The sequence below is a fragment of the Populus alba genome, chromosome 1 (assembly GCF_005239225.2).
Source record: "Populus alba chromosome 1, ASM523922v2, whole genome shotgun sequence".
Classification (NCBI taxonomy): domain Eukaryota; kingdom Viridiplantae; phylum Streptophyta; class Magnoliopsida; order Malpighiales; family Salicaceae; genus Populus; species Populus alba.
In genome coordinates, this window is record NC_133284.1 from 4,110,186 (window position 1) to 4,167,609 (window position 57,424).

Below are 57,424 nucleotides of genomic sequence, written 5' to 3' on the forward strand. Positions count from 1 at the left end.
TTTGGAAAGTGATTTTCCGAAACCACTTTCTGGAAAACAAACACAACTAAAGGGAAAACACTTTTCTAAAAACTAAGCCAAATTTTTCTTTAACTGAAATTGACTGGAAAATGTTTTTTGTTGATCAACTTTTCTAATGACAAATAAACACATGAAAGTTTGGAAAGTGGTTTCCCGGAAACAACTTTCGAGGAAACAAACATGGCCTGGGATATGAGCAAGGGAAAATTTGAGCGTAATTACTTTCATAACCACTACTCTTGAGATCCAGACCTGAACAGTATTGTATGCTTTGTTTTGATATTCTAATTTGTTTTGAAACAAATATTAAATTATATTTTTTAATATTTATTTTGAAAATATTGATATATTATTATTAAAAATTAAAGAAATTATTTTGATGTATTTTCAAGTAAAAATTATATATATATATATATATATATATATATATATATATATATATTTAATCTTGTACCATAATATCAAACACGCATTTCGGTTCTGTTTGTTCTTGCGTTTAAAAAATATTTTTGAAAATATTTTATTTTTTTCTTTGAAATAATTTTTTTAATGATTTGGGTCGTTTTAATATGTTGATGTTAAAAATAATTTTTTTAATATATTTTCAAGCAAAAAAAACTTTAAAAGACAACTAATATCTCATTTCCAAACATTACTGTAATTGTAAACTCCATTCAATGTCACGACGATGATATTTTTAACAAATCAATCTCATGTTAGATCATGAGACCATGATAACCCTGTATAAAATAAAATAAAATAAATAATGAAGCTTAATTTATAATCAATCAAATATTGAATGATAAATTTTTTTAAAAAATAAAAAAAACAACCCAAGTCAACCTTAATTAATTTACCAAACTCGCGACTCAAATCATGAGATCATGACAACATAATAGAAAGCAAATTATGAAACTCAATCCTCAATCAACCTAGTGTTGAAAGATAAAATTAAAAATTAAATTGATTAAAAAAATACAAAAAAAATTGAGCCAACCTGGGTTAACCTGCTAAAGCCGTGACTTGAGTTATGAAATAAGGATAATCTCATAAAAAACCAATTAAAAAAAATCATGAAGCCTAATCCATGATTTGTTTGAAATTAAAAAAAAAAAGTCAACTATGAAACAATCGAGTCAATCAAGTTAATTCGTCAAACTAGCGGTTCAGGTCGCGAGATCAGGATCACTTCAAAAAAAGTTAATTGAAAAAAAATCATGAAGCCCAGTCACCAATAAACCTAATGTTGAAGAATAAAATTATAATTAAAAAGTTGATTAAAAATGGATACTTAAAAATAACTTGAGTCAACTCGGTTAACCAGTCAAACTCGTGACCCGAGCCATGAGATGAAGATAATCTCTTAGAAAACAAACCAAACAAATAATAAAATTTAATTCTCAATTAACTTAATATTATAAAATAAAATTAAAAAAAAATAAAATAAAAAACTCAAGTTAATCGAGTTAAACTATCAAAATCTTTGTTTGAGTAATAAAATTATAATAATCATTTAAAATTTAAAAAAATTATAAAATTCAATTTTAAACATATTTAACATTAAAAAAAAGCATTATTCATATAAATAATATTTTAGTAGGAGAAGTAAAGTACATTTTTTTTTTACATGCAAATAAAAAAAAAATAAAACAATCTATTCCGTTCTATGGGACAAAAATAAGTTGATTATTCCACATTTTTGGACAAAAAAAATATTAAATGCACATCACGTCAGACCCCTATCTTATCTGCTTGTTCCTCTTAGCCAACACACGTGCATGACGCGTGCAACCGATCCAGTTTAAGCTCAAAAGATAACCTTAAACCAGGCAATCCTTACATCTCTTGATCTGTCTGCAATAACAGCACACGAGTGAGTATCAATCCTTACACAACAACACTAAACCTTGGAGATTGTTTCTGCCCTCTTTACTCTGTTTCTCTAGCACATCTTTTCCAATTATTTAGGTATTAATCTGTTTCTCTGTTTTTTATTCTTGTATCTGTTTGGTTCCCAAGAAAATGTAGAAAAATCGAAAAAAAAAGGGAAAAGAAAGTGTAAGGTATAGTACTTTTTTGAAAGTGTACGTGTGTGATTATATCTTGGTTTTGCTTATTCGTTGAAATTCTATCTAGGCACTTGTGTCTGTATTTATACGTGTTATTTATTTATGAGCATTGGGCTATCTGTAGGTCCCTTGGATGGGCATGTTGGGATGTTTTCGGATTTGTTTGGGCGTTATGGATGATTTGAATGCAAGAAGAATGGTTTGTTTTGTTACTGATTGCTTTTGATTTTGTTTCAGCAAGAAATGGGGGTGTATTTGAGCTCCCCTAAAACTGACAAGGCTTCACAAGATGGTGAAAATGATAGACTTCGATATGGTCTGTCCTCCATGCAAGGCTGGCGTACAACCATGGAAGATGCCGTGAGTACTCTTTATGGTTTTGTAAAATTGAATGTTTAGGTTAGATGTTGATGTTAAAAGAGATTGACTTCCCACGGGTATTGTTATTGCTGTTTTTTCATGTGTCATTAACTCGCAGGAAAGTATTGAATTTAATGTTTCTATGTCCTGTGGTCTGCCCAAAAAATAGCAACAATTTTAAGGGCAAATCGAACGAAAGAACCAGAATTTGCTTGGTTCTTTAAAGATGGTTCTTGATGAATTATGGAGTTTCCTATAGAGAACCAGAATCTGCCTGGTTCTTTAAAGGTGGTTCATGATCATCTATGTAGTTTCCTATAGATGTTTACTGTGTTAAAACTGGAGAAAACTAGTACGGATTTCAATAGAATGTAGAGTTATGGTGTAGAATGATCTTAACTCGTTGAATTTGTGTGATATTACATCTGGCATGTGTATTGTTGCAAAAAGGGGGCGCTTTCTATAATACATGTTGAAGTGGACATTTAATGAAATGTTGAGCCTTTGTTGAATAGATAGGATATGATCTTATTCAGTCAAATAGCATGGGCAGAGTAACAGATGCATATTGAAAGCGTTATGATTCCTGAGATGAAATCATGAAACAATTTCAAAGAGTATAGTTGAGAGATTAGGAATTAGTTTGCATCTTAGGTATCATCGCACTGTGAATTAGATACAGAGCCTTTCAAGCATGTATCAACTTTTGAGGATAAAGTTTTGTCCATTTTGGTGGACTTATATTGTCTTGATGTTACGGGGTGTTCCTAGTTGCATATGAACTTATAAAAGGTGTTTGGCAGCATGCAGCTTATCCAGATTTGGACAGTTCAACATCTTTCTTCGGTGTTTATGATGGCCATGGAGGTTAGCATTTCCTTGAATTCTGTTATGTATATTAATATCTTTTCTAATATCTGTTATTATTTTGTGAAAACCTTCTAGTTTTGTTCCCTTTCAAGATGCTAATATTTTATAATATTTTGCACTTCCTTTATGACAATGTTATACCCGACCCTTTAAAAATTGGAGGTTTGAATTAGATATAAGCATTTATTTTTCTTATTTGTTAAAGGGGCTAGGTTAGGGAGAATATTTATGACCTGAAGTTTCTATGCTTATGTGGTGAGTCAGGGCTTTAGAAAGAAGGATTAATACTTTGCGTGGAATTTGTTTTAAAATTTCAAAGAAGGATTCAAGAGGTATATTGCTGGATTTCTGCCACTACAAATACTGTAAGGTGTAAAGATCCATTTATAACATATTCAAAATCTTTATAAGAATCAGATGAGATGGATGCTGGTAAGGTGGAACTAGTGGTAGCATCAGGGTCGATTCTTAATCAATTATTCTTGTGCTGGTGGCTTCTCAAGCATGCATCAACTTCATTTTAGTTATTGGTTATGGTGATTATCATAGTTGTCTAATGCAATGCTTGTAATCATTTCCTGGGTTAGTAAATGCAGTCTGTCATTCTTATCAATTTCTATTGTTTTGCAGGCCAAGCAGTGTCTAAGTTCTGTGCTAAATATCTTCATGAACAAGTGCTCAAACACGAAAGTTATTTGTCTGGTGATTTAGGCACTTCTTTACAGAAAGCTTTTCTCAGGTTATTTCACTTGTTTAGTATTTGCTTTGTTTAACATGCTGATATATGTAATTATTCCCTCGCTATAAGTTTTGGTTGTGCCTTTGAGTTGTACGTTATTGACCTAGACTCGTATTTGAACTGTGTTACGGATATGTTAATGCTCGCTTTGGTATGATGTCGTGCTTTATTATCACAGTAGCTTATAGAGGGTTTAACTCATTAAAACTAGAATAGGAAAGGGATCCCATGTATAACCAAGCCCGACTAGTTCGCGACCAAGGCTTGCATGAGCTGTTCTTTGACAGTGGTGATGCCATTTATATGTTATTAGTGTATTGTTTTTATCAAAGAGTGAAATAATTGTACCCATATTTAATCAATGCTACCGTGATGATGGTGAACGCAATAGTATGCAGTAATGGTTTTGGTCAGTTTATAAGATAACTGTACTGGTTTTTGTAATAGTTGGCAAAAGTTTCTAATCCTTTCAAAACCATGCAATGTCAAGTTTTATGCATCCTAACTGTATTGTTGATGCAGAATGGATGAGATGATGCGTGGGCAGAGGGGATGGAGAGAACTATCTAGATTGGGTGATAACGTAGAAAAGGTTTCTGGTATGATAGAAGGATTGATATGGTCACCTAGAAGTGGTCAAGTCAATGGCCATTTTGATGATTGGCCTGATGAGGAGGTACTCCCATCATGTTTATATAATCTTTTTTTGATTGCTTGTAGCTAATGGCAGAATAATATTTCCTTGCTATGCTCATGGTCATCGTCAATTGATGCAACCCTGGAGCAACCAGCACTGAAGTGCACTAGCATACTCATATTGAACAGGAGTGTGTGAAAACAGGGCAGTGGTTTTGGCTGTTTGGGATCTTCTTGATTACTGTTGGAGGGATTTTTGTTTTGGAGAATTTCAGCTTACATTTAGCTTCAAAGGTCTTATTTAGGCTTGATATTTTTAGTTGTTATGGAGTTGAAATTTTAGAGTTTTAAGACCCCTGAAAGTTCTCGATTGCTTAATGCATATTCTACTAGTTTTCTTTAGCTTATTCCTTTTATTATTTCTTACAAAGGAAAGGCTAAAATCCAAGACCTCTTGGGAAGATGAGGGGAAATGGGTGCTGGTTGCAAGACAAACTCAATGGCAGTTAATTCCTATTTCAACTACCTTTGTATTTGTTTTTGATGGTGGTTTTCTTTCTTTGGTCGTTCAGATTTAGAAATTTGCTCTTGCAATTTCAGTATAATTAATGGGAAATTCCCTTTTATTGAAATGGCTATTCCCTTTATAGAAATGGCTATTTCATTCAATTATTTACGTGCAGTTAGTTGTGTAATTAACCATGTTTAGGACAGGTGTTTGTGTTGTTTCAGTGATCATATAAACTCCCACCCTTAAATATTGATTGTCACTTGACTTATCAATAACTTTTGCATACTGGCTGTTGTTAATATTACTAGTTTTGAAATGGTATGCATTTTAATAAGTTTAGGAAAAGTAAATCTTATTATGCAAAAACTCAGGGGCCTCATTCTGGCTTTGATGGACCAAATTGCGGAAGCACTGCGTGCGTTGCAATTATTCGAAACAACCAACTTGTTGTTGCAAATGCTGGTGATTCTCGTTGTGTTATATCCAGGAAGGGTCAGGTATTCTTGTTCCCTCTTGTTTAATAAGCTTTCAGCTTTCTTCTTTCCCCTATATTTGGTAAAAGGAATTGATTGTTTGTTCCTTGATGTTTCCCAATCAATGAATAGAAAATGATCTTGATGTTCGGTGTGTGTGTGTGTATCCCAATACATGCATGTATGCTTCCTTGCCTGTTATGGGTCTGTGAGTATATATTACTGGAGCAAACATGCACCTTATTTTGTTCTGTTTGGAGTCCCATAAATTGATGGAGTGGCATATCATCATTTGTCTCACTGTTAGTGGAGTCCCATAGATTGATGGAGTGGCATCATCATCACCCTTGACTAAATAAGTAAATAGATTGATGGTCCCATCAAACTCTTGATAGGAGAAGAAAGAAGTAAATATTGCAGATCTGTATTGTTAAGCTTCCTTTTCTCAGGGGTGACAGTCTTGCCTCTTAGAGCTATTAAATGAAGAATGGCAAAAGCCAAGAATCCTTTAACCCTCTTCCCTAAACTAGCTGTGAGGAAGGGTGTTAGATGTCTAAAAAGGGGCGGATCATGCTAGCATACCCAATCAAGAATGTTACCTTTCCCCTATGGCATTTTATTTTGCCCTTGTGAATTGATGAATTTAAATCAGGACCCAAATAATAAACTGATACATCCTTTTATTTTAACCTTATGAGCTTAGATCTTTATCCACCTCCTACTGTCGTACCCAAGTCCATGTAACATTTGGCAAGACAATAAGTGAATGGGTCTTTCATGGAATTATGCCTCTTTAATGATTGAATAGCATATCTTTTGCAAGATTTTACATGTGAAGTGTCTTATGCAAGTCCTTTCTTGCAGGCATATGAAATGTCTAAAGATCACAAGCCCGGTCTTGAGGTTGAGAGAGAAAGGATTCGTAATGCTGGTGGTTTTATAGTAGTTGGACGTGTTAATGGAACTTTAAACTTGTCTAGGGCAATTGGTATTTGATCCCCCCCCCCTCCCCCCTTCCTAATTCCAAGACAAGGTCATAATTTTAGTTGTCTGGGCCAATTACATCTTATACTGTTGATCTCTTTGTTGCAGGAGACACAGAGTTCAAGCAGAACAAAAAACTGCCCGCTGAGCAGCAAATTGTTACTGCTAATCCAGACATAAAGACTGTGAGTAGTGTTGGTGCATTTGCATTATCCCAGAATGCTTGTTGCTGTCAATCTTTCTTTCCTCTGTTTTTTTTTTTGAGAGCACTTGTGCGCTAAATAATTTTACATGGCCTGCTAGATGTCCCCCAAATAAAAAAAAGAAAAAGAAAGGTAACTGCTGGTATTGTTTAAGTTCAGTTACTTTATGACACCCATCCATATTCAAGGGTGTAGATTATCCATTTAGTCTACCTGTAGGATTTAAGAATGCCTTTGGCCAGTATCACATGATTGCTATATGTTACTGCTATGCATTTATTTTTCTTTCATGGGATTCTGGTGTAATTTGTCATTGCACTTCAATAGGTTGAGCTCTGCGACGATGATGAGTTTCTTGTTCTTGCTTGTGATGGAATTTGGTGAGTGAGTTTCTTTTTGTCTTAAAATAAGTATGTGCTCATTTCCATGAAAGAACTTCTTATGCACAACTGTTTTTCTCCGCTTTTCCTTTCCTTTTGAAATGTAATATAGATTTTCTATGGATACCTTCTTTGAACTTACATGCTACTGGGAATTCTAGGCTTTAAAACAAGGAAATATGATTGGAAAGTATCTTTTAAAGTTGTCTGCATTAGTTGACACCACTTCATAACTGAACCACGTCTTCACCTCAAGCAACTTCAAAAAAACTCTAGTTTCTTAGGAACTCAACTATCTTTTGAGATGGAAGTGGCCTTAGTGTCAACTTGTGCTGAAAATTGGTCAATCAGGTCTAACAACAATGGGATGATAAATAATCTGGTATAGTCTTAAGATGATGTGAAGGCTGGTGTGATTTAGTAGTCATGCACCTTTTCTTTTGGCTAAAATAACTCAGTTTGATTGAAGAGCACAACTAGTATTTGCATGTTACTCACTCCAAGATGCAACGTTCACCTGAAAGCAACACTTTTATATGATCTCTTCATGGAGGTTGATATTTGCCATTCACATATGAGTTAGAGCCTTTAGAGGAAACACATTCATTTTGTAACATATACACTGGAAACTAAAGTGGTGCTCGGTTGTATTTCTATTTCTGGTTCCCCTCTTCACCCCTTTGATCACTCCTGGTGAGCCTAAAAGCAGTTGTTTGGGCCTCTCATCTGTTTTGATTTTGGAATTTTACTATTTTTGATAAATTCCCACGTATTCCATAGGGATTGCATGTCAAGTCAACAGCTAGTGGACTATGTGCATGAACAGTTAAACACTGTAAGTTCTGTAGACTTTTGGTTAAAGTTCTGAATCGGAATATATGAAAACATGTAGGCAACCATATTTCTGTTCAAATCTATGCAGGAAACCAAGCTTTCAGTGATATGCGAGAGAGTTTTCAGCAGGTGTTTGGCACCCAACACCAATGGTGGCGAGGGATGTGACAACATGAGCATGATCTTGGTGCAATTCAAAAGGCCTGTTCAAGCAGGTCCCTCTGCAGAGCAGCAGCCAACATCTTCTCGTCAATCGATGGAGGTAGACAGGAATAATATGGAAAAGTGAAGACCGAGTCCAAAGAGAAGAGTAGCAGAACAGTGTGCCACAATTTTAACAATTATAACAATTAGGATCTATATTCTTGTGATTGTAAATGATCAAGTTATTTTTTTTTCATCATTTCACCCTTTTTTTTTTGTGAGTTCTGTACACGTTCTGTTTTTTTTTTTTTTTTTTTTCCTGCAGGTTTATATAGAATTCTAGCAACTTATAGGGAGAAGGTATCCTGCACAGGTCACAAGTTCAATTGGCCGAAACAATGAAACCAATAATCATGGGGAATGTGCTGTGACTTTTTACTATGAGTTGATCCCTGTAAAGGTAGTTTCTAAATTTTCCTCATCAGGAGGCTTCGCTGTGGCTGCTTCACCTTGAGAAGAACAGGGCAAAAATCTGTTTCAGCATTTGTGGTCTCCATCTCCTGCCTGACCACCGTGTAGGTGTCTGTTAGTTTCTTCTTCACAAGCTTCAAACTTGCCTAATGCAATCGTATTTGTTCTTTCCACTGCCCCTCCTAAGGCCGCCGATGCTGGAGATGTGACAGACAAAGGAAATAACCGAAACATGGTGTTATGGAAGAAAATGGAATATGCTTCTTGAAGAGACCAAACTGAAGAGCAAGTGGAAAAAAAGAGAAAAACACTGAGTTGGTTGTTTTTTTTTTTGGTTTAAAGTCATAGCTTGCCAACTCAGTAAATTGAAAAACCCATCAATCACGCTACAATACGAAAATTATATCCCCAGCCTAATGGATCGTTATTTCCTGGGAGAAATATAAGCGCAAATATTCTTATTATTTTTATTAGAGAATTACTTTTTTTTTTTTTCAATTTATTGGTGCTTTCATTCTCTTGGTCAAGGGTTATTTCAAATCTGTGCTTTTTATTTTTCCAAGTCGCATTGATTGCTCTATTCAATTGTCTATCTTCAATTTCTCTTTACATGAATGAAATTTGAAATCTCTATAATTAAATTAAAAGAAAAGGACAAGTAAAGAGGACAATGGATGCTCCATGTTTAGTCCAATTTATTTTTATGTTTTAAAAATATTTTTAATTTTTTAATTTGTTTAAAATTAATATACTTTTAGTGTTTTTAAATTATTTTGATACGTTGATGTTAAAAATAATTTTTTTAAAAATAAATAAATTATTTTAATATATTTTTAAATAAAAAATATTTTTAAAAATAATTATAATTACATTCCCAAAACATGTTGGTATTTAACTCACAAGAGGAATCTAATCCTTAAAATTTATTGATTTTGAGCATCCCCACCTCCTCCGTTGATGGATGGATATCTTACAATTAAATACAGTAAATTGATGCGCGTGCAGCACACGTGTAAACCAGATAAATCTTCTTATCCATCCATTCAAAAAAGAAGACGAGAAGAATTGTCTGATTATCAAAATCAAGAAGGAAAAAGCAAGACATTATCCGATTTAAATCTGTTAATAAAAAAAAAACCAATATTTTGTCTCCTTGATTCACGAGGTGATTGTCAGGGGAAGTTATCCACAAACTGTTGGGCTTGCTGGGCTGTCGTCCTGTCCTTCTCTCTCACCACATGAAAAATGCACACTTGTCCACAACCCATTTCACCAGCTTCCCCATGCCCTCGGATACCATGGCTTTGGCAATTTGGGAGGTCTTTTTTTTTAAAAAAAAATATTATTATTATTATTTTGAATTGTTTTTATATTTCTGGATAATTTTTATATTTTTATTATTATTTAATGCGAAGATGCTATCTCATAGAAATATAATAAATTGAGAATGAAAACCAAGTAAAATAATAACCAACAAGTGTATGTTTTTCAATCTTAATATCATTGATCTCCTTATTGATGCTATCTTTTGACTTCACAACGCGTCTTGTATTTGACTAATTAAACAGAATAAATGGGATTAAATTAACAGGAGATGCATCCTTTTCGTGCCTTGATTTTTTCTCGATCAAAGTCTCAATACATAACCATTTCAAACACATGGAAAGTGATGCGAATAGCCCTCTGTATTCGCCACAGAAGAACACAAGTTGAAGATTGACCATCAATATATAGCACCCTGTCTTTGCATTAGAATAATAGAGATGGCTATGGCGTGCCAACCCTACCTCCTTCGAAATTATAACAAGAGCTCCTCCTCGGTGACCCCTCCCCTCCCCCTCGAGGGGAGCCATCATGCCAAACCTACAATATTACCTCAAAATAAAATATTATTTTGATAAAAAAAATATTTATAGTTTTAAGTCGAAACACAACACAAGTCAAGCTTCAACTTCAACATGAAACTTTACTCAAGTCGAGTTTTGATTTGATGATTAACTAGGTCTATCACCAACTAAACGAGATCTTGTGTGTTTGGATATTATAATATAGTGTGTTTATTAAAAAAATTCTTCATTTAAATATATGTTTAAATAATTTTTTTATTTTTAACATTGTAACAAAACACAGAGAACCTGTTTATAGCGATGCTAAAAAAGCTTAAAAACATCTGGGAGAGTAAATAAGATTATTAGATTTCTGAAGTGGAATATTCCCAGAACAAACCCTAGCAATTAGGATAAATATAAAAGAAAGAGTGGATGTTCCAATTCTGACGAGGACCAGGATAAGCACAAAACACTATCCATCAAATACACGTCACCTCACGGACGCTTTTGGATAAGGACCCCACTGTAGATCACCCCTCATAATGCAATTTATATTCCCTCTATATATATATATATATATATATATATATATACACTCACCCTCTCCTCATTTAAACAATCCCTCCATGTCCTGATTTCAAAGCTATAACAGCCTTCACACCGTGGTAAAACTATTCTTTAACAAAACAACGTTCAGCCTCTGCCCATAGTGTCCCCCCCCTCTTGTTTGCTTATAAAGGGAGATTCTTGGACTGTGTTTGTGGGTGGGTTTGAGAGAATGGCAAGTGCAGCAGCTGTTGCGATGGTGGGAGGAAATGGGTGTGCGGGGTCTTCAGCTTCTTGGTTTCAGATCAAGAATAGGAGAAAGAAGAATAGTAATGATAAGATGGGGAGAGATGGAGTCAGGTTTTTTACTGCTGCTTCCTATTCTTCTCCTTCTGTCATGGATCCTTACAAGACTCTTAGGATCCAACCTGATGCTTCTGAATCTGAGGTCAAGAAAGCTTTTAGACAGCTTGCTTTGCAGGTATAATATATTGTTCTCGTTTAAATTTCAATTTTTTTTCTTGGGTTTCTTGGTGGGTTTTAATTCCTTTCATTCAATTCATCGTTCTTGATGTATTTTTTTAGGGGATTTTTTGCTTATTTATTCCTTCCTGTTCTGTTTCAGTATCATCCAGATGTCTGCAGAGGAAGCAATTGTGGTGTGCAGTTTAGCCTGATCAATGAAGCCTATGATGTATGTAGCCATCTCCTTATAGTTCCTTTTTTTTTTTTTTTCCTTTTAAATTATTTTTATGTGTTCTTTTTCTCCTTTGGCGGGGTTCATGTAGGATTTGGTAAAGGATGACTTTTCTCCAGGCATAGAAAATAAAGATAGGGATCGAAAGTATTCAACCTAAATAATTGAAGACAGGACCCATCTATTAAATCCGAAGACTTATTAGATACCTTGAAAATGGAATGAAGACTTAAACATACGAATTCAATCCCTACAATTTACACAAAAAGGACAGAATTCAACCAAAAAAAATACTGATAACTTGTCAAGTGAAGATTGGAGGAATGATCAAACTCTTCAATTAGAGTTTTCTTTAGAGTATATGCTTCCAAATTGGGATTTATCCACTTCTGTTTCAGCAGTAGGATGAAATTTGAATGGTTTTGTTCAAAAGGGCTGTGGCTAAATCAACCATCCTGATAGGACACGACACCCTTATCATGTTAATCATAGACAAGGGCGAATCTAGGCTGCAAGCTCTTGGAGGACTCTTTTGGCTTTGTTGGTTTCGATGGAGTGTCTTTTCATGCCTGGAACTTGTCTCCTAGAGCCATCACTATCATTTTGCTGTTGTCGGGATGCAATTTACGTGTTACACTTTTCTATACTTTTGAGCTTTAGCTCAAGCGACACTTTTTGTCTAACAGTATGCTCTTTTTTTTTCCCTGTAGACTGCGATGAGTAATTTGAGGGAAGAACCAGATGAATCATCACATATGTACATGTCTTATGAGCCGTCGGATCAGGGAATTGACGAGCCTATGAGAGGAATGAACGACACAGATTGGGATATGTGGGAGGAATGGATGGGATGGGAAGGGGCTGGAATTCGTGACTACTCATCCCATGTTAATCCTTACATTTAAAGATAAGAAAAACAGTATATAATCAATTTAATGGTGGTTTAAGGCTCCAAGATCGCCCCATCTCCCAATCGAGAGATTACATGGTTGCTTCTGGTGTACATAATTAGACGTGGACTTCTCATGATCTCACCTTTTTTCCTTTTTTAATGTAAAGTTGCTGAGCGCATCTATCATGTATGCTAATGAGAAGTATCCCTGGAATAATTTTATCACCATTGTTGCCTATCTCTTCTTGTGGATCAAGTACTTTTCTGATACAGTATTATTACCACCACTGATGCCGATAGGTTTTACCTGACGCGAGTATCGATCGGGCAGGATCCCGTGTCTCAGGCAGAGATTTAACCGGGTTGATTCAAATTAATTAAAAAAAAAAACTATTTGCATATATTAATATTGCAGGTTACTGTAACTATATGTATTGCTTTTTTAAAGGAGATAAGACTGGTAGCAACCCTCTTGACAATGACCTCGGTTTTTCCGCTTGCAAACCAAACCAATCCAGAGTCAAATAAATATGCAGCAAAAGGGCAACAAAATGATAAATTCCAGGTTCGTTGTGCAAGCCAGTCATCTCTGAACTTCTTTTTTTCAGTTCTTCACTTGTTTTCTCTCTCTTTACTGCGGAAATGGTGGTGACGGTAGAGGAATTAGTGGTTAACACAAAACTTCCACCACCGAATTCTTATTTGAAGGTGGCACTTTTAACAGACTACACGACGGCCACCGCCTCTTCCTCAATGACCAGATCTTGTTTGAGTTTTTGAAGGAAACGATTTTTTGACGGTTTTGAAAAAATAAAAGAGAAGGTTAATGGGTGTTCTTTGTTTTAAGGGAAAACGGGGTATACGGGAAGAAGGGGTTTTTATCCCTAATTGAAAACCACGACGTTTTTAAGGAGTAAGAGATGCCAGTTTACAGTGTACAGTTGGGCTGGCAAAAGGCCCACCTGTCGGTCCATTATATGGAGTTAAGAGCTGGGCTCTTGTGTTCTATAAAAACCTTTTTTATGGCTAGGAATCAATTAATTTTTTTTTAATATTAATATATAAAAAAAATTCAAAAATATCCAAAAAAATTAAAAAAATTAAAGTTTTTAAAAATTCTGGTTAAAATTCTCCAAACAGCTCCTTATTGATAGCGTTTTTTTATCACAATAGTCGTGGAGACAAGGATCTCTAATATCCTCCCTCTAATGAAATGCTTTTATTTTATTTTATTATTATTTTGTATATACAATGAGACTATCCTTTCTCATGAATATTAAATTTTTGAATTCTAGCACTCACGATTGAAGAAACCTTGTAATTTCAAGGGGTGGTGTGAGGAGTGTCCGAATCTTTCTTAAAATTTTCATTTTATTCCATCTTTAAAACTTAAGCTTTTCCCACGCAGGTATAAAAAAATAATTTTATTATAACAATCTACAATAAACCACGTGTAGTTACAGTGAAACCTCATGTCTTTTAACTTTTTTTTTAATATGTCCAAATCGTTTGCTGACGCTACCACTTTAATAAATAATTAAAATAACCACCATCCTACTTTTAAATACTTCTTTAATGACTCCGACTTTTAACCGGGTCAGACCCGGGCCGGTTTGATAAGCGGTTAACCACGAGTAAAATGACGAGTTTACAGCATGTAGTCGTCCCTCCCCTCTATACGCATGTGCCTTGTTAAAAACATGGGTAAACTTGAAAATACAGTAGTGGTGAGTACGTGGGTATTCCCCTACGTAGTTGAATAGGTATCGAGTCAATACCCCGCCAACTCACAGAAGACCCATCTTTGTAGCTGTGGTAAGCTTTAAGCTTTTTGAACCAAGAACAAACAAAACTCGTGTATTTTCCCTTTATTGTATCCTAATCTTACTGGATTCTTCATTAAGGTTCTCTGCCTGATTCCCTTCTCTATCAAGCCTTAGCCCTAAACAAAGCCCATCCCTTTCTCTCTCCATTTCACCCTTTCTAACCACCAACCCGTCAAAGCACAGTTAGGTAATATGCTTATCTGATTCTTAGAATCTAGGGTTTGCTTTTTCATTGCATTCAATCCTCTTTTGGGCGTCTTTTTCATTTTTTTAATGAATTATCAATAGAGAAATCAAGGCTGTGATTTTAGTTTTTGTTTTATCTGCTGCAGCTGTGTAACTTGCATTGAAATCCTAGTTATGGCTTCTGGGGTTCTCTTAAAGCTGCTTCTTTGTGATTATGTATGCATGTTTTTAATTTGTCTGTCAGTTTACATTGTTAATCTGGCAATAATCAGGGTTTCTTGCGGGAGGGCTTGTGGGTCGATAATAGAAATGCTAATTCAGCTAAAGAAATCAAGATTTTTGCGAAGCTAGGCCCTTCCTTTGTGGTTCCAGTAAAGAAAAGATTGATTTTTGGAACATGGTAGTTGCAAAATTAACAAGTCTATTGAACTGTTTTGGCATACCCTACTCTTGCATTGGGCAAAAAATCATTTTTATGTAGCTCAACGTGGTTCACTTGCAATGTTTTGCTGAGACTAAGTATCCATTCAATGTTACGGACATTGTTTTCGTTCTTTGGTTTTAATTTACATGAATTTAGCTCTCATGGTATTAGTAAAGTTTTACCGTACTTGATGGAATGACTTCAAATAGAATGGCCTTTGTAAGCTGGAGTAAGTGCCATTAGTGTTCTCTGTTATTTCTGCAACCTGACAAAAAAAAGGATGGTGATGAGTATACTCACACTTTCATTTGCCTGATGTGTACCAGCATTCAGGGGTTGTTATTAATGGCGGACCTTAAAGAACGCCTGCTCCCTCCAAAACCAGCATCAGCTATAAACCTTAGAGATTCATCTTATCGACCATCTGCCTCTGGACGCCAACCTTTCCAAGGTGTTGATGTTCTGGGTTTGAAAAAGCGTGGCCAAGGCGTTCGATCATGGATTCGTGTTGATTCATCTGGAAATTCCCAAATTATTGAGGTTGACAAGTTCACTATGATGCGTCGTTGTGATCTACCTGCTCGTGATTTACGCCTGCTTGATCCTCTTTTTGTTTACCCCTCAACAATCCTTGGTAGAGAGAAGGCTATAGTTGTAAACTTGGAGCAGATTCGGTGTATTATTACGGCTGATGAGGTTCTACTCCTAAATTCCCTTGACAGCTATGTGCTGCAGTATGTGGTGGAGCTACAAAGGCGATTGACGACACCAGGGGTAGGTGAGGTATGGCAGTCAGAAGGTGCTGAATTGAATCGAAGGAGAAGTAGGAATTTTGACAACGTATTTGGAAATGCATCCCCTGATTATTTGCCCTTTGAGTTTAGGGCTCTTGAAGTTGCTCTGGAAGCCGCTTGTACATTCCTTGATTCTCAGGTGTGTAAACAGAACTTTAAATCTCGCACATGCTTGATTTGAATGAATGATGTTATTCAACGAAATTAAGAATGGCTTGTTGCAGACGTATTATGAAAGCTGTGTATTCCTATGTTATTACTCTTTTTCCTAATCCTAGTGAACTTTTCAACCACAATTTATATGATTTAGCTATTGTAGCGTGAACTATCATAGTAGTTGATAAGTACTACTAACTGTCTTGTCTCTCCATATAGGTGTTTTTATGTCCTTGACACTTGAATGATGTACATGCACCTTCTAGATTAATTAAAGTGGTTTGCTGTATGTCATTATATAAATCTTGTGATATCTGCACGTCTTGGAACAAAAAGACATGGCTGTATTTTCTAACCCTACAGGCAGGCAGTATTTTCCTAGTTGACATCTTCTATGCTACAAGCTCGTGGATCATTTTGCACATGGACGTGTGTTTGTGTATGTTTTGCCTGCAATTTAGCTTGTTATTTAGGGAAGCTTTTTTCATTTTATACCGTTCCATGTAATAACTGACATTTTAGAAAATCTCCTATAAAGTTCTAGCTAATTGTTTTCCTCTTAGTTTGTTTTCTTATCTTGTTACATATGAGATTGCCAGTCCGCATTTGACACATATGCAAACCTACTGCCTTTGTCCATGTTGAGTTTATGACATGACATGGTAATTGCTACTAACATTCACTTAACTGAAGGCATTTCCATTAATTGCATAATTGGCAATCTACATTGACTGAGTAAATGATTCCTCATTTTATTCTTTAGATCATAGTGGTCTCAAAGATATTTCTTTTTGGATTGATTTTTTATTTCCAATCTGTTGCAAGATTTTTGGGTTCATTTCAGTCCATTCTCTGTTATTAGCTTTCACCTTGATGATATTTCAAAATAACAATTTTTTATAGGCAGAGGGAAAAGCTCTGAATTCTCAAGAACTCTTTCTCAACTCAACAAAGGTTAAGAGCTCTTAATGAAACCAAGATTTCATTATTACGTGTCTAGCTTAAATTGTGTTCAGCAAGTCATCAAATCTGATCCGAGAGTTGTCTTATAGGTTTCTTTAGTTCTTTTTACCCTACTGTTATAGTGATGGTATGAATTCATCTCCAGAAAGGTTCAGTGTTAAGTACTAGGGGTTTGTAACATCAGATCAACTTAAGCAAAAGAAAATCATTCTAGAACAGGAGCAACCCACACTGCATGGTCTTCTGCAATTTGCATGTATCACAAAATGTATGTCTTGCTGGTTTTTATTGTTTTGATGGTTAGACTCAGATCCATTCTTTTTACATCATTAAAAATGCAATTCAGATTGTCTTTTTGAAAGAGGCATATTGGCTGATTATGTATTAGAAAATGATATTATGTCTCATTATGGCCTAGAGAAGTACTCAGGGATGGCTACATCAGTCTTGTTTCCCATTTATGTCTATCTAGATCTATCCTTTGTTGTTTTTTGTTTCATACAAAATTCAGTCTTTTTACCTTCTGTTTCCCTGCTAATGCCTTTGCTAAATTAAGGTATCACATGGTCTGTCCCGTCACAGTTTCTGTGGTAAAAGTCATTAAGTTTGAGCAAGTTAATAATTTTATTTAAATTGCAATTTTCTGAAGGCAGCAGAATTAGAAATTGAAGCATACCCATTACTAGATGAACTGACATCCAAGATCAGTACATTAAACTTGGAGCGTGTACGGCGATTAAAAAGCAGACTTGTTGCCTTGACTCGGAGGGTTCAGAAGGTATATCTAATTTCACTTGCCTTTCCCTTTCTTGCAATTAAGATTTGATTGATCTCTATTCTGCTGTTCTTATTCTCTCTGAATTTACTTGTATCTAGGTAAGGGATGAGATTGAGCAGCTCATGGATGATGATGGAGATATGGCTGAAATGTATCTCACTGAAAAGAAAAGTCGGATGGAATCATCGTTCTATGGCGATCAATCTTTGATGGGATTTAGATCAAATGATGGTGGGGCATCTATTTCCGCTCCAGTTTCTCCTGTTTCATCACCCCCTGATTCACGAAAACTTGAGAAAAGCCTGAGCATTGCAAGGAGCCGACATGAGAGTATGAGGAGTTCTGAAAGTGCTACTGAGAATATAGAAGAGCTGGAGATGTTGCTAGAAGCTTACTTTGTTGTCATTGATAGCACCCTGAACAAGTTGACATCGGTACGGGCAGCACGATATGATTATTTGCATTTCTTCTTTCCTTGTTTAGGATGTTAACACCTCATTTATTTTTCACACTTTTTTTCAGTTGAAGGAATACATTGATGATACAGAGGATTTCATCAACATTCAGCTGGTACATATTCCTGTCCTTCCCTCCGGCCCCTTAATATTAAATTGTGTTGTTTTTAGCTCAGTTGTTAGGGACTGCTATTTTAAAACTTTGGTAATTAGAAAAAATGTCAAGCAGGATCATGTTCAACGTATCAAGTGATAAGCACAGCTGGCAACTTCTTTAAGATGATGCACAGAAAGAAATAAGTAGTCATTTGTTCCTGCACAAAATCTGGATCCTTGCTGGCTGTGTTGCTTCTTATTCTTATTCTTTTGGATGCCCATATAATACAAAGATATCACATTATTTCTTTGGGAACTAGTCATCTAATTTTGTCGTTTTGTTTGAGTTGATGGGGTGGATACCAGTTTTATGACGAGGGAAATTTTTGGTTGCAGGACAATGTCCGAAATCAACTGATCCAATTTGAGCTTCTACTCACAACAGCAACATTTGTTGTCGCCATTTTTGGAGTGGTGGCAGGCATCTTTGGCATGAATTTCGCCGTACCATTGTTTGATGATGCTGGTGCGTTTAAGTGGGTCCTCATAATTACTGGAGTCACCGGAGTCATCATATTTTGTGCGTTTGTATGGTTCTTCAAGTACAGAAGGCTCATGCCACTATAAACTTTTAAAAACATGTTTGGAACTCTCTTTTGAAACCATTTTAAATCAATTTTAAATGAAATTTAATCTCTATAAATATACAAAGATAAAATGAAGGTGATAAGGTTAAAATAAAAAAACAAAATAAATTTAATTCTATATCTTTCAAACATGTCAAGTTAATTTATTTATTAATTAAGTTTAAATTAAACTCAATTACAATACATAATTACTATTATTTATTACTTGATAGATAGAATGGAGAATAAAAATTGAAAAGTGGTTCTCCTTTATTTGCTACGGTTAATATTTGTATGTCTACTAATGGCAAATGGAAATCAACACAAGCGAAGACACTACAGAGATGGCAAGTAAGTATTATACTAGACTCACATTTTCAACCGTACCTATTTTTCAGTGGTTGACGGCAACATTCTTCTTACTATGACTTATTATTGGGCAATATACTTCCTGAAATCCATTGCTGAGGTCCCATGTCATGCCCTCATTGATCTGAAGCAGGTGAAGACGTTCCTACCTTAGCCGAGTTTTTTTCCTATACTATGAAAAGATAATTTCTCAACTAGTACAGTAGTTAATATGTGCAAATACCACACGCACAACTTGGAATGTTGCGCGTATAGCATTTGCACAACTTATTTTTCTTCTCCGGAAAGTTGATTCATCCACTCAACAATCAACATTTATATTTTATAAAGAATCTTTAACTATGAAATGAACAAAAATAATGACAAAAAAAAAAAAAACAAGGGAGGAGTGAGAGAAGAAGAAATAAAATATGACATGTAGAGATAAACCGGAGCTTTGATAATGACACTTTAAGTAATATCAGAAAAATACTGACAAGACAAATTTATAAATACAATAGAAAGCCAACTTTAATGCTAGTAATGAGATGTCAACAAATATATTGCTATCTTTAGACAAAAAGTATAACTCATCACTAGCTTCGAAGTTGGCTTCTTATAAGTAAAGTTGGCTTCTTATAATACTTATGCCTAGGCATCATTCTTTTTATTCCCTTTTCTTTTCTCATGCCATGCCATCTTTTTTTTTTAGCTATTAGATTATTTTTGTTCATTTCATAGCTATTGATTGATTATTTATAAAATATAAATGTTGATTTTTGAGAGGATGAATTAATTTGTTGGAGAAGTGAAATTTGAGTATGAGCTGCGCATGTACTACATGGACAACACACCTAGTTGCGCATGTCCTATCAGTGCATATTAACTACCGAAATTTTTTTTTTTTAATTGTGCTAGTTTGAAAAATATTTTATCTCACTGTGCTAGTCTAGGAAAAAACTTCACCTTAACCTACATTAATTTCCATCTAGTCAATTGATACCATTTTGAGGGATAACAAAACAAGAATCCAAGCAAGAATTCTATTTGGATTTGCCAACTCAGAAAAATTTCAATTCATCTCATAAACATTTGCACATGGCATTTTATAACACAAATATTGATCCACTCCTTGACCTGAAAATTAGCCATGGCCAGAGAGGGTGGATGAAAAGAACAATCAAAACTCCTTGTTCTTTTCCACTGTTAAAATGATCACTCGAAACTAATACCTTGAAGAAAGCGATCACAAAAATCATGTAGCAGCAGAACCTGAAGAAAGTCTGTCACGCCTTGCTTTATCAGCCTTTTCCATGTAATCTTGATGAGACGAGTGCTTTGTTCCTATGGAAGAAAAGATGATCTCAGTTAACAGCAGCTGTAGATATCTTTGCGAATAAAACAACAAAGAAATTGGTAAACTGACATGCAAATATAACACCCACATCTCAAACACTTAAATCCTCATGGACAAACATAATGTAATAAGGCAATTTCCTTTCAAGCGGAAAAACACAACCATGACAACAGTCTCAAGGTTGTCTTTATGAAGAAGTCAGGTCATTGATTCACAAGATGAGCACAGAACAACCCTCAGCAGTCAGCACCACGATGAATCTCACTGCATACATGAAAATCATTAAGTAACAGTTGCTACAGGTTCAATTTATCTTCCATCAATACCCAATCAGCATAGGTTCTATACAGAGACAGCCAATTGCTGCTTTTATGGAGGAGCCTTGGAATAGCGGTACTAACTGCAGGCATGCATCTATGCTAGAATAGGAACCTGGAATGATGTTGTATCCAATGAAGCATTTTTTAACTACATGATATGGTGTTTGCATAGTGCAACACCATGGAGGTTGAAGTCACACCCTTTGAGATTACTCTCAACAATCACCTCGTTGTAAAAGACTGAAAAGTCCCCCTTTGGCATACTTCATGATCCAGGAATCTCTCCAAACTGCAGTTCATCTAGCATACTGTAGCATTTTTTAGTCCTTTTCTGCTTAAATTAAGAGATATTTCTCTTTGAATTCGAAGTCTCCATCCTCCTTGATCTAGTTTGAAACATGAAAAGGGTCTCATTTGGTACAACTCATTCCAGTCTATCACTGGTTTGTTTATTTGTACCTACAACACAGGTTTGATTTCTCTTGAACTTGAAATAAATAAGAAAAGGTAAGTACAAAGAAAAAAAAGATGGAAATTCGAAGGACTGAATAAAATGCTAACATGATTTCTGGAGATGATCTAGTTGATTGGGGAAAACTAGTTCAAAACAAGGCTATCCAAGCCAACAATAATGTCCATGATATGGTTGAGAGGAGATCATGCACGGACAACACTCACGTCCTCAGAAGATTGTGCCCAAAAAGAAGGTTAAACTAAAGCAGTGCAGAAAGAACATCTTCAAAGAATCATGTTCCTAAAACCAAGGATGATATCTGTAATTAAGGAATTCAGGACTCTCTACTAGCCTAATCAGTTAACGAACAAGCAATAACAGAAAAAAAAATATAGATGACAGGGACTACCTCCTCAAGTAACCAAAACAACAATTATTGCTTTCATGTTCATAATGCTTTACTCCATCTCACAATCTAGATCAAATATTGCAACTTGATTGAAAATACAATAACCACCCACCATCATTCCTAGAAGGTACCAGAAGGGTTGATATCAGTGGAGTAACAAGATTACCATTCTATCTTACCATAGAATTCCCACTTGTCCTCCTAATATTTTCCCCTTCTCTGAGTATGTAATTCCTCATACAGCATAAAACCCTAGTAAGAACCCATAATCAAGTCTCCCAGCTTAATTCATCAACAGCACTTCTGATCTGACAATTCACGCTAATCCCTTCTATCAAAACATAATTCCAGCCCTCTCTATTTTCTCATCTTAAATTATAACTTCTTATTAACTGTGGAAGAAACTAAGAAAGAGAAGTGAATAACGAACACATAAATATAATCTTTTCACACAAAGAAGAACATTTCAGGAGAGGCTTTTACATCATCAACAAGCAGGAAAAAAAAAAAACAGAGAAAGATGCAGGAAAGTCTCAACTTTTCTTGTTTCACTACATTCGCTTTGGAATCAAACAAATCAAACCCAACATCAGCAGCACTTAAAATAATTAAATTTTGAGCACAAAGCAGTACTTCTCTCTTACTCAAACATAGTTCGTCTTCCCAATCAATTAGAAAAAAATTAGAATCTTGAAAATTTACTCCCTTTCCTTTCCTTTCCTTGCACTTTCCACTAACCAAACAAAAATTAACACTAAGCAGCATCGACATGGAAACGACCAGGTAAAAAAACTGTAAAAAGATTCTAACTTTCCACTTGCTGTCGCTTCTCATTTCAATTTCATCATTGACCCAGAAACCCAAAAATCATATCAAAGTAACCCAATTGATTTAACAGAATAGATATTTGAAACCAAATCAAAAGATTAAAAGGGGAGAAGAAAAACAACCTCTGTTCATGAGGAACCAAGGGACACCAAAGACAAGAGTTATGACGGCCATGCCAGCCATGACATGCTTTGTGTCTCCACTATACAAGTAACGCTGTACTCTTGACTTGAATCCTCCACTGTTGGCACTACCATTGCTTGTTGCCTCGCTTCCCATTTCTTCCGTTTCCCTTTCACTCACCACTGTTTTCTTCAACTCCTCAGCAAATTCTCTCTCTCTAGGTTTCCTCTCCTGGTTGTGCTGCTTAGTTTTTAATTTTGGGCCTAGTCATATACAAACTGAATGTTTGGGCTTGGCCCAAGTCCAATATCAGGAGACGAGAACATAAACAGACTTGAGAAGCTGGAAGCTCTCTTCTTTTACTCATGGTGCAGAGACTTCACCAGTGAAATCAAGGCATAAAAAGGTATGCTTTTGCATCATCTCACTATTTTTTGAAATACGGAAAATTTTCAAAATTTTGAATCTTTGCTTGTCTTTGGAAATATGAGCTCACCGAACTGTTATCGAAAGTTATTTCTTTAATGGGTCAAGATGATGATTATTATTATTTTTTATTTTTTTTGTTTTTCTATGTAACTAAATGGTGCATTATTATCTACTTGTTGTTACTGAATTGTGAGTTTTTGATTGATAGGGTAGTTGAAGGATGGCAACCACAGCTTGTTTTATAATTGTGAGCAGGAATGATATCCCTATATATGAAGCTGAAGTTGGATCTGCTACTAAAGTATGCCCATCTTTTCTTCTTAATCTTTCCTATTTATTTATTCATTGATTGTTTGATTGGAAACTCTATTTTTTGCGAAAAATGCATATGATTGATTTTATTAGCTTGACTTCTTGTTTCCAAAGTGTCTTGATATAGAATTGTGTTTTGTTTTCGTTGTGTTTCTTTGGCTCTTTGATCTTTCTCATGTTGCTTATTTTATTTATTCCGATTTATGTTTAGTTATTCACCAAATTTCCAAAACATAGAATTGAAGGTATTAGGCTTATTGTGCTGTGTAAGATAGAACATTTGAAAGTTCTTTTGGTACTGCCTTTGCTTCAAAGTTAATGGGAACATGTGATTTGGAATAATTCTTTCATCAAACCTCTGATGTCGCTGTTTTAAATATTGGTAATCTACTTGAAGAAATTTTACAGCTTTTTGCATAATTTCATGCTTATGGGATTTACAGAAAGGTTCTAGGATCCATTTGTGTCATTTTCATATAAGAAGCATCTAGGAGAGAAATTGAAGGGAAAGTAAAAAAGTAAAAAGTTACAGGCTATTTGAAAACTTAAGATTTGAGTAGAAATGAAATCATTTCAACACCATTTACCCAATTCTAGTGTTTGGAAAGATTTAAGCGACATAAATGAATTCTACAACCAATCAAAATTAGAGATTTTCATAGACTTGCAAATTACACTAAAAGGGGTGTGATTTGCTTCAGAATTAATCCATTAAAAATTAATCCCACTAGCACCCTTCTCTCCCTCCCTTTCTCTCACTCATATGATTGGAATAAGTTTTTTAAGGATGAAGCAAGTTGGGTAAATGATGTATTTTCACTAACTAAAGTAAAATGAATTCCACAATTTTAAAACCTATTCCAAAAAAAAAAAAAAAAAACTCAGTTAGCAAATCCAATCAATTCATTCTACTGAAGTGGTTGAAATCAATTCTAGCATATTGGTTCCAAACAAGCTGTTAGTGCTGCGTGCACCATTAATATCAAATTTCTGATATGTAGGAGTCCATCTTTGCTTGCATGCTTTCATGGTGAAGTTGCTGCACACACCATTAAAATCAAATTTCTGATATGTGTGGGAGTGCATCTTTGCTTACATGCTTTCATGGTGAAGTTGTTATCTTTTCTATTGGGTTCTGGAAACACCATTGTTGTCATCTTTTTATTATTTTGTTATGTTCTCTGGTTGTATTTTGATTTCCTCACAAGCTACTTGTGATTAACACTCAGCCAATTACTTGATGACAGAGGGAAGATGCTGCACAGATGCATCAATTCATATTGCACGCAGCTTTGGATATTGTTCAGGATCTTGCATGGACCACCAGTGCGATGTAATTTCTAATGCTCAAAATATATCTGAATCAATCAATGCATTTCTACAATGACCACTCTGGTTTTTATTGCTCACGTTGCCTCCTAAAATCTTGTTTATCACATCCTTTTCACAGGTATTTGAAAGCAATTGACAGGTTCAATGATTTGGTGGTATCAGTTTATGTTACAGCAGGTCATATCCTTTGTGTCTCTGATTTTAATTGCTTTAGTGACAAAAAGAATGCAGAGAAAATGGAGAATGATATTTATGTTATCTTTTTTGCATTTTCTGTTGTTGTATATTTTCCTTGACTTATCTTACATACAAGACTCATGCTACTTCATGACTCTCGCAATGATGATGGAATCAAGAGCTTTTTCCAGGAGGTTCATGAGCTGTATATAAAGGTAAACGACTCCTTGCTCTCCAGTTTTGAATTCTTACACACAACATATTCTCTTTGGTGCATACGTTGTTAAACATAGATGCTGATTTGTTCAAGTCAGTATTTTGTATTAAGATTGGATAACTCTATATGCTGAGAAATTATACTCATTTAGCTGCTTATGCCAAAGTTCATGGTATTATGAGAGAATAACATTAACAAACAAAGCCGGGCAGCTGACTCCTTTCCCAATCATATTGGGGTATAAGATCCAGAAAATGCCACTGTCAACTTAAAGCACCTCATTATACTCATGTCATTCCAACTTCATGAGAGAATCTGCAGCACCTATTTTGTTAGAATTTAGATTTGAGTTCACATTTTCTTTCCTGCACTTTTCATTCCTGGTCATGCTTGTACCGGTTTTTGCTGCTACTTTTGTGCCTCACATGCTACAAAATTTATTGAAATATATACACGCACATCTGAGTTTTGGAAAATAGCCTATATTAATTGAGGATAAAGAGAGTGAGTGGCTGATATACAATGATAGGCCTATAACCCAATAGCTTGTACACCTGGGTAGAAGGCTTTGTGCACTCATAATGTAATATCTCATATGCATAGGCCCATAGACCAACATGCAATATGATAGAGTAGATCTCCCAACAAGCGGTAGCGGAACCGATAGTTCAGCTAGATACAAATGAATGCATCGAGTGCTTGTAAAGCCAATGGTTCGATAATGGCTAAAATGAGCATGGAGATAGTGGATAGTGTATGGCTCATGTTTTTTTCTCCTATGGTAGAATAAACGCTAGTTGAACTGGTGGATGAAGAATGGAGTGGATGACTCTCCAAAACTTGAATTATGATACCTATATACTTTGCTGTCATCGATTACAATCACAACCCTACAGTATTAGATAACAAGTGAAGTAAAGGGAGAGTGAGGAAAAGAGATTGCTCCCCTGATTTTTATAGTGGAAATCTTTCATGGATGGGGGATCCAATTGGGATTTTTTTTTATCGGGTAGCCATTTGAGAAACACGTGTTAGTCAAGGGACAAATATGTTCTTTTCCCTATTGCTTTGCATCTGGGTAACCGTTGCTCTTTCTCTGCCATGATATTGATTAGTGACTGAAATGCTTAATGTTTTTTTCTTCCCTATTTTGATAAATAAAAATATTGGTCATTGCAGATTCTTCTCAACCCCCTCTATTTGCCTGGTTCCCGCATTGCATCCTCGCATTTTGACACCAAAGTCCGTGCTCTTGCAAGAAAATACCTTTAGCGGTGGTCAGTCGTTTACAATAGTCTGAGAGCTATTGGGGTGATGGAATGAACTAAGAAAGCACCACCATCCTTTTTCTTGTCTCGGCCATTGAGTATTTTAAAGGCTTCCCTTGAGTTTGATTCATGATGGTAAAGATTAGTGGCTGTGTGCAATTTGCTTAATGTTGCATCGGATGCCTCAATGGATGCATAAAACACAAGCAGCAACTAAAACGCGTTGATTATTTTTGTGACAATTTGTTTCACTCAAATTCTTAATGTTAGCAGTTGAGACGCGGTGATTAAATGATGTATTCTTTTTTTCTTTTAATATAAAATCTAATCATGCGTTTGTATATCTCGATTCCAGGGTTGTCTTTCTTGATGGTAGCCTAATTTATATATTTATCCAATCAAGTGAGCATTGAGGGGAAATTCCCTTTTCGCTCCTGCCATGTCTCTTTCTTGCCCTTTCTCATTTCTACCCAAGCAGAACATGGCCAGTGATCATCGCAATGCGCATGAACAAAATCCTTCTGAGGACATGCAAATCATTTATATGTTTCGTTAAGATATACCTTTTGTATTTTATCCCTCTCTCATGTAGCCTGTGGCATCCAAAACATATAAGGATTGTTATTATTATTATTATTATTACAACTAGATTGAAAATTGTCTTGCTGGGTTACTTAAGTTAAACCAAGTTAATTTTAATTTTGAATTGATTTAGATTGTGTTGGGAAATGTAGTATAAATTGCTTCTTTTTAAATTTTGAATTTGTTTTGTTTAAAATTATTATTATTTTATATGTTTTTGCATTGTTTTAATGTATTGATGTAAAATATAATTTTTAAAAATTATTTTTTTTATTTTAATATATTTTTAAATAAAAAATATTTTAAATTAAAATCACTACCACAATTTTAAAAGCGCACACGGTGCTTCCCAGGTCCTAGCTGCCGCTGCCGTGATACTCTTTGGTCCAGTTGTCCTTTGTACAGGCTATATAAAGCAAATTGTTTCAAATTTCCACTCCCAAGTCTCCATTCCCATTTCCCCGGAGCTCAACTCATGTCACTCCTAACAATTGCAAGAAGACTACAGATATCCCATTCCCGACTCCTTTTCCCACTTCTCTATTCAATCACCTACCCTCACCCTCACCCTCACCCTCCCTCTCCCCTGAATAACTCCAATTATCCTATCTTTTTCTCTGCGGAATTTCATCGAACACTGTCAGTACCCACACGATCCCCTCACCATTTTTCCACTTCCCAATCCTTCTCCACTCAATATCTCAACGTCTCTTGTGAGCTCATTCAACAAGGAATCCAAACCCATGAACCTATTCAAATGGGCCTTCTCCAATCACTCAAAAAGGCTGCCCATTTTCCCTCTGAAGCAGAGGCAATGGCTTCTCTGGATGAGTCAGGCATTAGAGCTAATCAGAATCTAGTGTATTCAGTGATATGGGAACTAAGAGAAGAGTGGAGACTTGCTTTTCTGGCTTTTAAATGGGGAGATAAATGGGGCTGTGTTGATGAGAAAGCTTGTGAATTGATGGTGTGGGTTTTGGGTAATCATAGGAAGTTCAATACTGCTTGGATTTTGATTAGAGATTTGCACAGGTCCTTGATGAGTACTAGAAAAGCTATGCTTATTATGATTGATAGGTGAGATTGTGTTCTTCAAGTTTGGTTCTTTAAAGTTTGATCTCGTTTCAGTTTCAATGGAATTTGCTTATTAGCTGGTATGGAAATATAATTTTGGTTAAAGTCCTTTGATTTTCGAGTTTATCTCATGGAAACTATAAAGAGAATTATGGTAAACATGTAAAAGTTTTATAGAAATGATGATTTACTTAATTTTCATGTGGCGTCTTTTTAGTTATTTCACATTGTAAAGAGAATTCTTAATTTCCATTTCCTTGTTTAGTTTTATGTTGTTTTTAACTCTGGTTTTTACTAGATATGCAGCTGCAAATGTTCCTGGCAAAGCTATTTATGCATTTCGCATTATGGATAAGTTTAGAATGACCCCCGATGAAGAAGCATTTTACTTCCTATTGAATGTTCTTTGTAAAAATGGAAACATTGAAGAGGCTGAAGAGTTTATGCTTGTTAACAAGAAATTCTTCCCATTGGAGGTCGAGGGATTTAACATTATTCTCAATGGATGGTGTAATATATGTGTTGATATATTTGAAGCAAAGCGAATTTGGAGGGAAATGTCAAAATATTGTATTGACCCTGATGCAACTACTTATACACACATGATTTCTTGCTTTTCAAAAGTTGGGAATCTTTTTGATTCACTGAGACTTTATGATGGGATGAAAAAAAGAGGTTGGGTCCCGGGCATTGAGGTTTATAATTCTTTGGTTTACGTATTAACTCGTGAGAATTGCTTGAAGGAAGCTCTCAAAATTCTTGACAAAATGAAAGAAACAGGGTTGCAGCGAGATTCTGCTACTTACAATTCAATGATTCGTCCTTTGTGTGAGGCAAAAAAGCTAGAGGATGCTAGAAGTTTAATGGCTGCCATGATAGAGGAGAACGTCAGCCCAACAATAGAAACCTACCATGCATTTCTTCAGGGTATTGTTTTTGAAGAAACTTTTGAAGTCCTTGATCGAATGAAGATAGCTGGTTTAGGTCCCACTGAAGATACCTTTCTCTTACTTCTTGCAAAGTTCTTCAAACTAGAGCAACCTGAGAATGCATTGAAGATATGGGTGGAAATGAAGCAGTATGAAGTGGCTTCCAATTTGACACATTATACAGTAATGGTGGAAGGACTAGCTAGGTGTGGTTTATTAACCAAGGCTCGAGAATACTATGCTGAGATGAGGTCAAACGGATATTCAGATGATCCAAAGATTCAGAAAATGTTGAAAGTGCCTGTTCAAGACAAGAATGACAAGAGAAAAAAGCTGGGAGGGCAATTTAAGAGAAATCAACATGTGAGTCACAAGAAAGGCAGTATGGTCGGACGGAAAAGTCATTGACACCAGTTGAGAAAAATACCGGGATATTGATCTCAGAAATCATAGCTGAGAAAAATTCGTTTCACCAGAAACCAATCTCTCATTTTATTGCAAGAGGTTTTATTTCAGAGAACCTTGCAGTATACACGCAGGTAATGTTGCCACCATTCTGGCTTGTGATGTCATTCCTGATAATTCTTATAGATTTCTTTGATAACTCTTCAGTGTGGATCTAGTTTGGGAATTGTCTACATCATGGGAGAGTTCTCTTGCTTCTTTGTAATGCATATCTCTCAGATTGCATAGAAAAAGCCTTAACAAATGTCTGATGAGGCTCAGATTAATCCCCACATTTTCCAGTTATATAATAAATGTAGGAAAAGCCTTGACAAATTTGAGATAAAAGGGCTGTCTTGCTGAATGTGACTGGAATCGAGCGGGTACAAGTGATGATAAATTTTTTCCCTATGAGGGTAGGTGGAGGAGAAAGAATTTGAATTCACTATTTGTTGAATTATAGATCCTTGAGGATTTCAGCAAAGGGGGACGGAGGGAGATTTTTCTTCATGGTGAATTTGTTTTTGACAAATGCATTGGTTACAAAACTTCTGAGGTTGTAAGCTTTAATTACTTCGATGCCATCTATATTTCTTTCTTTATATGTCTTCAGTTGAATATGTGATTTGTTTCTTCAGTTGAATTTGTGATTCTTTGTAAAAATATCGGGGTTAGTATGCTTGATAGTTATTTAACCTTTTGAATTGAAATATTGCTGCTCTTAGTTGATCATATTTAACTGCATATGCTGAAATTTCAACCATCTGGGAATGACCTGCAAATTTTTTGGGAAATTTATGATGTGGAAAAACCTTGGATTAGGCTCGATGCAATGACGAATAGTAATAATACTTGTGATCTGTTTACTAACAACAGTTAAAAATTCTGTTTTCCCCAACTGGCTGTCTATAGTTATTCCCTACCTTTAATTCATCCTTTCATACTTATGTGGAAGGTAGCTTTGACGAGGCCCAAATTCTCTGCATGACTGGTTTCGATCCTTGGAGGAGCAAAATCTCAAGCACCTTCTCTTATGTGAAAGGTAATCTAGCCAGCATTTCTTAAGAATAATACCGAGACAATATGTATTATATTTTTCCTTTGTTGCCTGTAAATATCGTGTCTGTGGTCCACGGCAATGTGGCTAGTGTGTCTCCGTCTTTATTAGCTGGTATAACAAGGCAGAGTCAATCAGGTTCTGGACATGCTCTTAAACGTTTTCCAGGCAATCAAAGTTCATGTATTAAGTACCTCCTCTTGTCATTGTGAGGAGCATTAGAGATGTGATGACATCCTAAACCGTGTCTATCGAGCTTGTAAACATACAAAACCGATTGCTGAGCATGAATGTTTCTTCTCTAGCTTTTAGCTTGTCTTGAAACTCTCATCTATTTTTCCCTTTCCAAGATTCACTTGCAGACAGACAGATCCACTGGGACCATTCCAATGAACTTAACCTTACCTAGGGAAGGAGGGAAAAAAAAAAATTCCATGCATTCCATGGTTATAAAACCTGGCTTGAGGTCGACTCAATAATCTGCTGATTTATAACCTAGCTGAGGTCAGATTTATTTTGAACATGTTTAGAAATTGATCTGATTACACTTAATTTTACCTGGATAAACTCCACTGACTTGATTGACATGATCAGGTCAACTTCAAATTGTTTTTTCCAAAATAGTTTCTTGACTAGAATCTTCAACCAGATGAAACCCTAGACTATAACTACCATGCATTCGCAATTTCAAATATAGTCGCCAACGGCTGCCTACCCATTTTTGTTTTTAATTTACTTGTCCGTTGGACATGGACATTTTGTCTTGAGCTGAAGACACTGGACCATGTAACTAGAGCACTAGAGGCACGCCTACGAAAGCAATTGTGGTTTCTTTTTAAAAATCAAGCGCAGCATCAATTTTAATGCAATGATAACTTGTTTCAAATGACTTTAGTTATTATTAAATTAATTATAAACTATACACTAAATTAAATTTTCCAAGAGATTGTTGTCGTTTTGCTATCCAATTATTCAATAAAAAAAACAAGAAAAGTATAGGCATGGCAGCATAATCATTGACTGTGATAATGCAAACGGTAATGTGATGCATGCCTGAATCACTTTCAAATTTTTTCTTGGATCTTATAAAAGAGGATTGCCCTAGTCAAGTGTAGTAAAAAAGGTGCTCTTTGTCATCCTCACTCACTAACTCTTTACTGTCCAAGAAAAGAAAGTAGCCGAGAACCAAACAAGTCACTGTGAAATGGTTTCCAGGCTCATCTTCTTTTGCTTCTGCATCCTCTTCTCCGCCATTGCTACCACCGCTACTGACCACATTGTTGGTGCTAATAAAGGCTGGAACCCCGGAATCAACTATACTCACTGGGCGAACAACCACACCTTCTATGTTGGTGACCTTATCTGTAAGCCTCCCCCCTCTCCTTAATTAGCTCTATCTATACATCAAGTCTGTCTATAAACATCAGTTTAAGTTTAGCCAGAAGATCAAAACCCAGTTCCCATTTATAATTGAAGTGTTTGCTTTGGCTTTGTCAATGTAGCTTTTAGGTACCAAAAGACACAGTACAATGTCTTTGAAGTGAACCAGACTGGTTATGACAACTGTACAACAGAAGGAGCAGTAGGCAACTGGACCAGTGGCAAAGACTTCATACCTCTTAACAAGGCCAAGAGATACTACTTTATTGGTGGGAATGGGCAGTGTTTCAATGGCATGAAGGTTACTATTCTTGTTCACCCTTTGCCAACACCACCAACATCTGCTACCATGGCTGCTGACGTGAAATCCTCAGATTCTGCAGCTTCATTGGTTTTCCATAAGGGGTTGGTGGGCTTGAGGGCTTTGGTTTTGGCAGTTGCTTCAATTTGGTTTGGATCTGGTTGGATCTAGTAGCTAGATGGTTAGTGATTTAATTTGCTGGTTGAAAAGCTCATTGGAACTGTATTAATTCTGGTTTCCCCCCTCTCATTACTCAATTTTTCTTGTATTCTCTTTCTGGATGTTATATTATCTAGATTTCTTGAAAAATCTGAATCTTTCTTTCTTTTTTGGCCCCCTTTTTACTCTCTTCTTTCGTTTTGGATGAGAACAACTGAACAAGTACCACAGCTAGATTCTAACCTCTTTTTTTTTTTTTAAAAAAAAAAATTTAAAAATCATGTGTTGAGAATTCGATTCTGGATCATGTTCTACCAGGTGCCTCAACTTTGCTTATGTGCCAATATTAGTTTAGTGTGCCTGTCAGCGACGTACACTGCAGGCCGTGCCAAAGTGGTCCATGCGACGTACACTGCAGGCCGTGCCAAAGTTTTTCACTTTTTTCAACCCAAAAAAACATGTTTAGGGTATGATTATGTTTTCAAAGAAATTTTTTTAAAAATAATAATATGATAAAAAACATGGCAATAATAACAACAAATAAATTTAAAAAATAATTTTGTTTTTGAACAAAGCTAGGTTAATATGTAAAACTCGTGGCTTAACATATAAGATTATGATAATCCTATAAAAAGATAATATCAGCAAAAATTAACTATAAAAAGCATTTGAAAAAAAATCTAAGACAACCCGACCTAATCTTCAAAACTCGTGATATGAAAGGTTAATAAAATCTTGATTAATTAAATTTTGAAGGATGAAATAAAAAAATAAATTCCAACAAGAATAAAATTAATAACAAAACAAATAGTAATTAAGAAAATAAAAATTAAATCAACATAAAATCAAATGAACTGAAATATTAGGGATACAATTGAAGAAATTATCCACTTAAGAGAATAATAAAAAAAAAATCATAATAAAATTATCCAATTAAGGGAGAAATCCTCCAAGGGCATAATAGTAAATTTACTATGAAAATAAAAACAAAAAAACTATTATACCCTCGCTTCCAATTCTATTTGTGTTATCATGGTTGTTAAAATCGCGTTTTAACTTGTAAAATCGTACGATTTTACGAGTCAAAACATGTATTACGAGTTGAATCGCTTGAAAAAATCAAAAATAGATAAAATCGGGTTGAAATTAGGTGAAATCGAAAAAATAGGATGAAATCGCCCAAAATCGCGATTTCAAGACCGATTTTACGATTTTGACAAAATTAGGCGCTGAAACAAAATTGCCCCCATGATCAGCTGTTAGAAGCCTATTGGATTTATAGTCACGGACTGTCTTCACTTTTTTCTTGCACAGTCACGGACTGGTTTCTCTCCCCTGTTCTGTTTCGTTTGCTTCCCTTCCAGTCCCCCCTAAATCAATCTCGTCTTTGCAAAGAGATGAGGGAGATGGAGGGAGAGAGAGGAGAGTTGAAAGAGAGATTTGGGTTAGTTTTGCTTTTAATGGTAGCAGAAGAAATGGGGATTCAAATGAAAACCCTTCAAGTGATTCTTCTACGGAGGATCAAGAGAGATTTTTGTAAGATCCCTCCCTGAACATATAAGTAATTATATTTTATGTTTTCAATTAAATAATATTAATAATGAAAATTTGTTTCAATTGTTGCAGACTTGCAGCCGTGTTTGATCATGTAACTTTTCAAAACGTGTCGTGATTAAATATTTGGATAACTAAATCATTCTAGTTCATTCTGTAGAAAGAATCTGCTTTGAATAGTAATTATATTTGAATTGATTTCAACCGGCTTCATCCACGCAAGTGTAGGAGACGATGAACAATGCTTCCAAAACGACGCTGTTGTGTCCTTGGGCATTGCTATTTTTCACTTTAGTCCCTAGACAGTTTAAACTTAACAATTGGGACCCTAATCAGAAATAATTGATTTCTAATTGTGCCCTTGGATTAAATTCAATTGAATCCTTGAGTTATAGTGCTATTTACACAACAGTCTTGGGTTTTTGGACTATTCAATTTGGTCATTGAATTTTAATTTTCAAGCAATTTTTCCTTGAATCAGCTCCAAACTTTGATATTTTTTCAATTACACCCCTGATTCCTTTAATTAATTAAATCAAAGTTTAATTTAGTCCTCAAACTAAATTTTTTTTAATGTATTTTAAAATTCTTTATGATTTTCCGTTTTTATGATCCGTTTTTACGATCCGAGTTTGTGTAAGGCTTTCCGTGCCATGTTAAAATCACGATTTTAACAACCTTGTGTGTTATATTTAAAAAAGAAAACACAAAATCATTTTACTATTTCAATTCGTAATTATGACACTGAGTCTGCACCTTTTAGTTTTCTTTAATTGTACAATGTGTTATCATTTCCATCGTCTCAAGGGTTCAACCCAATCGGTAGTGTTTTTGAACACAAAATACATTCCACCCCGAGGGTGCTATGTACAAAATGTATCCATTCTCAATTTTCAAATGGTTAGTCTATTAATGATAAATATACCATTTCTATTCTTATAGTTTAAATTTTCCAATGTTACTCTTAGTTTCCAAAAGTTTTAATGTGTCATCATTGTTAAGTGCTATAACAAGACTTGGTATTGTTTATTTTTACGTTTTAACAGTATTTTTTAAAAAAATTAATTTTTTTTATTTTTTTCTTTGCTTCAAATTAATATATATTTTTAATGTTTTCATATCATTTTAAATGCGTTGATATTAAAAATAATTTTTTTAAAAAATAAAAAAAATATCATTTTAATCACACTCAAATTTTTTAAAAAGTTACAGAAATTGTTTAAGTACAGAGTAATACTTTAATTATTTAGAAAAATCAAGTTAGGGAAAAAAAACAAGAACTTTGTTCAAATGCAATGTTTCTCCATTTAAAATATATACTAGAAAAATAGTATTTTTTGCTTTTCAAATTTGTATCAAGCTTGAAAAACATATTTTAGAGGTTCTTTATAGTTTTCATTATAAATCTAATATAATGTTTTCTAGTTAATAACATAACTTTTCCATGATACTTTTGAATTTGAATAAAATAAAATCAATATTCTATGATTAGATTATTTGTGATAATTATTATAAATTATGGTATGATTTTTATAAAAACAGTTATAATCTTGAAATACTTGTAATTTTTTTTACGTAAAAAGAAAATTTGTCTTTGTTTTCAACAAATAAATGTGTTTTTTAATCTTTTATTGAAAAAAAAAAACTGAAAAGGGAAACAAAAACAAAAAAGAAAATGTAAATCTTCAAAAACAAAATTCAGAAAGTAGACCTATTATTAGACATTGGCTATAAAGTTAGCATCATGGGTAGTAGCTAAACTTTAACGGGATCGAAGTGGAACATTTTTGGATCTATGAGAGTAAAAATATAGCTTATATATCCTAAATACTGGAAAAAAAAACTCCTCATTTTCTCATAATATATTATCAAATGGAAAACATTCTTATTTACCATTACTAATTCTCCTTGATTTCCATGCCATGCACGGGCAAATAAATAATCGATATATTCATCATTACGTACCATCATAATCCTAAAATGATTATTAGCCACTGATCCAACTTTCGATTAAATTCACCCCTATATTTTATCATTAAATGTTATATGCTGAGACAAGTCCTTGTATAGAGCTCCAGGAGGCCAAAAATGTCCATTCGTTCTCCTTGTATACATCCTCCGAGACAAAGAAAGAAAAAAGGATAATGGAGCCGGGAAGGGTTAGCTCTTTCTCTCTTTCTCTCTTTTTCTGTTTTTTTTTTTTTTTAATTTTTGGTTAATTATGAGTGTTTGGGTAAGCTTATATTTATTTTGACTAATCTTTTTAGATCATGAAATTAACAATTATATAATTTTCTAATAGTTCTGAGATTTGTAATATTTAAACTTATAATTTTAAAAAATAAATTCAAAATCTAACTAATTAAACTTTCTAATTAGCTTTGTTAAGGTGGCTGCGGGAGTGCTAGCAGGGCAGTCCACAGCCTCCTTTTTGGTTGTTACAAAGGCTGCTTGCTTTAATGTCTTCCCAATTCAGGGTATATTACATGAGCTGCTGATTGTTTCAGGCAAATGCCATCAGAAGTCCATGCCCCTGGATAGCAATTGGATCACAAAGCCATTATTTTATTAATTGCAATGGAACTTACTAGTTCGATCATACAAAGAGAAAACCATGCAAAGTATTTAAATCATAAATACTTTGTCACCACCATCTTTCATTCTCTTCTCATACTGAAAATTGCATTAATTAAATCACGAAAAGGGTAGAGGTGAACTAAAATAATAAAAATGAACAAATTTAAAATAGCAAAAAGAGTGAGGGAAGCCTTAAAAGACTTGTCTTTGCATCAAGTTGAAGGACCAGCAAACACTAAGAAAAATTCACCAAAGCTTAGGGTACTGGCTTGACAATAAATGAGCATGTGAATTCCTTTTCCTCGTTAATGGCTTTGTGATTTATCTATAATCAAGATAGCCACACAAAGTTCTTTACAATATATCTTCTAAGAAGGAAAAATACAGCTATCATAGGCCGTAGCATCAAAACGTTGAGACAGGAAGTGTCCAGGATGTAATGATAATAATCAAGCACCAAGACAGGTTCAAATTAACCTAGCCAGATCACTTGGATTTGACTTGGAAGGCCAACCAGATCATGGATTGATTTACTGGCTGCTTGGATTTAATATTATTAATATTCAAAATGATTTTGAGCCGGACTCTGAATTATCGACTCATTGGGTTTGATCTGCTGAATGAATGGTTGCTCCTTGCTTCCGATTCTGGGTTAAAAGGAAAAGAAAGTATTTTCCTTAGCAGTAAAGAATAATAAAAAGAAGAAGAAGAAGAAGAAGAAGAAGAAGGATAGGCTATGATTTTTGGGAATTCAAAAGGGAATCTTACTATGTAAACCAATTTACAATACTTTTATCTTTTCTAAATTATTCTTCCATTATGTATTAAAAGCTCTGTGATTTATTAAAGAAATTTCAAAATGCGTTAGACTATAATTAAAGTTTTAACTAGAGTTCACGCAATTTATTATTTTGTTTTTATTACTGATACTAAATTATATAATCATGATGATGACATGTCTAGCTCCTGGCAAAAAAAAAGAAGAAAAAAAGACCACCGAAATCAAAGGAGCAATCATCTCTACTAGCTGCCACCAATTTCAAAGATTGGTGAACCAATCACCTTATATATCAGATTGGTGCCCGCACTATATCTCAAGCCAGGTCAAGCAATGTTCTTAAAAACATAAAAAAGATATGAGACATGGATCATTCATTTTATTGGGTTTAATAAGATAATTAATTTAATAACATGATAAAAAAAATATTGATAATAAATAAAATGATTTTTAACAAAAATTAATTATAAAAATTAAATTAGTTATATCATACTTGAAAGTAAAAGAAAAAAATAAATTAACGACTTCTATCTATACAATGACGAGTGCAATACATACATCATTTATCTTTTTTTCTTTTATTAACATTAATATTTATTTAGTTACAAAAGCACCCCATCTTCAACTTGAATAAATATATAAAAATAAGATAAAAAAAATGAAAAAACCCTTGAACATTAGCTAAAGAATTTCTTATTCTAAAGATAAATAGTGTCTTTTCACTATACTTTAATAAAAAATAATAATTTAAGCAGTCCCTTGAGGGAGACGGTTCATTAATTTTTGCTTTTAATTATAAGTTAGTAATTTTACTATATAGAAAATATAAAAATACTAGATTATCCTTTGTAGCTAAGTCAAATATTTTTTATGAGAAAAATAAAATTATTATTTTACTGTTACAATCGAGTATGCAAATGAGCATAAAGCTATGTTGAAATCACTTTCCGTTAGTTTTTTTTCAATATTTCAAAAGAAAAGATGATATTCAATCAGTGGCGGAGCCACGAAGTAAAAGGGGGCAACTGCCCCCTTAATTTTTTTAAAATATTTTTTATATTAAAATATAATATAATATAATAATATGGTGAGGGGTTGATACACGCAGATATTATTATTAACTTATTTTTTAATATAATAAATAATATATATAATATATGTGCAGCACCCCAACTTATTTCTTATTTCCCTAAACCTTTCCCTTTTTCTTTTCTGTTTTTCCGCTAACTATTCAAGAGCTTTTCCACTTTTTTTTTAAACTGCTCTCTTTCTTATACAATTTTTTTTTTTTCAAATCCAGTTAAAAACAATTTTAGGTAAATTGTTTTCATCTTTTTTATTTAATTTTAGTTTTATTTTTTATAATTAATTATTAAAAAATATTAGAGTTTATTATAATTTAAAGATTTTGACACATAATATTTTGAATCAATTAAATGTAAATGGTAGTAGAGTAGACTGTAAGATTTTAAACAATAGATATTAATTTAATTATTTTAAATTAATTAAAGGTTATATCATTTTCAATTGAATTGTTTTACAATATGAAACTAAATTTTTTCACGATAGATGAACAAGTAAACATTCAAATTGTTGTCAACAATAAATAAAATTGTTTTAGCTTGAGATTGATCCTTTTTATAATGTTAATTTTTCTTGTGCTTTCCTATACAATAACTAGGACATATGATTAAATAATTTGTATTTTATTTTATTTTTTTTTTCTTTTTTGTTTTCGTTAGACAATTTGTGTTTTGCCGGAGAAGAATAACACACGCATACAAACCTGATTTTAATTAGTGCATATTGGTTTTTTTTAAAAAAAAAAACAATTTTTTTGTTTTTAAAAATGATTTGTCATGATAAATTTAGACTATCAATCCTAATCAATATCTATGCATTATGCATAGCATGTTATATAGTAATGGAATGTAAAATGAATTTTGATGAATTAATATTTATTTTACTATAAATTTTATTTATAAAACTTATAATTATTATATAACTCAACTGAGTGTATTCATGATGCTACCTAAATATCTAGGAGTAAGTATATACTCTCAGGACAAGAAGTAAAGAGATACATGTCTCCAGGATGTTACCTAAATAAACATAATCTTAACCAGAGAAGAAAGATATAAAATAACCATGAACCCGAACTATCTGCATCCAATCAGAGACAAGGAAAATGAAAAATCATCCATCCGATTTACATGTAGCCTCGAAGAACACAGCTTCACATCCATCACGTGTTAACAGATTACACATTCCATCCTATGTGCCACTCAGCAAATGAAAACCCCATGATAAATGGAAGCAAACAGAGAAAATTTACTGAACCTACTCTGCGTTGGATCCTTGTTTTCTCCCTGACCTACTACACAACTTGGAAGGTGGGGAGGAAGAAAACTCGAAAGGTAGAGGCGGTAGATCCATCTCCCCCTTCAAAATATTGACAATCTCTCCGATAGCTGGCCTGAATTCAGGCAACCTCTGCAAGCATGACAGCGCCAAGTTTATACACAAGCTTGCCTGCTCCTTGTTGTATTCATCTTTCACTCTTTCATCTACAAGTTCTAAGATGTTCCCAGTTTGAGCTAGCTGCCTGCACCAACTTATTAAATTTGCTTTCTCAAGCTTCATCGGGGAAGCAAGAACATGTAATGGCCTTCTACCGGAGACAATCACAAGAATTAAAACCCCTAAGCTGTATATATCAGCCTTCTCCATCAAGTACCCGCAGCCACCACATTCTGGTGCAACATAACATAGCGTGCCTCTCATGCTTGTTATACTGCTCAACTCGCGACTAAAAAGATCCCCACTCCACATATCGCTTCCAGTAGATCGCGAATTCTTTTTCCTCCACCCCCTTCTGAAACTGAACTCCCCATTTTGATCAGTATCGTTTTGGTTCTGTTCTCCCATTTTCTCTCGTCTATGGAATCTAAACCTGCGACCAAGATCAAAATGTGGAATTCTAAACCCTCCTTTCCACTTTGTTTCAAGATTCTTCAGCTTACTACCTTTCTGGTTTATCCCATCCAAGTGCTGCTCATCGTTCCACCACTCTTGCATCTTCCTATTTTTCTTCCGACGATTTTTCCTGCCTTCATGTTCCTTCTTCTCAAATCCACTAACATGATTTTCAAACTTGAATTCTTTTAATCGAGGAGGTTCGTTTGCATCGTCTAATTTATCTAATGGGACCATACGACGCAATTCTTTTCTTCCAGGAGTACTTCTCTTCTCGTCATCCCAGTCTAGATTTGCTGAGGGGCAATCTTGGCTCCCTATCCACTCCATGACATAATCCTTACTACACAATTCACCACTCCCATCCTGTCTCCACCACCAATCCTTTCCCCATTGTTTTGTGCTAGCTATATCATCAACAACCGAGGAGCTATTGCAATTCAGCTCCTTACTATGATCGTTACTACAAAAATCATCATCATAAGGCACAGATTTACAATTCCAATCACCCCATCCAATATCAACACTAGAAACCTCCTTCCCCTTCCCATTCCTTACCTTAACAACACTCTCACTCACAATATTGGCATTATCATTCAAAGAATTCAAGTTCAAAGCTTTAACATTATAGCATGTTCTGTTATTTTTTGACGAAGAAGAAGCTTGTAAAGCAAGAGCAAAATCTACCTCGTGACAACTCTCCACAGGGGTACCATTTGCTGGTGTCTCTGAAGTCACATTCCCAGAAAGCTCTTGACTCTTCCATAGCTCTTGACTCTTCCAAAGCTCTTGACTCTTCCCCAAATCTTGACTAAACAAATCCACTCCAAAATCCCCCTCCCCTTTAATCCTTGATAACCCAAAATCTGAAATCTTTGCTCTCAAATCAAAATCAAGCAAAACATTGCTTGGTTTAATATCCCCATGAATCACTGGTGGGTCACATCCACGGTGCAGAAACTCAAGTGCTTTTGCAACATCAAGAATGATACTAATCCTTCTCTCCCAGCAAATACTCAAATGACCATCCCCAAATAGCAATTCTTGCAAGCTTTTATTTGGCACATACTCGTAAACAAGTAAACGTTTACTCTTTTCAACACAGTACCCCAAAAGAATAACCAAGAAAGGTGATCTTAAACCACCAAGAATCTGCAACTCATTCTGAAACTCTCTCTCTGATTGCAAGGAAAGAGTATCAAGCCTCTTAATAGCATATAACTTGCCATCTCTTGCAATGCCTCTAAAGACAGTAGCAGTACCTCCTTTGCCAATAATATTTGCATCATCAAAATCATCAGTGGCAATCTTTAGCTCTTTGTATGAAAACCTTTGGAGCCTTAAAGGAGCACTAGAGTCAAAAGGGATGGTTCTTGAACGATTCAAAAGTGTGCACCAAAGATGGTAAAGAAAGTAAACAATTGCAAAGATTAGCACCACAGAGGCTGAGATTGTGAGTGTCAAAAACAAGATTCTGGTTTTGGTTAAGAAACCGGGTCTAGGATGGTCAGAACTTGGAGATATGGGTCTTGAAGGCATGGTCTGGTGGTTTGAAATTCTGGGTTTCTAGTGTTAATTAGCTAGCTAGTTTGGTCTCAAGATTTGGTGAAGAAAGAAAACGTGTCGATGGGATACTCGTTTCCTTTTCTTCTTGGGGTGGGGGTGTTTAGTTTTTATTTGCACTTCTTGTTGCAATCTGTATCCAATGTTATAAGTTGCTTTACAGTAGGATAATCAAAGTGAAATGATAATGTTCTTTACAATAATAGTCAATGACATTGATAATAGATTCTTAATTTTTAATTCTAGTGATACTGTTATTCGCTGATCATTTTCTTTTTAAAAAATAAGTGATTAGGAGACGAACCATCAATTAGAAAAGATGGTGGCGCAGGGAGGGTCCCAAGATGCTTTTGACTAAAGAGGAAGTTTGAGAAGACAAAGTTCGAAGCAGCACGGATAAGATAAAGAAAATGGAGGGAACATGGATTACAGTAACAGCAGAGAGTAATTCTTGTCTTAAGCACTGTATGGAGGCGCGTGGTGTTTATGGTCTTGGACTTTGGATCTTGGTGGTTGAGATGCCAAAAAGTGGAAGAGATAGTGGAGTACAGATGCTTTGCCTGCTACTAATGGGGTTTTGGGTTGATCCTCCGAGAGAGAACATCGATGCTTAGCCAAACTGAACCGCCACTTTCAAACTTGAAATTAATGCAAGAATCTGGATAGTTCATGGGAGATAAAGTGTACTTCTGTCCAATCTAGTTTTTGGCAAATCACTGATTCCATCAAGAAGAATTTATTCCGTATATTTGTCTAGTTCAGTGTCAGAAAGAAGAAGCAAGGGGCCATGTTGCTAAATTGTAATCCAGGGCAACTAGCTAGTAATTCAGAAGAATTATAGGCTTGATCTACTTGTGATAATTTATTTTTCTTAATCTCTAATAATAAAGATCTTATGTGTTGTTCAGATTAGATCCTTTAAATGTTTTATTGGTGGATCTAGATTTCTATCTAAATCTCTGTGTTTATGGATTTTTGGTTTTCCTTCCCTCCCACTAAAAGTTTGGCCTCTCTCTTTTGTTATGTTTTTGTTTTTTGTTTTGAAGTTTGCTTCCTTTATTGTTGAGCTGTCCTCTCTTCTAAATAAGGTCATGGTGTTTGTAGCTTATTGATTGAAAGATATTGATATCGACTAGTAGATGAGGATCGTTCATCAACAGGGTTTAGCAATGCATTCAGTTCTTTGTTGATTCATGGCAAACCCATGATGTTTATGTAGTTTGTAAATAAATAAAACAAAAAAATTATTCATATTAAAAAAAACATTTTTTCTTAAGTGTTTATAAATATAAATTTTTTATTGTATATTAAATTAAGTAAAGACATGGTGAATAGGCTTTTCTAATGAGCTTTTTCAATCCTAATACATACATATATATATATATATATATATATATATATATATATATATTAAAAGATTAATTAGTTTTTAATGATATTTATGATTGTGGAGATAAAATTGAATAACAATTATTTACTTTACTCTAAAATGTATTTATTTCATTAACAATCATAATATTAAAAGATATAATATTTCATTATATTGTTTTCAAGTCTAATAAAACTTGTTACTACTCAGAAAAAAAATATATGAAAAAAAATAGTTTCTTTCTTTTTTATTTTTTTAATTTTTTTTATTTTTTTTAGAGGTTTAGAGAGTTTAGTTGTATTTTAGAGGTGTTGTCTTTGTGTGAGATAAATAAACACTTTAAAAATAACGTTTTCACGCCTCTAAATCAATACTAAAAAATATATCAATTTTAATATTTTTTAAAATCAAATGCTTTTGGTCATGAAATGATTCTCCACCTTGTTTGTTTTTATGTTTCAAAAATATTTTTAAAAAAATTTAAATTTTTTTAATTTTTTCTTTAAATTAATATTTTTTTCGTGTTATTAAATCATTTTGATGCACTTATATTTAAAGATAATTTTTTTAAAAAATAAAAAAAAATATTATTTTAATATATTTTTAAATAAAAAACATTTTAAAAATCAATCACAACCACACTTCAGCCATTACAATCTCTTTGTAAAATGCTGCACGTATGCATCAAATTGAAGTGAAAAGGCAACAACCCTAAGCTGTTTTGAATGATCTCTCTGTTACTTCAACTAACAGCGAAGAAAAGAAGGTTCCAAAAAGCCCCACCTACAAGCTTAATTAGCATTACGCAAATACACATGTATTAAACACTATTCGTTGCAATAGAATAATGATCTTTTGTCATTAAACCTTTCAACTTTGTCATGGGGTTAAGGTGATGTTTTCGGACATATTTGTCTCTTACATGTTGTGTGAGGTTAAATTAATTATTTTATTTTTTATTGCACATTAAAAACAAAATCAATATAATTCTTTCACAAGATTTTTTTTTATCATTTTATATATTGATTTTATTATAAAATCAAATATTATTCATGAGCATTATTGTAATTAAAACATATTAAATATCACTAAAAAAAAACTTACATGCCAATGTGTGGACAACCATTATGTTGTTTAAATAGTGCGTGGATCAGACACGCCTTTGATTTTGCTTCGACAATCATTTTTTTTCTTTCTTTTTTGCTAGAATTCAACACTAGCCCCTTTCAATTTCTTTTTATTTTACATCTGTTCAATGTCCTTTTGATTACTTTGTTTTTTTAATAATCTATAAAATTAAATTTGTTTTTTATAAAATTATAAATATTTTCAAGTTTCATCCTCTTTTTTTTTTTTTAAAATCATTATTTTTTTTTATTACTATTTATTTTGTTTCGGGATCATTTTTTATATTGTTTTTTTATATATAATTTCATATTTTATATTTTTTTTTCTATAAAATTTGATCCTCATTCTTTTTATTGCTATCTTTTTTTACTTTGGTAAGTTTTTTAAATTGATTTTTTCTCATGACTTCATTATTCAAAATTAAATTGGTTGGGAATTAAGCTTCTTGATTGAACCCACGTCCAGAATTTCATGGGTTTACAAGTTTTGGAGATTTGCCCGAGTTTAAGATGTTTGCTTTTTTTTTTTTTTTCCTTTTTTAAAGCAATATTTTTACCTTTGTTTTTTTAGAGTTTTGCTTTATTATTTTTTTATAATTTTCAGGGATTAGTCTTGAGTTCATGACCAAAGTCATTATTTTTAAAAGTTAAACGCAAAAGTTAAAGTGCGTTGACTTTTTTTTTCTTATGATATTTCAATTTAATATTTCAATATTTAATTTATTGAAAATTTATTTCCCAAACTTTTTTTTTTCATTTTTTTTATAGATTATCTTGATTATATATCCATGATTATAGATTTTGTGAGTTGACTCAAGTTAAATACATTAAAAGAAAAACAGAGGAGGCTCGTTGAGGTTATGGGAGGAATGTTGCTATTTTGAGAATGGTGTGTAACGCCCACACAGAGTTTGCTGTTGTGTGCTGTAGCCGATACTGAGCAAAGGAACATGGATGGTGGTAGAAGGTGGGGTCTTTCCACCAACAGGAAGTTGGGATTTCTGATTGAAGACATTGGATACTCTTTTCTTTCCTCAAATCCATTGCTGTCTCTGTATTTTCCTCTGTTCTTAGTTCTGATGGCTTTATACATGTCCTGCTTTGCATGTGCGTATATCTAATATATCTCCATGGTACACACATCACTTCAATCTCAAAAGAAGAGGCCAAAAACATTACTTGTTGGATTATTTAATGTTTTTAATCAATCATAATAGTATTTTATTTAAAATTTATTGTAAATACTTAAAGATATTACCATATAAGATTGCTGTTCTTAATATATGTTATTGATTTTTTGTTAACCATCACAAATAAAGCGTAACGTTTAAATGAAATGCATTTTCAATAAAAAAAAATAGAAATGATTGAATGTTAAACAAACAAACTAGCCAATTATTTAATTATGTGTGCTCTAAATATCATATATGGATCTTGGGATAATTTGTATTACAATGGTATCAGCGCCTTTATACATGCTTTAGGACCAAATCATTGCTTATAACAGAAAGACACACAGGAATTATGGTTCATAATTAAGGATGTAGAACACAGACAAATGGAGATTATCGACCCCATCTGGTAGCTAGTATAAGACATCAAGCTCAGTTCATATCTTCTTCACAGCGTGCCATGCATTTATAATTCACCAGATGGATCCCTTGAAGAACAACACGCCATGCAAGGTGCTGCGGCGCACACTAGAAACAGAGATACGAGAGAACCCCCATTAGGATTATTAATCTTCAATCAAGATAAGACATTATTCATTACTATATCATCAACAATGTTTATTAGGAGAATTTATTATTCAAATCAAGTTTCCAAATTGACCAATCAACATTGAAAGAAGGCTTCTGTGTAATGTCAAAGTTTGGTGAATATAATGTCAGAAATGAATTGAAAAGGAAATGCTAAAACAAAAAGGATGTTTCAAGGAAAAAATAGATAGTTTGTTTCCCATTATTGTCGTGAAAACAAAAATGTTCATGTTTTACTGTGTTTTAGTAGTATTGCAAATGTCCTAACAGGCACACAGAATTTTTTACCTTGCTAGTTACGAAGCCTCCTTTGCAATCTAGCCATGATTAGCACTGTCGTCACGTGCAGCCAATCTTCAATACGGTTCATGAGACGGAAGAAGGCATGCCTCCATGGCCTGTAGAGAAATAAAGTGCCGCAAACTGCCCAAAATCCAGTGGAAAATCCAATCCCCATGCTCAGATAGAATCCTGTGCTTATAAATCCATCCTCATCTTGGATATCAACATTTTTACTGCCTTGACTGATTGATGGATCGTGACCTTGTTGTCACGACCCGAATCCCGGATCCGTGACCGGCACATAGGCAAGGTTCTCCTCCAAGGTTCCGTACCTATGCGAACCCAAACTTACATACAAATTTATCCTTCAAAACTCAATCAGAGTTGTTCAACGCAGCAGTAAGAACAAAACTAACTTTATAACATAATTCAATTGTCTTAATACAAGAGTTCATATATATTCATAGTTTTGGAGCACTAACTTGACATAAAAGGAAGGTACAAATTACAACCAAAAAGCAGGTTCGAAAGATTCAACAAAAGTGACCTGCTATCAAGCTATAAGCTTGAAAAGGATAAATAATGAGAGGGTGAGTTCAACAACTCAGTGAGTAGATAACGTTCAATATACACACACGAGGTAATACAGCAATGAGAATATATATACAATTATGGCTCTAGGTTCTTATTGGAAGGTTTCTCAAATAGGCCATAACAAGAAGATTATATGGTAAAGCTCGTCAGAAAATCAAAATGCAATGAGCATGAGGCTCCGTACTGTGGGATGATCAGTCCACACAGGTTGGTGACTCCCCCGACTAACTAGGGTTCAGATACGATGTGCACAAAGACTAACACTACCCTGTTAGCATGGGTATTCTGACTGACATACCATAGGTTCATAATCGTAATCAAACAAACATATTCATATCTCAAAGCTCAACTCATTACATCAATCAAATGAGGAGCTATCAATCAGAAGTCAATTCAAAATATATGTTGGTTCATATCAAGAATTCAGATTCAATAATTGAACATGCTTTATCATAACAAGGATAATAATCAACATATATATTATCAAGAATCATGATTCAATTCATATTAAAAAATCAAATATTTATACTATTTCTCATGCATATGGAAAATTATCCACTCACCTGACTCAAAAGCAACAGCACTCAAAAGCAAACACCGAAGAAAATCCTATTGACGTCCCGCCGGTAGAATATCAGGATTATCTGAATATAAAGGAGACATATTCAAGAATGACTCGAAAGAACATATAACCTATTTAATACACTTAACTAAGTGTGTATTCCATAATCCTATATGTTTTTGAACTAACTAGTCAATTTTCTTAAAAACCCAAAATCTAACGGTTTTCCCGAAATCTAATCCATAATAAAAACAACTAATAAAATTGGTAATAATTCACTAAATAACCCTTAATTATTCATAAAAATAATCTGAAAAAGCTAGGATTACAGCTAGGGACTAATCTGAATTTTTTTCCATATTTTTAGGGCCAAATTGTAACTTTTGTCAAATGGAGGACCAAACTGAAATTTGTCATAAATCCATGAATATACTGAAATTCTGACCTCAATTAATCCTCAATTCTGTCCAGGATGTATCATTATGCTTCAGGGACCATTCTGGAATTTTACCAAATTTTTAGGGTCAAATTGTAATTTTTGTTAAATTGGAGGACCAAATTGAAAGTGTTAAATTATCTTATCTATACAGTAATTCTACCCATAATTTATATGTTATTCTGTTCAGAATCTCGGAATATGCTCCAGGGACCAATTTGTAATTTTCCAAAGTTCGGGGACTAAACTGTAATTTTTGGAAATTGAGGGACCAAATTGAATTTTTGTCATCTTCAACCTCCATTCCAGAATTCTAACAGAAACCCCACTGTTCTCCCCTGATTTCAAGCATAAATTTCACCATTTACACAAAACCATAACTCAAAATCATCACAATCTTCCATAATCAACTAAATTATCAATTAACCACAACAATTAACCTTATAACCTTCCAATTAATTCATCAATTTAAATCAAACACAATTTCTCAAAACCCTAACATTCATCAAAATCAAATTAAAGCTTACTTAAAACATATTATACACATTAAACCATAAATCTTACCCTTTTAACTTATTTCCTCCAAATCCTTTTCTTTTTCCCTTTACTTTCCCCTCATTTCTCTTCTTCTTCTTCTTTCTCCCTTCTCTCTCACGGTTTACTCTCAATATTTTTGCAGGTCTCTTCTTGTTTTGTTTTTTTTTTTTATTCTATTTATATATATCAACTATTTATCCAATTACTACTATACCCCTCATTTAATTTATTCCTACATCTAAGCCTTCAAGGGCTTTAATGTATATTCCTATCTAATTAATTCAAAACATTACAATCTCCCCACCTTATAAAAGTTTCGTCCTCGAAACTTAATAGAAAAGATTGAATACTTACTAAGACTATCGAAAAGATGAGGATACTCCTCACGCATCTTATCCTCGAGCTCCCATGTCGCTTCCTCACGTGAATGACCTTTCCATTTCACCTTCACTGAAGCTATATCCTTCGACCTAAGCTTCCTCACTTGTCAGTCGACTATAGCTTCCGGTTGCACCTCATAAACCATATCATCCCTCAACTCAATGGGATGAACCTCTAACACATGTGATGGATCTGGCATATACTTCCTTAGCATGGAAACATGAAATACCGGATGAATAGCAGACAAGTTTGGTGGTAATGCTAACCTATAAGCAACTACCCCAACTCTCTCCAGAATCTCATATGGTCCAATGAATCGAGGACTCAACTTGCATTTCTTCCCAAACCTGAATACTCCTTTGGTAGGTGATACTTTTAAGAACACACAATCTCCCTCTGAAAACTCTAAGTCACGCCTTCTTCTATCCGCGTAACTTTTCTGTCTACTCTGAGCTGTTTGAAGCTTCTTTCTAATTACCTCTATCTTCTCTGAGGTAATCTGAATCAACTCCGGTCCCATTAGCCTCTTCTCACCAACCTCAAACCAACAAACCGGTGATCTACAAAGCCTCATAAGGTGCCATCTCTATGCTAGCCTGATAACTGTTGTTGTAAGCAAATTCCACTAATGGTAGGAACTTACTCCAACCAACTCCAAAATCCATAACACAAGCCCTTAACATATCCTCCAAGATCTGAATAGTCCTCTCAGACTGACCATTTATCTGAGGGTGAAAAGTTGTACTCAACTGCACTTTAGTACCCATAGCTTCTTGGAATTTCACCCAAAACCGTGATGTAAACTGTGGACCTCTATCAGACACTATCGAGATTGGCACTCCATGCAACCATACAATCTCACTAATAAACAATTCTGCCAACTTTGCATATCCATAAGTAATCTTAACTGGCAGAAAATGGGCTGATTTTGTCAATCTGTCAATAATCACCCATATCGAATCATAACCCTCCTGACTCTTAGGCAATCCTGTCACAAAGTCCATTGTGATCCTTTCCCACTTCCATTCTGGAATCAACAATGGTTGCAACAATCCAGGAGGTTTCTAGTGTTCACCATTTACCCTCTGACAGGTCAAACACCTAGAAACAAAATCTGCTACATCAGCCTTCATCCTATTCCACCAATAACACACCTTAAGGTCTTTATACATCTTGGTGGAACCTGGATGCATTGTGTAAACTGTCTGATGTGCCTCTATCATCAATTCTCTCCTCAGATCATCAACATCAGGTACACAAAGCCTATCCCTATATCTTAGCACATCATCATCACCAATCACAAAACCTGCAGCCGTACCCTGCTCAACCTCATTTCTAATCCTGAGTAGTGAATCATCTTTCTTCTGAGCTGCTTTTATCTTATCAAACAAATCTAACTTAACCTGAAAATGAGCAATCATTGCTCCAGCTTCACTAAGATCAAATCTGACTCCTTCATCCACTAACTCATGCAGCTCCCTAATCAGAGGTCTTCGTACCTCCTGAATATGAGCTAAGCTTCCTGATGATTTTCTACTCAAAGCATCAGCAACTACATTTGCCCTACCCGGGTGGTATTGTATGGTACAATCATAATCCTTCAGCAATTCCATCCATCTCCTCTGCCTCAGGTTTAGATCCCTCTGCTGAAAGATATATTTCAAACTCTTGTGATCTGTAAAGATCTCACAAGTTTCACCATACAAGTAGTGCCTCCAAATCTTCAAAGCAAAAATTACAGCCGCCATCTCTAAATCATGTGTAGGATAGTTCTGTTCATGCTTCTTTAGCTGCCGTGAAGCATAGGCAATAACCTTCCCATGCTGCATTAGAACACATCCTAACCCCACTCTCGAAGCATCACAATACACTTTGAAACCACCAGAACCTGATGGTACTGCTAGAATAGGCGCTGTAGTCAATCTCTCCTTCAACTCTAAGAAACTTTTCTCACAAGCTTCAGACCAATGAAACTTAACATTTTTCTGCGTTAACTTAGTCAATGGTGCAGAAATTCGAGAAAAGTTCTCCACAAACCTCCGATAGTAGCCAGCCAAACCTAAGAAACTTCTAATCTCTGTTGCCAAAGTAAGCCTAAGCCACTGCTTAACTGCTTCAATCTTTTGAGGATCAACCTCAATCCCATTCCTTGACACTACATGCCTAAGAAATGCTACACTCTCCAACCAAAACTCACTCTTTGAGAACTTGCCATACAGCTGATGATCTCGTAAAGTTTGAAACACCATTCTCAAATACTGCTCATACTCCTCTCTAGACCTCGAATACACTAAAATATCATCAATAAAAACTATCACAAATCGATCAATAAATTGGCCAAACACTCTATTCATCAAGTCCATAAAAGCTGCTGGTGCATTCGTCAACCCAAAAGACATCACTAAAAACTCATAATGACCATACCGAGTTTTAAAAGCTGTCTTCAAAATGTCTGCCTCCCTAATCCTCAACTGATGATACCCAGATCGAAGATCGATCTTAGAAAAGAATTGAGCTCCCTGTAACTGATCAAACAAATCATCTATACGAGGGAGTGGGTATCTATTTTGAATTATCACCCGATTCAGTTGCCTATAATCTATACACAACCTCAATGACCCATCTTTCTTCTTCACAAACAACACCGGGGCTCCCCAAGGGGACACACTTGGTCGGATAAACTTTTTATCCAACAAATCCTGCAGCTACTCCTTTAACTCTCTCAATTCTACTGGCGCCATTCTATATGGTGCCATTGATATTGGTTCGGTGCCCGGAACCAAATCAATACAAAACTCAATCTCTCTATATGGAGGCAATCCAGGTAAGTCATCAAGAAAGACATCAATAAACTCTCTAACTATAGGGACTTCATCTAATTGAGGAACTTCTTTCTCTACATCCACTATATATGCTAGGTAGCACTGTACCCCTTTTCGAGCCATTTTCCTCGAGATAGCCGACGACATAATTGATGGAGACCTAATCTTATCTCCTTGAAATACCAACTCAACTTCTTCATCTAGATCAAACATTATTTTCTTACCCCAACAATTTACCGAAGCCCTATGCTTAGCCAACCAATCCATTCCTAAAATCACATCAAAATCAACCATATCTAAGACATTTAAGTCTCCCATAAAGATCTTATCTCCAATCTCTATTTCACAATCCAGATACACATACTTTACTAATATTAACTCATCTAAGGGAGTGGAGACTGAAATGGGGGATTTTAACAAGGTTGGTTGTTTATCTAACCTCATAGCAAAATATGGAGACATAAATGAATGAGTTGCACCCGTATCAAACAAAACTTTTGCTTCAAAAGAGCAAACAGGAAGAATACTTGAAACAACTATGTTGGATGCCTGAGCATCCTGCTGAGTCAAGGTAAAAACTCTAGCATGCCCCTGACCCTGCTGTATCTGACCTCTATCACCTGCACCCCGACCTCTCTGACCACGGTCACCAAAACCTCTACCCCCATGAGCCACAGACTGGCTCGTCGATGGTGCCTGAATAGGATGCTAGACTGAAGCAGATAACCGGTCAATCGATTATTTGATAAATTTAGCGAAATCAAGCCCTCAAGTTTCGCTATCCCATCAGGAATTTCTCCACTTAAGTTATTGCTGGAAAGATCCATGATCTTCATTTGGTCGAGGGTTTTTCCATATTCGAGCTCCATTCCTTTCAATACAACTCTAACACTATCAATATAATCGAAAGAATCTAATCGAACCAATGGATAGCGGGGATGACCAATGAATTCGTAAGTGCTCTCATTCTTTGACATGGCAGAGAAATTGCTGAAGCAATGCGGTATATCATCAGATATATTATTGTGGGAGATATCCAATATTTGAACATGAGCTAGATGGCAAAGGACCAATGGTATGGTTCCATCAAGGTAATTTGATCTTAGGCGAAGAACAACCAACCTCCAAAAATTTTCTCCAATCCAAGATGGAATTTTTCCGGATAATCTGTTCTCCCCGAGGTCAAGAATTTCCAATTGCGTACAATTGGCTAGTGACGGAGGCAACTCTCCAGACAAACTGTTGTTTCTCAAATTTAATGTCTGGATAAAAACTGCAGAGCCAAGTGAGGCAGGTATCCTCCCTGAAAAATTATTGCTAGCCAAATTAAGGATCTCCAGCACCTTACACATCATCCAACAGTCAGGTATTTCTCCTGAGAGACAATTGTCAGAAAGGTCAAGATAAAATAATCTCTCACAAGCAATTGAACAAAGGTTGGATATAGTTCCTGAAAACAAGTTTTTGGAAAGGATCAATAATGTTGCATTAGGTGGAAGTGGTAAGGAACCGTGCAAGCAGTTGGAGCTCATATCGACCATAGCATAATCTCCTACGACTGATGATAAATTGTGCGCTTCACCAGTGATTTGATTGTGAGAGATGTTCAAATAATTGAATTTGAAATGAAGTTTCCCAAACCAACTGCTAATGTCATCTGCAATTCCAGCATTGGAGATGTCCAGGTAGGAAATTCTTCTCTGCGTTCGCAGCCATTGAGGAAAACTAGGCCCCAGCTTGCAAGATCTCATGATTAAGATACCAAGTTGGAAAGGAGGAGTCCAGTTTAAGCTCAAGTTAAAAACAAATGCATTTGAAGAAATATCCAAGTACCTTAATTTGGTCAGGTTCAAAAAGCTAATCTCTGAGATTGTTCCATTCATGAAATTTGAGGAGATGCCCAAGTATTCAAGATCAGAAAGTAGCTGGATATTCAAGATCCCATTTAATTTATTACCAGAAAGATCTAATGTAGTTATGAAAGAAAGATTCCTCATATCAGGCACCTCTCCTACCAAACTATTCCAAGACAAATCCAATGATTCCAATCTACCAAGATTCGCCAAGGCTCTTGGTATTTCACCTTCAAAATGATTCCAAGAAAGATCAAGACTTTCAAGATTAATCATGGCCCCAAAAGCTTTTGGGATTTTTCCTTGAAACTCATTATGATAAAGGTCGAGATGAACAAGGCTATTGTTGAAGTTAAGCAACCAGGGGAAGATTGAAGATGTGAGGCTGTTGGAAGAAAGATCAATGTCTGCAAGTGATGCAGGGGAATAATTGGAATGAAATAATGGTGGAGAAATCACCGAAGAGAGCCCACAATCTCTCAAATACAAGTTGTGCAAAGAAGGGTGGCTACTGATTGCTTGAAACCAATCTGTAGTTCCACTCAGGTCTATGGAGCTCAAATCAAGATGTTTCAAAGCAGGAAGACGAGAAAGCCAGCTAAGACTTTCAACTTTGTTAAAATAATTGTTGCTGAGATCAAGAAAAACCAACCTGGTAAGATTCCCTAGCTGATGAGGAATAGTTCCGGTAAGACCACAATGGAACATATCGAGATGCATCAAGTGTTTTAATGAACCAATGAATTGGGGGATGGAGGTTGCACTAACCGTACTCATATCCAAGTATGCCAAGTGTTTCAGCTCAAGCAAGTGAGAGCTTATATCCCCTTTGAATTGTATGGAATAGTCTGCATGTTGATTAAGCTGAAGTGAATAAACATGACCGGTTCTGTTGTTGCACCGAACTCCTGTCCAATTGCAGCAATCACTACCAGTCCCCCATGAAGAAAGGTGATCGTTCTTATCCACGAGGTCATCTTTCAACTTAAGTAGTGCTTGTTTCTCCCTTTCCATGCACATGACTTTAACGCCTACCAAACTGGAATTGGTTTTGAATGCATTTGTCGTCATGATACACACAGTGAGCCAAGAAAGGAAGACAAGAAATGTAAGGTGTGTCCCAGCCATAGTTTGATTGATCAGTGAGTGTTCTGAATCAAGATGAAAGATCAAACTACCTCATTGGTGTTAATTAAGTAGTAAATGCTTTAGCTTGTGGAAAACTGTTACTAGTCAATAGTCGTGCACTTCCTTGTCAAGATCATAAATGGTGCTCCTTCTTGGATATTGCGCGTTCTTAGTTTCTTGGTCAAACACGGATATGTGTTTCTATAACCACTCTATAAATCTTTATTTCCCAACATATTTTCCAACAATTTTCTTCATCATTTTCATGAAAAAACACACTATCAAATGAAAAATATCTTAAAAGCGACTCGGAAAAAGATCTAAAATGCAAATTCATGTTAGAACCCACGAATAAGTGCCTAAATAAATACTACTTATATGGAGCAAAAATAAATGAGTAAAGAAAACTTAAAATAATAAATATTGTTAAGCAAATTTTTTTTTTAAAAAAAGATATAAACTCTTGAAATTAATTTTTAAGAGTAAATAATATTGAAAAAAGGAAAAAAGTAAAATATTTTAAGCCTAAATTAAAATGAAAAATATATAAACCTTAAAAAAAGAAATTCAACGAATTTTTTGGTGCTAATTCACATTTGGGTTCTAGATGCTTGTGTTTTCATAGCACATTTTGACCTGGTCTCTATACAGATCATCTATATATTTATGGTTTGTGATAGTCTGTAATATTTAAGTTAGCTTGACCCAAATATTATTAAAGGAAATTTACAAATAGATTAACCAACCTGTAGGATTTTTCCTTGCACTTCCTTCCTAATTAATATTGAAGATGAGAATGTCGTATAATTTTTTATATGAAGTTTAGCCTTTAGAGGGTACATAAATTTGAAAATATGTGAAGTTATATAACCTTATTTCTTTAAAGAAGAGAAATCAATTTTGATAGTAGTTGAATTTGTTTGATTTTTATAATTGAATATTTTATTTTAAATTTTATTTAAATACTATTTAATATTTTTATTTCACATAATTCAGAGTCCGTTTGTTTTAATTTGTATTTTAAAAACGTTTTTTTAAAATAAAAAGCATTTATTTTTTTATTTTTTAAAAATTAATTTTTTTGAGTGTTTTCATATCTTTTTGATATGTTAATTTTAAAAATATTTTTTAGAAAATAAAAAATATATATTATTTTAATATATTTTTAAGTAAAAAACATATAAAAAAATAACTATTAATACAATATTAAATGGTATCTTAATTAGAGATGTCATATAGTTAAAGTGAAAAACTCTTGCTAAAGCTTAACCAAAAATTTCTTGGATTGAAAGATCCAAAAATAAAAACTCCTTTGCATATTTTTCAATTGTAATTGATGCTAATTAATATAGATTTTTTATTTAAAATATTTAGATGATCAACTTTAATTTTGTTAAATAAAGATCAGGTCATATAAGAGCACATGACTTTAGTAGAGAAGATAAAAATTGGAGTTAGGTAAAACAAATATCGATTTAATATTTATTTTTTATTTAATAATTTTTTTAAAAACAATTTAATCTAGATTTTGAAGTAAATTTTCTCTTCCATTTACTTGTTTACATGACATCTTATTGATGATATCAATCCTAAATATTGTTTTAAGCATAGTATTTAGACCTGGTCCAGTCCAAGACCAGGTTTCGGTTTTCGAGTTTTAACTGGATCACCGGGTTAATTTGTTTTTTTTTTAAATCAAAATAACGTCGTTTTAGTAAAAAAAAAAAAAAAATGTCAACAGGTTGTGACCAGGTTTTTAACCTGGTCAACCGAGTTGCTGGGTCACATCGGGTTTTTTCTTTCCTTATTTTTTCTTCAACTCAGCCCGGTTCTAGTCCTGCGTTGGTCGGGTCTCTGGTCAACCAGCCAAGCCGGGTCGGGTTTCAAAACTATGGTTTTAAGTATCATTATACACGTCATCAATTAAGGAACACATCATAATTTGATTAACAAATTAAAATCCATTTAAATACTTTATTACAGGAAATAAAATAAATCAAATGTGAATAAAATTAAAAATTAGACACTCGGTTAAAAAAAATTAGACTCTCAAAATGAATAATTGTGTTTTTCATCTTTGAAAACACGCTTAATTAACACTTAATTGCTGGGATAGATCATGAAGAACTTTTTGTATTATATTATATATAGTATACTGACGAGATTGGTAATAGTTTTTTTCTTCTTATTATTCCTGAAAGATAAATATCACTAATTTGTTTCTAAAGCTTAATTATAACATTGTCTTAGTGTCTAACGTCAGAGTAACAAGATTTTTGTCCAAATCTCGATACATGCATGCATGTCATGTAGTTCAATTGAGTGGCATGGCTTGATCATCACCTTAATATATTCAGAATCTTTTTGTGCAACCGTTGTACCTGCCTAGCTCGAACATTGCCAAAAATCTTCTATAACCACCTTTCTTTGTGCTCTAAATTTCCCTCTGCCTCTGTCTCTTCGGAAGATTTTCTTTTTCAAAGCTTCTTCTTGGCTCATTAATTTGTGTAATTGAAGCTACAAGGATCGGTTGCCTACGTAAGCTCATTGATCTTTCCAAATTTTCCTTTTAGATGAAAATGTAGCTGTGTTTCAATATCTACTCTATCTTTTCTTTATGCATCTTTAGATCTGATATACATGTTTCTATCAGGAATTCCTT

At 34.3% G+C, this 57,424-nt stretch overlaps 8 protein-coding genes and 1 long non-coding RNA gene across 24 annotated transcripts; 6 read left to right on the top strand and 3 right to left on the bottom strand.

The window, feature by feature from the left end:
- Positions 1–1,758: 1,758 nt before the first annotated feature.
- Positions 1,759–8,500, top strand: LOC118034016 (probable protein phosphatase 2C 60). 4 transcript variants are annotated; one of them, XM_073403805.1, is made up of 12 exons: positions 1,880–1,894; positions 2,041–2,084; positions 2,328–2,450; positions 3,254–3,317; positions 3,951–4,059; positions 4,582–4,735; positions 5,578–5,703; positions 6,544–6,667; positions 6,772–6,848; positions 7,194–7,246; positions 8,027–8,081; positions 8,169–8,500. In XM_073403805.1, exons 3-12 carry the CDS (start codon positions 2,334–2,336, stop codon positions 8,367–8,369), a joined length of 1,080 nt encoding a protein of 359 aa, XP_073259906.1. In that variant the 5' UTR covers positions 1,880–1,894; positions 2,041–2,084; positions 2,328–2,333; the 3' UTR covers positions 8,370–8,500. The 4 variants fall into 4 exon arrangements, with proteins under 4 accessions (XP_034895054.1, XP_034895053.1, XP_073259906.1 ...); XM_035039163.2 differs by lacking the exon at positions 2,041–2,084 and having other exon boundaries at positions 1,759–1,894; XM_035039162.2 differs by lacking the exon at positions 2,041–2,084 and having other exon boundaries at positions 1,818–1,989.
- A 2,610-nt stretch (positions 8,501–11,110) lies between these two features.
- Positions 11,111–12,897, top strand: LOC118034019 (chaperone protein dnaJ 8, chloroplastic). Its single transcript, XM_035039171.2, has 3 exons — positions 11,111–11,551; positions 11,696–11,764; positions 12,478–12,897. Exons 1-3 carry the CDS (start codon positions 11,303–11,305, stop codon positions 12,670–12,672), a joined length of 513 nt encoding a protein of 170 aa, XP_034895062.1. The 5' UTR covers positions 11,111–11,302; the 3' UTR covers positions 12,673–12,897.
- Positions 12,898–12,915: 18 nt separating this feature from the next.
- On the top strand, positions 12,916–19,040 carry LOC118034018 (magnesium transporter MRS2-1). 5 transcript variants are annotated; one of them, XM_035039167.2, is made up of 7 exons: positions 12,916–13,021; positions 13,108–13,224; positions 15,422–16,028; positions 17,658–17,786; positions 17,885–18,220; positions 18,309–18,356; positions 18,734–19,040. In XM_035039167.2, exons 2-7 carry the CDS (start codon positions 13,190–13,192, stop codon positions 18,962–18,964), a joined length of 1,386 nt encoding a protein of 461 aa, XP_034895058.1. In that variant the 5' UTR covers positions 12,916–13,021; positions 13,108–13,189; the 3' UTR covers positions 18,965–19,040. The 5 variants fall into 5 exon arrangements, with proteins under 5 accessions (XP_034895058.1, XP_034895056.1, XP_034895061.1 ...); XM_035039165.2 differs by having other exon boundaries at positions 15,429–16,028; XM_035039170.2 differs by lacking the exons at positions 12,916–13,021; positions 13,108–13,224 and adding exons at positions 14,187–14,672; positions 14,818–14,887.
- Positions 19,041–20,338: 1,298 nt separating this feature from the next.
- On the bottom strand, positions 20,339–22,958 carry LOC118034022 (uncharacterized). Its single transcript, XM_035039175.2, has 2 exons — positions 22,802–22,958; positions 20,339–20,655 (listed from the first exon to the last, which is right to left on the bottom strand). The coding sequence occupies exons 1-2, from the start codon at positions 22,956–22,958 to the stop codon at positions 20,567–20,569; spliced, it is 246 nt and encodes an 81-aa protein (XP_034895066.1). The 3' UTR covers positions 20,339–20,566.
- Positions 22,959–23,069: 111 nt separating this feature from the next.
- LOC118034020 (uncharacterized) lies at positions 23,070–26,880 on the top strand. Of its 2 annotated transcripts, none has more exons than XM_073408403.1 (6): positions 23,070–23,208; positions 23,440–23,532; positions 24,791–24,876; positions 24,994–25,054; positions 25,181–25,267; positions 26,449–26,880. In XM_073408403.1, the coding sequence occupies exons 2-6, from the start codon at positions 23,452–23,454 to the stop codon at positions 26,539–26,541; spliced, it is 408 nt and encodes a 135-aa protein (XP_073264504.1). In that variant the 5' UTR covers positions 23,070–23,208; positions 23,440–23,451; the 3' UTR covers positions 26,542–26,880. The 2 variants fall into 2 exon arrangements, with proteins under 2 accessions (XP_073264504.1, XP_073264511.1); XM_073408410.1 differs by having other exon boundaries at positions 23,079–23,208; positions 23,445–23,532.
- A 589-nt stretch (positions 26,881–27,469) lies between these two features.
- On the top strand, positions 27,470–30,947 carry LOC118034023 (pentatricopeptide repeat-containing protein At1g80880, mitochondrial). Of its 8 annotated transcripts, none has more exons than XR_012169788.1 (4): positions 27,470–28,196; positions 28,492–29,661; positions 30,030–30,122; positions 30,522–30,947. XR_012169788.1 is itself a non-coding variant. In XM_035039178.2 (2 exons), the coding sequence occupies exons 1-2, from the start codon at positions 27,595–27,597 to the stop codon at positions 29,528–29,530; spliced, it is 1,641 nt and encodes a 546-aa protein (XP_034895069.1). In that variant the 5' UTR covers positions 27,470–27,594; the 3' UTR covers positions 29,531–30,276. The 8 variants fall into 8 exon arrangements, 1 of the variants encoding a protein (XP_034895069.1); XR_012169790.1 differs by having other exon boundaries at positions 30,526–30,947; XR_004684968.2 differs by having other exon boundaries at positions 28,492–30,122.
- Positions 30,948–31,655: 708 nt separating this feature from the next.
- LOC118034025 (early nodulin-like protein 17) lies at positions 31,656–32,637 on the top strand. Its single transcript, XM_035039180.2, has 2 exons — positions 31,656–31,987; positions 32,126–32,637. The coding sequence occupies exons 1-2, from the start codon at positions 31,828–31,830 to the stop codon at positions 32,473–32,475; spliced, it is 510 nt and encodes a 169-aa protein (XP_034895071.1). The 5' UTR covers positions 31,656–31,827; the 3' UTR covers positions 32,476–32,637.
- Positions 32,638–39,490: 6,853 nt separating this feature from the next.
- LOC118034026 (putative receptor-like protein kinase At1g80870) lies at positions 39,491–42,090 on the bottom strand. Its single transcript, XM_035039181.2, has one exon. The coding sequence runs from the start codon at positions 41,885–41,887 to the stop codon at positions 39,713–39,715; it is 2,175 nt and encodes a 724-aa protein (XP_034895072.1). The 5' UTR covers positions 41,888–42,090; the 3' UTR covers positions 39,491–39,712.
- Positions 42,091–45,779: 3,689 nt separating this feature from the next.
- On the bottom strand, positions 45,780–46,710 carry LOC118034027 (uncharacterized). The gene is made up of 2 exons (XR_004684972.1): positions 46,456–46,710; positions 45,780–46,107 (listed from the first exon to the last, which is right to left on the bottom strand). It is a non-coding gene; the product is annotated as an uncharacterized lncRNA (long non-coding RNA).
- Between the last annotated feature and the right edge of the window lie 10,714 nt (positions 46,711–57,424).

Bases quoted from the DNA above. Each gene is read 5' to 3' on its own strand.
- LOC118034016 (XM_035039163.2), top strand. From the start codon at position 2,334: ATGGGGGTGTATTTGAGCTCCCCTAAAACTGACAAGGCTTCACAAGAT. The intron at 2,451-3,253 runs GTGAGTACTCTT...GGTGTTTGGCAG, and splicing joins GTACAACCATGGAAGATGCC to CATGCAGCTTATCCAGATTT. The intron at 4,736-5,577 runs GTACTCCCATCA...GCAAAAACTCAG, and splicing joins ATGATTGGCCTGATGAGGAG to GGGCCTCATTCTGGCTTTGA.
- LOC118034019 (XM_035039171.2), top strand. From the start codon at position 11,303: ATGGCAAGTGCAGCAGCTGTTGCGATGGTGGGAGGAAATGGGTGTGCG. The intron at 11,552-11,695 runs GTATAATATATT...GTTCTGTTTCAG, and splicing joins TTAGACAGCTTGCTTTGCAG to TATCATCCAGATGTCTGCAG. The intron at 11,765-12,477 runs GTATGTAGCCAT...TTTTCCCTGTAG, and splicing joins TGATCAATGAAGCCTATGAT to ACTGCGATGAGTAATTTGAG.
- LOC118034018 (XM_035039165.2), top strand. From the start codon at position 13,138: ATGACCTCGGTTTTTCCGCTTGCAAACCAAACCAATCCAGAGTCAAAT. The intron at 13,225-15,428 runs GTTCGTTGTGCA...ACCAGCATTCAG, and splicing joins AACAAAATGATAAATTCCAG to GGGTTGTTATTAATGGCGGA. The intron at 18,357-18,733 runs GTACATATTCCT...TTTTGGTTGCAG, and splicing joins ATTTCATCAACATTCAGCTG to GACAATGTCCGAAATCAACT.
- LOC118034022 (XM_035039175.2), bottom strand. From the start codon at position 22,958: ATGGGAAGCGAGGCAACAAGCAATGGTAGTGCCAACAGTGGAGGATTC. The intron at 20,656-22,801 runs GTTGTTTTTCTT...TTTCTTCCATAG, and splicing joins TTGGTTCCTCATGAACAGAG to GAACAAAGCACTCGTCTCAT.
- LOC118034020 (XM_073408403.1), top strand. From the start codon at position 23,452: ATGGCAACCACAGCTTGTTTTATAATTGTGAGCAGGAATGATATCCCT. The intron at 24,877-24,993 runs GTAATTTCTAAT...TCCTTTTCACAG, and splicing joins GCATGGACCACCAGTGCGAT to GTATTTGAAAGCAATTGACA. The intron at 25,268-26,448 runs GTAAACGACTCC...TGGTCATTGCAG, and splicing joins TTCATGAGCTGTATATAAAG to ATTCTTCTCAACCCCCTCTA.
- LOC118034023 (XM_035039178.2), top strand. From the start codon at position 27,595: ATGTCACTCCTAACAATTGCAAGAAGACTACAGATATCCCATTCCCGA. The intron at 28,197-28,491 runs GTGAGATTGTGT...GGTTTTTACTAG, and splicing joins ATGCTTATTATGATTGATAG to ATATGCAGCTGCAAATGTTC.
- LOC118034025 (XM_035039180.2), top strand. From the start codon at position 31,828: ATGGTTTCCAGGCTCATCTTCTTTTGCTTCTGCATCCTCTTCTCCGCC. The intron at 31,988-32,125 runs GTAAGCCTCCCC...TTGTCAATGTAG, and splicing joins CTATGTTGGTGACCTTATCT to CTTTTAGGTACCAAAAGACA.
- LOC118034026 (XM_035039181.2), bottom strand. From the start codon at position 41,887: ATGCCTTCAAGACCCATATCTCCAAGTTCTGACCATCCTAGACCCGGT.